This window comes from Nicotiana sylvestris, chromosome 2 (assembly GCF_000393655.2).
Source record: "Nicotiana sylvestris chromosome 2, ASM39365v2, whole genome shotgun sequence".
NCBI classification, from domain to species: Eukaryota; Viridiplantae; Streptophyta; class Magnoliopsida; order Solanales; family Solanaceae; genus Nicotiana; species Nicotiana sylvestris.
The window spans coordinates 49307888-49379976 of record NC_091058.1 but is presented as its reverse complement, the minus strand read 5'-3'; the positions used below and the strand labels follow the sequence as shown (position 1 = coordinate 49379976).

The 72089-nt window shown below is 38.5% G+C and overlaps 2 protein-coding genes and 1 long non-coding RNA gene across 8 annotated transcripts; 2 read left to right on the top strand and 1 right to left on the bottom strand.

Moving 5' to 3' along the window:
- The first annotated feature begins 30885 nt into the window (after nt 1–30885).
- Nucleotides 30886–34516, top strand: LOC138884898 (uncharacterized). Its single transcript, XM_070165762.1, has 10 exons — nt 30886–30972; nt 31102–31216; nt 31359–31441; nt 31555–31943; nt 32035–32089; nt 32253–32456; nt 32575–32772; nt 33567–33656; nt 33765–33914; nt 34109–34516. The coding sequence occupies exons 1-10, from the start codon at nt 30886–30888 to the stop codon at nt 34514–34516; spliced, it is 1779 nt and encodes a 592-aa protein (XP_070021863.1).
- A 4593-nt stretch (nt 34517–39109) lies between these two features.
- On the top strand, nt 39110–66999 carry LOC104217426 (pre-mRNA-processing factor 39-2). 6 transcript variants are annotated; one of them, XM_009767679.2, is made up of 14 exons: nt 39110–39342; nt 40893–40910; nt 41018–41135; nt 48092–48321; nt 48965–49132; nt 50137–50497; nt 50576–50719; nt 51536–51688; nt 51769–51885; nt 53830–53910; nt 57920–58069; nt 63082–65082; nt 65311–65536; nt 66546–66999. In XM_009767679.2, exons 3-13 carry the CDS (start codon nt 41022–41024, stop codon nt 65527–65529), a joined length of 3738 nt encoding a protein of 1245 aa, XP_009765981.1. In that variant the 5' UTR covers nt 39110–39342; nt 40893–40910; nt 41018–41021; the 3' UTR covers nt 65530–65536; nt 66546–66999. The 6 variants fall into 6 exon arrangements, with proteins under 6 accessions (XP_009765981.1, XP_009765979.1, XP_009765977.1 ...); XM_009767677.2 differs by lacking the exon at nt 40893–40910 and having other exon boundaries at nt 41041–41135; nt 66576–66999; XM_009767675.2 differs by lacking the exon at nt 40893–40910 and having other exon boundaries at nt 41041–41135; nt 66556–66999.
- A 2236-nt stretch (nt 67000–69235) lies between these two features.
- LOC138886504 (uncharacterized) lies at nt 69236–69582 on the bottom strand. The gene is made up of 2 exons (XR_011405298.1): nt 69459–69582; nt 69236–69360 (listed from the first exon to the last, which is right to left on the bottom strand). It is a non-coding gene; the product is annotated as an uncharacterized lncRNA (long non-coding RNA).
- Between the last annotated feature and the right edge of the window lie 2507 nt (nt 69583–72089).

Sequence of the window (72089 nt, the reverse complement as noted above, 5' to 3'; positions counted from 1 at the left end):
GAGGATCCGTTTCAATACTTGTTGCCCTACTTCAAATTTTCTGGGGCGCACCTTCTTATTGTATGCTCTTGCCATTCTCTTTTGATACAACTGGCCATGACATACTGCTGCCAATCTTTTTTCATCCATTAAACTCAGCTGCTCTAGTCGGGTTTTGACCCATTCATCATCGTCAATCCCGGCCTCAGCGATAATTCGAAGGGAAGGAATTTCAACTTCTGCTGGTATTACTGCTTCGGTTCCGTATACCAACAAATAAGGAGTCGCACCTATTGAAGTACGAACAGTAGTGCGGTATCCTAACAACGCAAATGGTAGCTTTTCATGCCATTGTCTGGATCCTTCAATCATTTTCCTCAATATCTTCTTTATATTTTTGTTGGCTGCCTCAACTGCTCCATTCGCCTTGGGCCGATACGGAGTGGAATTACGGTGTGTAATCTTAAACTGTTCACATACTTCTCTCATCAAGTGATGAAGTCGCGTTGGTGGTTTTTGAGGTCGTTCATGGTTTCTGAGGTTGTTCATGGGAGGGCAGCTTGGAGACGACATGTGTGTGTGTGCAGTGAGGAGGATGGAAGGGAAGCCATTGATGCTAGGGAGAAACTTGGAGAAGAAGAAGCAAAGGTGGGGGGGGGGCGGATGACTTAGGTCTTTTAGGGTTTTTTCTTTCTTTTTTTTTGTTTTGTTTTTGTTTTGTAAAAAATGAAAGACAAATGGGGTTTGAGTCTTTTGGGTTATGGACTGGGTCGACCCAGTTCGAAATGGACTGGGTCGTAGGGAAGATTGGGCCAATTTTTGGGCTTGTGGCTTGAAATTGAAGAAGAGGCCTAATTCCGACTTTCTTTATATTTTTGCTTTCTTTTCTTCTTTTATTTCTCTAAAACTAAATTATAAAAATACTTAAACTATTATTAAGAATTAAATTAAGTTATAAAAGCGCAAATTAACTCCCAATAACAATTAACGCACAATTAAGTATTAATTAAGCATAAAATTGTATATTTGGACATTAAATGCTAAAAATGCAAACGATGCTTATTTTTGTAATTTTTAAATTTTTGTAAAACAAATTTAATTACTAACAACTATAGAATTAAATCCTACATGCAAAATGCGACATATTTTTGTATTTTTTATTAATTTATCAAATAAACACGCACAGACAAATACAAATAATTATTCAAAATATCACAAAACATCACAAAATTGCACACCAAGAAAAATTACTTTATTTTTTTGAATTTTTGGGAGTAATTCTCATATAGGGCAAAAATCACGTGCTTACAGCTGCCCCTCTTTGCCCGAAGACATGAAGGGTTTTCGTGCAAAGATAAAGCGAGCGATTTTTGCCCATTCGCGTACTCCGTTGAAGCATTTTTTTGAAAAAGATTTGACCGAACCTTTGCTTCAAAGGTTTCCTACATATCCTGGGCTAAACAGGAATCAGGTCAATGTAGTTCGGGAAATTTTGGTAGCTGGGACTACCGTTGGACTGCAATGTTACTGTTGTTGCATGCTATTATTATTGCTTACCGATCTCCTTGTTACACCGTGCTTAAAAAAACAAGAAGCTAGGCTAGAGTACAATTTATTTTTGTTGCCTTGCTTCCTTGTCTGCTTGCATTTCTTTCGGTGCTTTTCTTCCGATGCTTTTCTTCCTTTTGACACATGGACTTGAGTTTATGCTGGGACCTCTTGTTGCAACCAGGTATTAGATGCTACGGTATCTTATAACTTTCTGTTGGGACGTCCGTGGATCCATGCAGCCAAAGCAGTGCCATCCACCTTGCATCAGATGGTCAAGTTCGAGTGGGATAGACAAGAGGTCGTATTGCACGGCGAGGACACTGCGTGCACCGTAGGAGGCGCCATTGTACCCTTCATAGAGACTAATGATGACAAAGGTCCCTGGGTCTACCAGATTTTTGATGCAGTGTCGGCAAACAAGATCCCCGAGGGTGAAATCATTCAGCATCCTAGGATAGCTTCCGCAACGGTTATGATGGTTTCAGAAATGCTAGGTAATGGGTTTATGCCAGGAAAAGGCTTGGGAGCTGAACTTCAGGGAATTGTTCAACCTGTTTCCTTGCCCAAGAATTTGGAGACCTTTGGGTTGGGGTTCAAACCGACTGCGGCAGATGTAAAACGAGCTCGGAAAATGAAGAAGAAAGTTTGGTTTCTTCCCAAACCTGTGCCACGTCTCTCAAGATCTTTTGTTAGAGCAAGCGCCAAGGGGTCACCAGTCCCGAAAGTTCTCGGGCGATTGATTGGGATTGACGGGGATCTGAATCAGAGTTTCGAAAGATTGTTCACTAATGTCAATATGGTAGAAGTCGGAGAGGGTTCCAGTGGAACAGACATACAGTTTATGGGGCCTGAAGCCAAAACCAACAATTGGACGGTTACTCCTCTTCCTACTCGGGGAGAGTCCTGGTAGTAGGCTTTGATTTTTGCTTTTTTATTTTTCGGATTATTCAGGGTGTAATCCAAATCTCATTTTATCTTGTAAAAGTGTGAACCCTGTTATCCCGCATTTTAATAAAACTCTTTTCTTGTCTCATTTTAATTTTGTTTTATTCTTTTCTCTTTCTGAACAGTTCTCTTTTTACTGGTTCTAATGACATGGCATGCACGACGGATCTTCGACCTAGTCTAATAAATCAATCTGACTCTGATTTAATGATACAAGAGATCGATTATGAGTCTGAATATGATGAGGATAAAGCCTTCGAGGAAATAAACCGAGAACTATGCCAATTTGAAGAGAAACCCAAGCCTAATCTGAATGACACCGAGGCTGTAAATCTAGGGGATGCGGATAATGTCCGAGAAACCAAAATCAGCATCCACATTGAGCCTGGCATCAGGGAAGAATTAATCAAAGCACTCATTGAGTTTAAAGATATTTTTGCATGGTCATATGACGACATGCCGGGTTTAAGCACCAAGCTAGTGGTTCACAAATTGCCCATTGACCCGGCCTGTCTTCCTGTCAAGCAGAAACTGAGGAAGTTCAAGACAGATATGAGTGTGAAGATTAAAGAAGAAGTAACCAAGCAGCTGCAAGCAAAGGTTATTCGGGTCTCTCGATATCCTGATTGGTTGGCTAATGTAGTGCCAGTACCAAAGAAAGATGGGAAGATCAGGGTATGCGTCGACTACCGTAATCTGAACAGGGCAAGCCCAAAGGATAACTTTCCATTGCCCAATATCCATATCTTGATCGACAATTGCGCCGGGAAAGAAATCGGCTCCTTTGTGGATTGCTACGCTGGGTATCATCAGATTTTGATGGATGAAGAAGATGCAGAGAAAACAGCTTTCATTACGCCATGGGGGACTTATTGTTATCGGGTAATGCCATTCGGTTTGAAGAACGCTGGGGCAACGTACATGAGAGCAATGACTACTGTGTTCCATGATATGATACATAAAGAGATCGAAGTGTACGTAGATGATGTGATCATCAAATCCAAGCGTCAGGAAGACCACGTAGCAGACCTTAGGAAGTTTTTCCAAAGACTTCGAAGGTACGACATTAAGCTCAACCCAGCCAAATGTGCATTTGGTGTTCCATCTGGAAAGCTGTTAGGATTTATCGTCAGTCGGCGAGGCATTGAGTTGGATCCGTCAAAGATCAAATCCATCCAGGAATTGCCGCCACCGAGGAACAAAACAGAAGTAATGAGTCTGTTGGGAAGGTTGAACTATATCAGCAGATTCATCGCTCAGCTCACAACAACTTGTGAACCCATCTTTCGATTGTTGAGGAAAGATGCCGCGATAGAATGGACGGCAGAATGTCAGGAGGCATTTGACCAGATCAAAGGTTATTTATCTAATCCACCTGTATTGGTTCCACCTGAGTCGGGGAGGCCATTAATCCTTTATCTAACGGTCCTGGATCATTCGTTTGGTTGCGTGTTGGGTCAACACGACATCACAGGAAGAAAAGAGCAAGCCATCTATTATCTCAGCAAGAAGTTTACAGTCTATGAGAATAAGTACACTCAACTTGAGAAAACATGTTGTGCTCTAACTTGGGTAGCACAGAAGTTTAAGCATTATCTGTCGTCACATACTACTTACCTTATTTCACGTCTGGATCCATTAAAGTATATTTTCCAGAAGCCTATGCCCACAGGAAGATTGGCAAAATGGCAGATATTACTCACAGAGTTCGACATTGTCTATGTGACGAGGACGGCCATGAAAGCTCAAGCATTGGCCGATCACTTGGCTGAGAATCCTATTGATGAAGAATACGAGCCTTTGAGGACGTATTTTCCAGATGAAGAAGTGATACATATAGAGGAGTTAGAACTGAATGAGAAACCAGGGTGGAAGCTTTTCTTTGACGGGGCTGCTAATGCAAAAGGAGTTGGAGTAGGAGCAGTACTTATTTCAGAAACAGGACATCACTATCCTGTTACAGCTCAGCTACGTTTCTATTGTACCAACAACATGGCTGAATATGAGGCATGTATTTTGGGCCTACGATTGGCTGCAGACATGGATGTTCAGGACGTCTTGGTCTTGGGAGACTCGGACCTCCTAGTACATCAGATCCAGGGTGAATGGGAAACACGGGATTTGAAGCTTATACCATACCGACAATGTTTGCACGATTTGAGCAAGCGATTTCGATCAGTGGAGTTCAGACACATCCCGAGAGTTCACAATGAGGTTGCCGATGCTTTGGCCACTTTAGCATCGATGTTGCACCATCCAGACAAAATCCATGTTGACCCATTGTATATTCAGGTTCGTGATCAGCATGCCTACTGCAACATAATAGAAGAAGAAATGGATGGCGAGCCATGGTTTTATGATATCAAGGAATACCTCAGGATGGGGATATACCCGGAGCAGGCAACCGGAGATCAAAAGAGAGCCATTCGACGACTGGCAAATGGATTTTTCCTCAGTGGAGGAATGTTGTACAAAAGAACCCCAGATCTGGGATTGCTGAGATGTATTGATGCAGGTCAAGCCACGATAGTGATGACAGAGGTACATGCTGGAGTCTGTGGGCCCCATATGAGCGGATATGTGTTGGCAAAGAAGATTCTGCGAGCGGGATATTATTGGCTCACTATGGAGCATGATTGTATCAGTTTCGTACGAAAATGCCATCAGTGTCAGATACACGGAGATCTGATTCATTCTCCACCAATGGAATTGCACACAATGTCCGCACCATGGCCATTTGTAGCATGGGGCATGGATGTCATTGGGCCTATCGAGCCGGCAGCTTCGAACGGTCACAGGTTCATTCTGGTAGCCATCGATTATTTCACTAAGTGGGTTGAAGCCAAAACTTTTAAGTCTGTAACCAAGAAGGCAGTGGTGGATTTCGTCCATTCCCATATCATTTGTAGATTTGGGATCCCAAATATAATAATCACGGACAATGGTGCTAATCTTAACAGCAACTTGATGAGAGAAGTATGTGAACAGTTTAAGATTACACACCGTAATTCCACTCCGTATCGGCCCAAGGCGAATGGAGCAGTTGAGGCAGCCAACAAAAATATAAAGAAGATATTGAGGAAAATGATTGAAGGATCCAGACAATGGCATGAAAAGCTACCATTTGCGTTGTTAGGATACCGCACTACTGTTCGTACTTCAATAGGTGCGACTCCTTATTTGTTGGTATACGGAACCGAAGCAGTAATACCAGCAGAAGTTGAAATTCCTTCCCTTCGAATTATCGCTGAGGCCGGGATTGACGATGATGAATGGGTCAAAACCCGACTAGAGCAGCTGAGTTTAATGGATGAAAAAAGATTGGCAGCAGTATGTCATGGCCAGTTGTATCAAAAGAGAATGGCAAGAGCATACAATAAGAAGGTGCGCCCCAGAAAATTTGAAGTAGGGCAACAAGTATTGAAACGGATCCTCCCACATCAGATTGAGGCAAAAGGCAAGTTCGCCCCGAATTGGCAAGGGCCGTATATTGTGACCAGAGTATTATCCAATGGCGCTTTACGTCTGACGGATGTTGAAGGAAGATGCGTCGACATGGCTATCAATTCTGATGCAGTCAAAAGATATTATGTGTAATTTCTTTTGTTGTTTATTTGTTTGTTTGTACTTAGTGCTTATCGGATAATGAAATGACGGAGGCAATTCTTTCTTCTATCCAAACACTTTTAACCTTTGCTTTACCCCTTTGAGCCATACTTATCTTTTTATACCCCTCTCTTGGAATCATTAATGAAAAAATGTATGAAAAAAAAACTTTTTGAAGGTCGCAAGAAAACAAAGGAGTCAGTGAACTACGTTCGACCTGATTCCTCAAAGAGGATACGTAGGCGCCTCACGGCTCGGTCATAAGGTAATAAAATAAAAAAAAAAATAAAAAAAATCAAAAGAAAAATCCCCAAGTAAGAAAACTGGGGCAGAAATTATGTTTCTAAATTTTGAAAAAAAAAGAAAAAAAAAGAGTTTGATTCCAAGAGTTGTAATACTTTACCCATCAAAGTTATTTTGAATTTTATATCCTTTTCTTCTAAAACCTATATTGATATCCAAAAAAGACCTCCCGATCAGTATCCGAGAGGTGTTAAGATAGGCAAATGAAAACCAAGAATAAAACATCGGTCCCTGACTGAATGAGGATCATGAATTGAAAGAATTTTTAGCCAAAAGAATTCCCGGCAGAGATAAATCTTATCGGCAACACTCCAATCCCAAGCTGAGAAAATAAGATGAGAGAGTCTTATCGGCGAAAACCTTCACAGGCGCCATAAGGCGACGTAAGCTGAGAAATACAAAATGAGAGAGTCTTATCGGTGAAAACCTTCACAGGCACCATAAGGCGACGGGAGTTGTGAGAAATGAGAGAGCCTTGTTAGTGAAAACCCCGCGAAGGGCACTATAAGGCGACAAGATAGATTGACGGAAAAGATCCGTATTTTGCGAAGAATTGGGCACCTATTTATCCCCAGCAAGTGAAGACATCAGAAAGTTTGATCGACACAAATAGACTGGGTTGATTAATCCGGAATGCACAACATGATCATTGGAATCGGTTGTATCACCCAGATAAGTTCATTTTTTTTGTTCAGAAAGATTTTCTCATTTTTCTATCTTTTCATTTTGTTGTTTAAAAGAATTTTTCTAGAAATTTATGTTTTAAGGAAGGTCTTTCAGAGCTTACTACCAGTTGCCAAAATGGTACAACATAAAAAGTGAAAAGGGCAGGCAAGAGACAAGGCAATAAGGCAAAAGACGTTGGTTGCTAGGCCGAATAATATTGTCCTAAAATGGCAAGGAAAGTACGGGGAAGAGCCGAAAAAAAAAATATGTTGAGGAAATTGTAAGCCAAGTTCCAAGACGATCCCCAGAGTACTCCGACCGAATATCGACCAAGCTACGAGGTGGTCGGACAACACAGAAGGGGAAGGGAAGAAAGGAAAATTCATCTTCGGCAAAATAACCTCCAGAAATTTTTGAGATACAAAATGGTGAAGGGATAAATGGAAAAACCGTCCCCAGCAGAATGTTATCCCCAGCAAATAACATCATCCCCAACAAGTTTTGAGAACGCCGAACAAGAATAAGGGAAAGGGAACAATCATCCCCATCAGGAGTGACATGACCATTCGCCATATTTCAAAAAAAAAAAAAAAAACTAACTAAATTTTCTTTGATTTGAACAGGAAAATAAAGTGTTGATGATGGCCTAAAGATACGCCATAAGAAAGATCGCCAGAATTGGGGCATAAAATTTTCTACCACAAGTGGAAATTTTCTCGGAGAATCGAGGAAACAAATTCAAATTATTCTTTGCCAATTAGGCGCCCACCAGTATAATGCGGGAATACATTTCTGTCTTTTCATTTCATGTTCTAGGTCACCCACCAGTATAATGCGGGTATGCATTTATGTTTTCATTTCATGTTCTAGGTCGCCCACCAGTATAATGCGGGCATACATTTCAGTTTTCCATTTCTAGGTCACCCACCAGTATAATGCGGGTATACATTTATGTTTTCATTTCATGTTCTAGGTCGCCCACAAGTATAATGCGGGAATACATTTCAGTTCTAGGTCGCCCACCAGTAAAATGCGGGAATACATTTAAGTTCTAGGTCGCCCACCAGTAAAATACGGGAATACATTTAAGTTCTAGGTCGCCCACCAGTAAAATGCGGGAATACATTTCAGTTCTAGGTCGCCCACCAGTATAATGCGGGAATACATTTCAGTTCTAGGTCGCCCACCAGTATAATGCGGGAATACATTTAAGTTCTAGGTCGCCCACTAGTATAATGAGGGAATACATTTTGTCTGTTCATTCCATATTCTAGGTCGCCCACCAGTATAATGCGGGCATACATTTTAGTTTTCCATTTCTAGGTCACCCACCAGTATAATGCGGGTATACATTTATGTTTTCATTTCATGTTCTAGGTCGCCCACAAGTATAATGCGGGAATACATTTCAGTTCTAGGTCGCCCACCAGTATAATGCGGGAATACATTTAGGTTCTAGGTCGCCCACCAGTATAATGCGGGAATACTTTTAAGTTCTAGGTCACCCACCAGTATAATGCGGGAATACTTTTCTGTTCTAGGTCGCCCACCAGTAAAATGCGGGAATACATTTCAGTTCTAGGTCGTCCACCAGTATAATGCGGGCATACATTTCATAATTTTGCATTGAAGCAACTTTTTAGTCTTGTATTACAGAGTTTGGAATCAGTAACCCCACCAGAAGGCGGAAGGTTACAACAGGAATCCCCAGCAATAAACAATAAAATCCCCCAGCACCGGGAAGCAGAAGGTTGCAACAAGAGGTCCCAGCATAAACTCAAGTCCATGTGTCAAAAGGAAGAAAAGCATCGGAAGAAAAGCACCGAAAGAAATGCAAGCAGACAAGATTTTTATTTCTTTCAATTTTCAGTATTTGTAAATAATTAGTTTCAATAAGCTTAAGTCTTACTAATAATTTGAATTTTAATCCAACTATGGGATAATTAGTTTTTTTTTATTTTTTTTACTTTTCGATAATTCCATGTTGTATTTATGATTATAATTTTATTACTTTCTGTTAATATTTGTTTTTCTCTTCTATTTAATATGTCATTTTCAAGAATGTAGATATTGATTTTATATGTATAAAAAACTTAGTAATAATAAAAATGTAGTCATTAAAGGATATTATTAAAGGATATCGCTAAAAATAAATAGATGTAAATAATACAAAATTTATAGGATTCTCCAATCTCATTTATTTATTTAATTATTAAAAAAAAATTACTTAGAATTTGGGATGGATTGTTTAGTGAATTTCACTTCCTTCCCCAAAGATAATGACGCGTTAGACTCTTTAGGCGCGATTTAATTAATTTTACCTTCTTAAACTCGGATGCGCATTTCATGCGACCCAAATCTAAATCCTAAAACATCAAATAAAATATGTTTCGTATTGTGGGTGCATTTCATGTGACACAATCCAAAGATATGTTTTAAGCGATGTTCACATTCCTAAAAAAATAATAATTATAATAATAAAGCGGTAAAAGATAAAATTTGCACATGGTTCATAATTGTATTAAAAATCAGATAAATAAGCCGAATATAACAGTTGAGCGACCGTGCTAGAACCACGGAACTCGGGAATGCCTAACACCTTCTCCCGGGTTAACAGAATTCCTTATCCAGATTTCTGGTACGCAGACTGTAATATAGAGTCATTCTTTTCCTCGATTCGGGATTAAAATTGGTGACTTGGGACACCCTAAATCTCCCAAGTGGCGACTCTGAAATAATTAAACCAATCCCGTTTCGACTGTCCTTTAATTGGAAAAAACTCCCTACGCACCTCGCGGTGCCGGAAAAAGGAGGTGTGACAAAAACAGACTTAATAAGAGGACTTAAACAAATCAAGAGGAACATAGTAAGGGGACAATGGAAAGAAATGATATCTAACAGAAAAATCACCAGGTAGAAACTTATCAAATATGGATACCAACTCTAATGACCATGACATGCACTTTTGGATTAAGTGGCCTAATCTGTCAAGCAAGTCTAATATTCAACTCTTGTTGTACCTCTTCACCGTGAAACTGGGCTTCAGTGCTCCGATCATCCTATCTGATTCACGATCCTTATTCGACTTGTAGTGCCCGAAGGGTTTTCACCATCAAACCTCTCTCATTTTGTTCTTTCTCTCAACTTACCATCGCCTTATGGTGCATGTGAGGGTTTTCACCAATAAGACTCTCATTTTGTTCTTTTTCTTTTTGTTTCCTCCGATTTTGTAGATGACAAGGTATTGACCATAGTAAAAACATCATATGCTCCTGGCATGTCTAGCTCGGCACTCTCAAAGATTATCTGGGAGGTCTTTTTTGGACTGTAATATACCTTTTGGACAGGGTTAGAAGGAAAGGATATCATAAAGGCTCAAAATAACTAAGACAACGGGGTTAATTTATATACAACTTTTGGAATCCATTCTAAAAACTTTGCCCCAATTTCTAAAACAAGAGAACTTAATTCTAAGAAAAACCGCCCCACTCTTGACTTCGCGGGATTATGAAATATTTTATTTGGTGCGACCGAACCGTAAGGCTGCCTACGTATCTTGTGGTGACAAGAATTAGGTCGAACGTAGCTCACAACTAATTCTTGTTTTTTTTTTGTTGCTATATTTTTTTCCTTTTTTATTTTCTTCTTTTTTTCTTTTTCTTCTTTATCTCTCTTTTTTCTTTTTTCTTTTTCTTTTGGAATGAATTTTCTAAAATAAATCTATGGGGACATGAAATTTTTTAATTTTTCTTATAACTCTAACTTGATTCCAAAAGAGTTGAGGTCAAAGAAATCAGCACATGCTCAAAGGGGTACCAAAGGGTATAAAGTATTTGAATAGCTGAAAGAGGGCCTCCCAATCTCTAAGAATACCAAGTATAACACATGCTTCTTGAAGATGAAAAATGAATATCATGCATAGCATTTCTTTTGCATCATCGGCATTGGTATCACATATATGTCTTCCACCTTTCTTTAGTGCTTTGTCAAGTACAGAGCTCTTCTTGGGTGATTTCTTCTTCAAAATGGATGTGCTCCGTCAGTTTGGAGCAAACTCCCTTGGCTTTATGTTGTTACTTGGAATGCACTTGAACTCAAAGTTACTTACTTCAAATTGTCTGGGACGCACTTTCTTGTAAAAAATTCTTGTTGTCCTCTTAACTTCCCAAACCATCTGCCCCAGTTTCACACAATTCGGGCTTTAAATGATCTCAAAATATCCAAATTTTTACTTATTTCCCGCAAATGTCCCTGTCATCTTTAAAACTTGTTTCATTGTTTCATGTTTAGACTAACTTTTAAGACCAGGCTGAGAATTCCACATGCATGTCATGCCTCTAGAGTCACCATGAAAAGAACTATAAAAGAAAAAGAGTACTAAACAATACAGACCAGAAATTAAAAAAAAAAATAGGAGATTGCATTAAACAGATGGTGAAAGGGTTCGAATAACAAAACAAACAAACTAAACTAGGGTTACAACCCTGGAACAATCTTAGATAACACTAAACAAGTTACTACGACTAAACAAACTATGCAAAATAAAAGGATAGAAGGGTTTGAGCCACAAGACAATATCCGGATTACAACCCTGAAATAAACCGGATAACAGAAATGACAACAAAATAAATCACTAAGACTTCTCCCTGGCTAGCCAAGAAAGAAGCATCTTTCCAATTACCAAGCTCAACATCTTATCCACTGAGTTCCATATAAACAGTACTAGGACCTTCACAACTCTCCATCACATTGACCTTAGCAGATTGCTTTTGGGTTCCTTTTGTCAGCACGTTCTTAAGATCAACTTCCGGAACCGAAAGTGATAGCTGAAAGCTTTGCGGTAAGTGGCCCTCCAAGGATCTCAGAAGAGTTCTCATATTCCTTTTCAACACAAATCATACCCATCATATGCGTCTTATTATGAACAGGCGATGGACATTGTCTAGTGTCTACTGCATCTGGATTTTGCACGACAATGTTACCTGCCTCAATAAGCTTCTGAACTGCTCTTTTCAGACACCAACACTTCTCTATGTTGTGACCCAGGGCATTAGAGAAATATGCGCACCTTTGAGAATAATCAAAATTCTTTGGAAGAGGGTTCAACATTTTTATCTGAATCGGCTTCAACATGTCCAATTGCCTCAACCTTTGGAACAAATTGGCATATGATTCTCCAATAGGAGTGAAAGTCTTTTCTTTTTCCTGTTGCCTTTTCATTTTGTACTCTGGCCTTGATTGGAACCTTTTGCGAGTAGGTGGTTGATATGCTTGAAGAGGCGGGTAAGATATTTGAGGAAATGGTGCAGGCCATCGCGGGTCCTGTGGATGTAGAGCATATGGTGGTGCATTGTGGATGGAGTACTTGGAATGTAAGGTATGACTTTGGAGATTTTGTGGAGAAAAGTAGCATTGGGAAGGATTATCTGGAGCATAGGGATATTCATGAGATCGATATTGAGGCCGAAAGTGTTGAGCAGGAATACCCACTAGATCCTGTCGTTGGCGGGGCACAACAATATTTTTTTATTTCTCTTTCTTCCACCCAAACTTACTAAGATGTTCTGAATGTCTTCTGTAATATCTTTCAATGCAGAATAACTCATGATTTTGCCTGGCTTGATTCCTTCCTCTACCATCTCCCCCATTTTTACCACATTATTGAAAGGTTTACCCAAGGCCGGGATCAAATTACTGAAATAGGTAGGCCTCTGGGCTTGTAGAAAAAGCTCAATCATTTCCTCTTCATCAACCGGGGGGCTGACCCAAGCAAATTGTTCCCTCCATCTGAGCCTAAACTCCCTAAAACTTTCCTCGGGTTTCTTTTCCATCTTAGACAGGGAGGAGCGGTCTGGGATAATATCTAGATTGTATTGAAGGTGTCAAATAAAATCTTGAGCCATGTCATCCCATGCATGCCACTTCATTACATCTTGACGAGTATATCATTCCAAGGCTGCCCACTCAAACTCTCACTGAAATACGACATCAATAAATCATCTTTCCCACCAACACTTCTCATTTCACTGCAATAACCCCTCAGATGGGCTATTGGTTCTCCACGCCCATCATACAAGTTAAACTTTGGCATTTTAAACCCCGCGGGTAGATGAACATCAGGGAACATACACAAGTCATTGTAAGATATGTTAATCTGATTTCTCATCCCTTGCATGCTCCTTAAGGACTGTTCTATACCTTTCAGCTTCCTGGATATCTCATCTCGCCCTTCTTTTCCTGTGAACTTTTCATTTTTAACATGACGCTCATTCCGAGGGCTATGATTGTATGAGTCAGGAACCTTATGGGTAACCTCTGAGGGGTAATATTGGGCATCATGAGTTTTGAGTGGGTGTTCATTATTGGATCTATGAAGGGAATATTGTTGAGAAGTTGTGATCATGAGGATAGTGGATATGACACGAGGGCAATTTTTGGGAAAGGTAGTTGGAGGACGAGTGATGGAGCTACTAGGGTGGTTAGGAAAGTTGTGATAAGCGGGAGAATCTAGAAAGTATGGGGGATCATATGGCACTATGACTAGACTTTGGGTAAGGGTAGCATCTAGGAAGCTAGGTGGTGGCGGGGGTGGTGCCTTCCCAGTCATCCAAGCCTGATACATGTCCGTCATGTGTTGTCTTAACATCCTTACCTCTTCAATCAACCCATTGTCTTGTTCAACTAATTGCTTTTGGGAACCAGTATCAGCCAACTCAATTTCGTTGTTGTCTGCCATTTGCCTTTCGACTTTATGTTGTAGGGAAGAGTTACCAGTTTAAAAATCACAAACCAACCATCCTTCTGCTATAATGAACACAACAAAGAGGAACAAAATAAAGTCATCACGTTAACGTTAGGGCATTTAACATAAGATAACCTCACATTATGTGCAATGCACCTAGTCACAGCTATTGGTTCTAAAATGACTTCGAGGGTACGAAGACCATATGACATCATCAGAATTTCACTCTTGTTGCCCCATTTCCTCTTCATTTTCCTTTCTAGCACCACTTGGTTTTCATTTCATTCCCCCTCTTTTGTTTCTAATTATCGCTCTTTTCTTTCCTCTCATTTCTCACATCCCACAACTTCATTCTCTCTCTTTTTTTTTCTTTTTTTTCTTTTTTTATGATGATCCGATCGAACCTATGTAGGTTGCCTACGTATCATGTCCCTCATGAATCAGATCAAGCGTAGTTCTGAAAAATCGAGAATAAACTAAACAAACTAACGTTCTCTCTTCTTCTTCCTTTTTTTTTTTTTTACTTTAATGACTACTCTGACGAGAAAAGAGAAATAAAATCCTTTTTTTAGACTTAATATTCTATAATCTATTCTAAACTCAATCTTAAACGAGCATATTTTTTTTTAAACAGATACTCCATGAGAAAGTATTAAAGAAAAATATTTTCTGATTCTTTTTTTAGGAAGGAAATCTAAAGAATAAACCAAAGAAAAATATTTTCAATTTTCATTTGTTATCCTGAAGAAAGATTTCGAAACAAGAAATGAAAAGATAAAAAATATTTTTGGATTTCAGTTTTTTATTTCCTAAGGGAGAAACTCTAAAGATAAACAAAAGATAAAGTATGTTTTTTTTCTATAAATGTCCTAAAGTTCTAGTGAGAATAAAAAGAATATTTTTTCTGTTTTTTATTAATTTCCCAAAGAACTTGAAAAAGAAAATCTTTTTTTTTTTTTTGGATTTTTGGAATTAATATCTTAAAGAAAACTTCTAAAGAGGTATCAAAAGAAAATTTCTTTTTTGTTTGTTTGAATTTTTAGTCTTAATATACTAAAGGAAATATAAAAGCAATTTTTATATTTTGAGTTCTAGATATTAACTTCCTAAAGGAAAACCAACTCAAAGGATTATTTTTTTTAATTTCTAGAATTAGTATTCTAAAGAAAACTTCTAACGGAAATATAAAAACACAAAAATCTCTTCTTCTTTTTTTAAATTTATAACACATTTTTTTCAAATACAAAATAGGAAGTACAATAACAAAAGACTCGACAAACTTAACTAGACTATGACAGACTCTACATCACCTAAAAAACTCGACATTATTGTACAAAACTAGAAGGTGAAAGACGACAAAAAAAAAAGAAAAAAAGACTCAAAACATAAAAAAAAAATCTCCGTAAGCAACTCTTGAATGAGCGATCCTGACTGGATGGTCTTGGGGCGTCTGTCATGCTCAAACTCTGGTAAGTAGATCCACACATGTATGAAAAAATTAAGACCAAATAAAGTTAAATACCTAGAACACTATGTGAGATAATAACACTTCCTGTTGGACATATGCAAGATATGATTGATGCTATTTTAGCAAAACGGCTTACGTGGCCAAAAGTGGCTAGACATGCAAGATTTGGCTAAGACCCCGCAAAGCCAAGAACCTAAGACTTACTAGGAAGATCGGACCCTATTTGGTCTGCCTACGTATCCCCCCCCCCGAAAGACAAGAATCAAGTATGGGTAGTTCGGGAAGATTGGATACGGGCAAAAATTTAAAAAATAACTAATTTGGAGAAAACATATATTTTTTTTTTCTTTTTTTAAAAAAAATGATGGGAAAGTGCAAAATCTTTTGGATTTTCATTTTCATTTTTTTTTGTCTTTTTCTCGAAAAAACAAATTGTGAAAGAAAAATATAACTGGGCCCTACTTGCTTTATTTTTTACACTTCACCCTCTTTTTCTCATTTATCCTCGAGCCTCATTGGTCTGCCAAATGACCCCTTTTACCCTTGAAGATTGCAACATGTAGCACATAGGATGCATCAGGATAGTCTTTTATTTTTGGGTACACCTGTTTTAAACGGACTCAACCCCTGTGTTGAGTCCCCAAAGTCAAATGCACGTGATGCAAACAAACGTTCTTACTAGGGATCCGGTATGAGGCTGGGGGGAGCATACCGGTAACCAAAAGATCATCCAACTTTGCAACTTTTCCGAACCTCATTCTAAATTAAGAATATGACACTAACATAAAAGAAGTCACGCCAGCGTGCACTTCCCAGAAGATTTAGAAGACTCAGAGAGAAGAGTTTCGTAACAGTTTATATATAGTTCACAGAATATCAAAGCGGCAATTAGCACATTAGGCTCAAACACGTGAAAATTAGATAAGAAATGAAAGTCAAGTATAACAGTTATTCTAAGCGCGAATTCTTGAACCCTGGACCAAAAGTTCTGGGTTCTGTCCCCAGTAGAGTTGCCAGAGCTGTCACACCTCTTTTTTCTACCCGAAAAGGGGGTATAAGGGAGTTTTTTCCAATTAAAGTGACAATAACTGAAACGGAATTATCTATCAAATTCAGAGTCGCCACTTGGGATAATTTATGGTGTCCCAAGTCAACGGTTCAAAATCCCGAATCGAGAAAAGTTTTGACTCTATTTTACAGTCTGCGAAATATAAAAATCCGGGTAAGGAATTCTATTAACCCGGGAGAAGGTGTTAGGCATTCCCGGGTTCTGTGATTTTAGCACGGTCGCTCAACTATTAATAATTGGACTAATTATCTAATTTAACACATATTTTAATCCTATGTGCATTTTTAACTTTCTAACCGCTTTTAATGTTTATAGAATTATTTTCTAGAACAAATCACGATTGTCGTACACTTGTCATTTTTGTTGCATTGCAAATCGCGTCACATGAAATGCACCCGCGATTTAGAACATGTTTGTTTTATTATTAGAAATATGGCCGGGTCACATGAAATGCACATCCGGGTGTGATCAGCCTAAACATGCTACTAACAGACCAATTAATAAAGCATTAACATAAGCAATAAGATAGTTAAAGTCTGAACTTCAGATCATTTATGTAATATCCCCCACCCAAAAACGTATCTTGTGTAGAATGCCAATTTCATATTAAAATCAATGATCCATGCCTGAGCTTCTAACTTTTAGCAACTTAAAATGTATTCTCAATAAAAGAGATGCAAAACTAAATGATAAGCTAATCCTTATTCATGAAACAGAGACAATTTCAATCACAAACACTAAAAGTAATAGGCAATCGAGTAAAGATCTCACATGACATCGAGAGAAGCAAATCGGGGAATTGAAATGCAAATAGAGTTAGAGAGGGACCTCAACGTATAGCCAAAATTCCTTTTCTGTTGTGATTAAAATAGCCTCCACATACAGCCAAGGTTGATCCGAGAATTAAAAAAACAAATATAGTAGCGGGAACAATGAATCCGAAACAGGAACCACGACTGGCAATGCCGAACGGAACACCTATCAAACTCGAATTTCACCAAAATGATGTCAACCAAGCCTTACACTAAGAACTGAATCAGCCATTTGCTGAGAAAATTTGGATCAGGATTCCATGAGTATTGTGTCCAAAGCCTTCAAGTTTCAAGGAGAGAAAAATTGAAGATATGTCAATAAGAAAGGGTCGTTATGGTGTGAATGCATAAACAAGCTTTGCTTGCCATCGACCGACGACGACTGGAGAAGATATGACGACCGGAGAAAGACATGGAGGGGGGCCAAATTTCTATTGAGATCATCGGAGATGAGTGACCGTTGGCTTCTTGTGTGTGTGTGTGTGTGTTTTTCGACGGGTTTTGGTGGAAACGAATGGGGTGCCGCTGGGAGGTCGGTTTCCTTCGATGGCTGCTTCTTGTATTTGAGAAGGTGGAGTGGTTGGCATTGTTTTTGATTGTTCAGAAGCAGGGTTCGTTGGTTTCTGGCGAGTTTTGATGAAGAAGAAAGTGGCCGGTGGCGGATTTGGTCTTGGCCAGTGAGGGTGACGACTGGAAGGTTGTTCTAGGGTTAGGGATCTTGTTTGTTCTCTAGGGTTTTTGTCAGGTTGTGTCCAAGGAAGAAGAAGGGTCTTAGGGTTTCAAATCCTAAAAAAATGGCTGAAGTTTATTTTTTGTAGTCTAGGTTTAAAATGTGTGTTAGGGTGTATAAGAAGAAAGGGAAGTGGGTCTTAGGGTTTGGGCTTTAAGATTGGGCCATCTCTTTGGACCTCTTCAATTAAGACAAAACAAAATTAGCCTCAAATTTCATACTCTTTCTTCTAAAACAAGACTAAAAATACTATACCATTTACTAATTAATCCTACTCAAGTAAAATAACTATTAAAATAAAACTAACCGTTAAAATAAACCTATTTTTGTAATTTTTATTTTTGTGCCAAAATAAAGTAAAGGAGTCAAAACTAGTTGAAATAGCGATATTAGGCCTAAACTAAATATTTAAATGCCAAAATATGTAAAATCTTGGGGAGGGTCAAAAATTACATGTCTACAGCTGCCCCTCTTTGATTGAAAATGCGAAGAGTTTTAAGACAAAGAACGACAAGACAGGTTTTTTGACCCGACCCTTATATAAAGAGACAAAAAACTAAGAGACAGGAGAATGTGACCGAGCCCTGGAATCTAAGCTGCCTACATATCCTTGGCTATAAAGGAATCAAGCCGCGTCACATGAAATGCACCCGCGATTTAGAAGATGTTTGTTTTATTATTAGAAATTATGGTCGGGTCACATGAAATGCACACTCGGGTGTGGTCAGCCTAAACATGCTACTAACAGACCAATTAATAAAGCATTAACATAACAATGACATAGTTGAAATCTGAACTTTAGATCATTTAAGTAATATCCCCCACCCAAGAACGTATCTTGTATAGAACGCCAATTTCATATTAAAATCAACGATCATTGCCTGAGCTTCTAACTTTTAGCAACTTAAAATGTATTCTGGATAAAAGAGATTCAAAACTAAATGATAAGTGAATCCTTATTCAGGAAACAAAGACAATTTCAATCACAAACATTAAAAGTAATAGGCAATTGAGCAAAAATCTCACATGACATCGAGAGAAGCAAATCGGGGAATTGAAATGCAAATAGAGTTAGAGAGGGATCTCAATGTAGAGCCAAAATTCCTTTTCTGTTGTGATTAAAATAGCCTCCACATACAGCCAAGGTTGATCCGAGATTTAAAAAAATAAACAAATATAGCACCGGGAACAATGAATTTGAAACATGAACCACGACTGGCAATGCGGAACGGAACATTTATCGAACTCGACTTTCAACAAAACGATGTCAACCAAGCCTTACACTATGAACTGAATCAGCAGTTTGTTGAGAAAATTTGGATCGGGATTCCACGAGTATTGTGTCCAAAACCTTCAAGTTTCAAAGAGAGAAAAATTGAAGATATGTCAATAAGAACGGGTCGTTGTGGTGTGAATGCATAAACAAGCTTTGCTTGCCATCAACCGTCGACGACTGGAGAAGATATGACAACCGGAGAAAGACATGGAGGGTGTCCAAATTTCTGTTGAGATCGTCAAAGTTGAGCGATCGTTGGCTTCTTCTGTGTGTGTGTGTGTTTTTTTTTCGACGGGTTTTGGTGGAAAAGGTTAGGGTGCCGCTGGGAGGTTGGTTTCCTTCGATGGATGCTTCTTGTGTTTGAGAGGGTGGAGTGGCTGGCGCTGTTTTTGGTTGATCAAAGGTAGGGTTCGTTGGTTTCCGACGAGTTTTGGTGAAGAAGAAAGTGGTTGGCGGCGGATTTGATCTTGGCCAGTGAGGGTGATGGCTGGAAGGTTGTTCTAGGGTTAGGGATCTTTTTTATTCTCTAGTGTTTTTGTCAGGTTGTGTCTAAGGAAGAAGAAGGGTCTTAGGGTTACAAATCATAAAAAAAACGGCTGAAGCTTTTTTTTTTTGTGTGTGTAGTCTAGTTTTTTTTAATGTCTAGGTTTAAAATATGTGTTAAGGTGTATAAGAAGAAGGGGAAGTGGGTCTTAAGGTTTGGGCTTTAAGATTGGGCCATCTCTTTGGACCTCCTCAATTAAGACGAAACAAAATTAGCCTCAAATTTCATACTCTTTCTTCTAAAACAAGACTAAAAATACTACACCATTTACTAATTAATCCTACTTAAGTAAAATAACTATTAAAATAAACTAACTGTTAAAACAAACCTATTTTTGTAATTTTTATTTTTGTGACAAAATAAAGTCAAGGAGTCAAAACTAGTTGAAATAGTGATATTAGGCCTAAACTAAATATTTAAATGCCAAAATATGTAAAATCTTGGGGAGGGTCAAAAATTACATGTCTACAACTGCCCATCTTTGACTGAAATTGCGAAGAGTTTTCAGACAAAGAATGACAAGGCAAGTTTTTTGACCCGACCCTTATTTAGAGAGACCAAAAACTAAGAGACAGGAGAATGTGACCGAGCTCTGGTATCTGAGCTGCCTACATATCCTTGGCTATAAAGGAATTAGGCCACATCACTTGAAATGCACCCGCGATTTAGAAGATGTTTGTTTTATTATTAGAAATTATAGTCGGGTCACATGAAATGCTCACCCGGGTGTAGTCAGCCTAAACATGCTACTAACAGACCAATTAATAAAGCATTAACATAAGTAATGAGATAGTCGAAGTATGAACTTCAGATCATTTAAGTAATATCCCCCACCCAAGAACGTATCTTGTATAGAATGCCAATTTCATATTAAAATCAATGATCCTTGCCTGAGCTTCTAACTTTTAGCAACTTAAAATGCATTCTCAATAAAAGAGATGCAAAACTAAATGATAAGCTAATCCTTATTCATGAAACAGAGACAATTTCAATCACAAACACTAAAAGTAATAGGCAATCAAGCAAAGATCTCACATGACATCGAGAGAAGCAAATCGGGGAATTGAAAAGCAAATAGAGTTAGAGAGGGACCTCAATGTAGAGCCAAAATTCCTTTTCTGTTGTGATTAAAATAGCCTCTACATACAGCCAATGTTGATCCGAGATTTAAAAAAAACAAATATAGCAGTGGGAACAATGAATCCGAAATAGGAACCACGACTGGCAATGCCGAACGGAACACCTATCGAACTTGACTTTCACCAAAACGATGTCAACCAAGCCTTACCTATGAACTGAATCAGCTGTTTGCTGAGAAAATTTGGATCGGGATTCCATGAGTATTGTGTCCAAAGCCTTCAAGTTTCAAAGAGAGAAAAATTGAAGATATATCAATAAGAAAGGTTCATTGTGGTGTGAATGCGTAAACAAGCTTTGCTTGCCATCGACCGGCGACGACTGGAGAAGATATAATGACCGCAGAAAGACATGGAGGGTGGCCAAATTTCTGTTGTGATCATCGGAGATGAGTGACCGTTGGTTTCTTCTGTGTGTGTGTGTGTGTGTGTTTTTCGACGGGTTTTGGTGGAAATGGTTGGGGTGCCGCTAGGAGGTCGATTTCCTTCGATGGCTGCTTCTTGTTTGAGAGGGTGTAGTGGATGGCGCTGTTTTTGGTTGTTCAGAAGCAGGGTTCGTTGGTTTCCGGTGAGTTTGGGTGAAGAAGAAAGTGGTCGGCGACGGATTTGGTCTTGGCCAGTAAGGGTGACACTGGAAGGTTGTTCTAGGGTTAGGGATCTTTTTGTTCTCTAGGGTTTTTGTCAGGTTGTGTCCAAGAAAGAAGAAGGGTCTTAGGGTTTCCAATCCTAAAAAACGGCTGAAGCTTTTTTTTTGTGTGTAGTCTAGATTTTTTTTAATGTCTAGGTTTCAAATGTGTGTTAGGGTATATAAGAAGAAGGGGAAATGAGTCTTAGGGCTTGGGCTTTCAAATTGGGTCATCTCTTTGTACCTTTTCAATTAAGACGAAACAAAATTAGCCTCAAATTTCATACTCTTTCTTCTAAAACAAGACTAAAAATACTACACCATTTACTAATTAATCATACTTAAGTAAAATAACTATTAAAATAAAACTAACCATTAAAATAAACCTATTTTTGTAATTTTTATTTTTGTGAAAAAATAAAGTAAAGGAGTCAAAACTAGTTGAAATAGTGATATTAGGCCTAAACTAAATATTTAAATGCCAAAATATGTAAAATCTTGGGGAGGGTCAAAAATTACATGTCTACAGCTGCCCATCTTTGACTGAAAACACGAAGTGTTTTCAGACAAAGAACGACGAGACAAGTTTTTTGACCTGACCCTTATTTAGAGAAACCAAAAACTAAGAGAAGGAGAATGTGACCGAGCCCTTGTATCTGAGTTGCCTACATATCCTTGGCTATAAAGGAATCAGGCCATGTGTAGTTCAGAAGTGAATAAAGTGACGGAGTATACCGAGGTGGAGAGCCGATTGAGGTGCCGTCGAGGTTCCGTTCTGCGGTTCCTGCCATTACATCAAAATAAAAGGGAAAATTACAGGAAATATAAAAGAAAAATACAAGATTCTATCTACTTCTTATCTCGAATCTTCCTTGAATCTCCACTTGATCCCTCAACATGAAACTGAAAATTCACCTCGTTCTTCAGGCGAGCATCTTGCTGACTTGAATTTGAAGAAAACTAGAAGTTGACCATGTTCTTCAGCCGGGCATCCTGCTACTTGCACTTGAAATAAACTTGAACTTGGAGTAGACTTGAGCTTGAAAACCTTATTTCTTAGGCGGCTCGTGCTACTTCTGATTTAAATTAAAATTGCCCCTATTCTCCAGGCGGGATCCTCTTGTCTTTGACTTGAATCTTGAAAAATGGAACTTATGTTTCTTCAATTCGTTTAGCTTCTAAGCCTTCCAACCCTCTTGGTACTTGTTCATGATCTTAAATATTTGTAACCTCCATGGTAACTTGATTAACTTACTTTATGTACTTTCAAAGATGATCTCATTTCTGAGCTTACATCAATTGGCTTAAGACGTACTCTTACATACAAAAATATGGGGTGTAACATTATTCCCCCATTTGGAACATTTGTCCTCGAATGTTGGATGATGCGCTCATTAGTCTCATAACCCATAGCTGTTACAAATATTTTAATATTGTCCTTTTCATCTAGGCAACTGTTTTGTGAATAAATTCTAAGGCTAGGGCATTCCCCCCTTTAGGCCTCTTTCTCACACCATGACTTGTTGTCGGAATTCTTCCAATCTCGTAATTGTTGTGACCTTCTGTCATGTAGCTTGTATGATTTTGTCGTTGTACGAGCGCCTATGCAACTCTTCTCTTACTTCCTCCGGATTTTAACCAATCTCCAGGCCTCACTTTGCGAATATATACAGAACAATGGCAAGATATCCCTCTAGGCATATATAGGTGTACTGAAGTCCTTCGTTTGGTACTTTGTCGAACTTACGACTATTGCTATATCTTGCTTCATAGCCTCAGATATCTATCTTATAACTTTACTGCATCTAGGTAGGTCATACTATACCATAACACTTACTTCGATTTATTATTGCCAAGGTCTGCTACCAAACTCCAAGTTACTCTCTCGCGCTTATTCTATATGTATAAATCTAAGTCATATAATGCTTCCTCATTACTGTTCAACTTAAGAATGACAACCAAATCTCATCTCGTACTTTGGAAATTTTATGCATCTATTGTTGATTCACCATAATATTGATCTATAATCTACCACTGATAACTTGAAACCTCTTACGTAATATATTTTCACTAGAGCTCACGTCTCATAGGGGAACATCTGGAGTTATTTGCCTGATCCACCAAGGGACGATACTATACTTCAATAACCGTATTTCATCGCATCCCAATGTGATTCATCTTATGCAGGTATTCTAATCTCATGCAATTCATGAAATCTCTTCACTTTGAATAATTACTCAATCGAAAGCCTAAATGTCATCCTCTTAACATTTATCACAATTACACCCTTATTCTCCTACTAGTGCAACATTCCATCTCTTCTAAATGCTCATAGTCTTAAACTTCTCCGAGTTCATTCAAACTATACAAAGCTTTCTATAACTTATGGAAACCATCAGCTCTCTTGTTTTGATGGGCTTAATCCTATTGTTTTACCTATTTTAGTCACCTTCTCAATCACCCCTTCTTATCCTTACTCCTGTCCACCTAAAACTTTATTTCTCTACCGTACTTTAGCTTGCGACCTACACATATCTATTTATAGTACTCACAACCTTCCTTTAACTTTCAAGTACCATGCATTTCCTTATGTTATCCTGGAACCTCAAGCGAAATATCATGCCATCTCTAGCTCTTTTGTACTCTCTTAACTTGTGCCTTTCCGTGCAAAGCTTCAAGTGTATTTTCCCCCTAAGACATTTGTATTTTGGGCATAAGTTCTTCCAAAATCAACCCTTTAACGTCAGGGTTTTCATAAGAAAGGGCCCTCTTATGTTCACGCTACTCTTGAAAAGGATGTCACATGTTCATTGCGACACTAACATTTGAAGTACTTATTTAATGACAAAATCAATTCATTGTTCAGACAAGAAACGAGATAGAAATAAAAGGAATTTACTTTATTCCTTCCATTCTCAAAAGTACATAAGCATTCGTTGTGCTAAAAAGAAATTGTTATTTCTTGTGGGTAACTTGTACCACTTATTTCTACGGGGCTGGCCGCGCAGTCCTCGGTCCCGATGATACAACTATGTTTCCGAATTTCATATTCCAACTAAAGTGGCAGTCGTTGTTGCCGTATCCTCATATCATTCTCCCCTAGTGTTCAAATGCAAAGAATGTGTGTTTGAACACTGGAGGTTTTACACCTTCAAGGATTCCACTAATGAATTGTTAGATAATCTTCAGTTCGATAACAAATTCACTTCCCCTTAGGAATTTATGTTATCAAGCCAAATACTATCTAACAATCCCCTAGTGGATTGCATTTGTAAACGTTCGGATAATCTTTGTTCGATAGAAAACTTAAACTTCCAGTAGGAATTTTGCTACTGAGCAAAAGATTATCTAATTGCTCTAGAGTGGTTCTTCATTTGTGTGCCTTGTCATTAAAGATCTTATTGGTGCTGTTAAAATTTCCTTCGTAGTATGCTTTCCATTGATGCCTCGTTAAAAAGCTTGCTAGAAAAATCCCATTCAGACAAAAACTGAACGAAGGAAAAAATAGTGCAGCACATACTTTCAGTACATGTGATGTACATCAGTCGTAGTATCTCTTGAGGTGTTCCACATTCCAGTTGCTTGGCAACTTTTCTCCATCTTGATTCTCCAACTCGTATGATCCTTTCTCGGTGATAGCTAAAACCCGATAGGGACCTTCCCATGTTGGACCTAGCTTCCCTGCATTGAGTTCCCGGGTGTTTTGAGTTACTTTCCTTAAAACCAAGTCTCCCGTTTTAAAATAACGGAGGTTGGCTCTTCGATTGTAATATCTTTCCATTCTCTGCTCCAAATTGACCAACATTGCTTCATTGTTTGCTTTTTCATTTGCTTGAAAGTATCTCAAGATAGGCTCCCCTACTTCCACCGGGATCAGGGCTTTTGTTTCGTTTACAAAGGGAAAAGGAGTCTCCCCCCTACTTGATCTTGTCGTTGTTCGTTATGCCCATAATATGCCGAGTAGCTTCTCGAGCCATTTGCCTTTAGCTGCTTCCAATCTCTTTTTGAGATTTTGTATAATCACTTTGTTCACTGATTCCTCTTGACCATTTGCGCTCAATGATAGGGCGAAGATGTAATCCCTTTGATTTTCAAGTCTTCAAGGAACTTCATGATCTTTGTGCCTATAAATTGTGGCTTGTTGTCGCAGGCTATCTCTTTTGGTATCCTAAATCTGAAAACTATGTTCTCCCACAAGAAATCCACCACTTCGCATTCACCGATATTCTGATAAGGAGCTGCTTCAACCCACTTAGAAAAATAGTCAGTTAAAATCAAAAGAAACCTTACCTTACTAGGGGCCGGCGGCAGTGTCCGACGATATCCATTCTCCACTTCATGAACGACCATGTAGATAAAACTGAGTGCAATGGTTTTGCTAGTTGATGTACCAACGGTGCACAACATTGACACTTATCGTATTTTTGAACAAAATCTTTGGCATCTTATTCCATTCGGTGCCAATAATATCACGCCCTTACTAATTTTAGTATTAAGGAATCTGCGCCTGAATGATTTCTAGAAATTCCTTCGTGGACTTCTCGCTTAACATAATTAGCTTTGGAAGCTCCTAAACATCGGGCTAATGGGCCTTGGAAAGATTTCCTGTATAATTGACCTCCTTTGAAACTATATTGTGCTGCTTTAGCGCGCAACGCCCAGGATGACTTGAGATCTTCATGCAACTTTCCGTGTTTGAGGTAATCAATGATCCCATTCCTCCAGTCCCAGAACAATTTAGTCGAGTTTACCTCGTAATAGCTATTTGCGTCCAGAACCGAGTGCATAAGCTGTACGACCGTACCAGAGTACGATCCTTTCATTTCCGTTGACAAGTCAAGGTTAGCTAATACATCCACTTCTGCATTTTCTTCCCTCGGGATATGCATAATTTACCACTCTCGAAACCGAGCAAATAGATCTGGACCTTCACTATGTATTGTTGCATACATTCCTCTTTAACTTCGAAGATCATGTAGACCTGATTTACCACCAGTTGGGAGTTGCATTTGATTTCAATGACCTTAGAATCTAGTACCTGGGCCAATTAGAGCCCTACAATCAAAGCTTCATACTCCGCTTCATTGTTAGTTAGAGGAACCGTTCTTATGGCCTGTCTTAGGGTTCTCCCGAAGGTGTGGTTAATATATGCTGAGCCTGAACCCTTTTACGTTGAAATCTCCGTCCGTAAATAGGGTCCAAACTTTTGATGTCGATTATGACACCATTACTTCTTCTTTGGTTGCCAAAGGTAATAATCCCGGATTGAAATCGGCCGCAAAGTCGGCCAAAACTTGCGACTTAATTGTAGTCCTAGGTTTATATTCTATGTCAAATTCACTCATTTAGTCGACCCACTTGACCAGCCTACCCGAAAGTTTGGGTTTATGAAGGATATTCGGCAAGGGAAAGGTGGTCACCACAATTATCGGGTGACAGTGAAAGTAAGGCCTTAGCTTCTGAGCGGCGACTACGAGGGCTAAGGACAACTTCTACAGATGTGGGTAACGAGTTTTTGGTCCCATTAAAATTCTACTAATGTAATAAATCAGAGATTGCATACCTTCATCCTTACGAACCAAAACAGTGCTTACCGCTACCTCTAAGACTACTAGGTAGACTAACAAATTTTTGCCTTTCTCTGACTTCGATAGTAACAGAGGACTTGACAAATACCTTTTCAAATCCCTCCAAGCCTGTTGGAATTCCAAGTTCTATTCGAAATTGTTCTTCTTTTTGAGTAAAGGGAAGAAATGGTGGCATTTCTCTGAAGACCGGGAAATGAACTTGCTCAAAGCAGCCAATCGCCCCGTGAGTTTTGCACCTCTTTTAAGATTGATAGTTGATCCGGGATATCTTCGATGGCTTTGATTTTGTCGGGGTTAACCTCAATCCCCCTTTGTGACATACGAATCTCAGGAACTTGCTGGAGCTGACCCCGAACGCACACTTCTTGGGGTTAAGTTTCATGTGATGTTTCCTTAAGATGTCAAAAGTTTCTTGCAAGTGCTTAAGATGATTACCTTCGTTCAAAGACTTAACAAGTATATTGTCTATGTAAACTTCCATGGTTTTCCTTATCTACTTTTCAAACATTTTGTCCACGAGCTGTTGATAGGTGGCTCCGACGCTTTTTAGACTTAAGGGCATCACATTATAGCAATATGTGGCAAAATTTGTTATGAACGAAGTTTTTTCCTGATCCTCCAAGTTCATTCTAATTTTGTTGTACCCAGAGTAAGCATCGAGGAAACTCATTAACTAATGCCCAGCCATTGAATCAATCATTTGTTCAATGTTCGGCAATGGGAACGAGTCTTTTGGGCGCCTTATTTTAAGTCCTTATAGTCTATGCATATGCGAAATTTATTATCCTTCTTTGGAACTACTACTACATTAGATAGCTAGTCTGGATACTTTACTTCTTGGATTGAACCGATATAAAGTAGGCAATTTAAGTATTCTTTGACAAATTTTTTTCTGGCCTCGACAATAAGACATTTTTCTTGTCTTATCGGAGGAATGTTGGAGTCCAAGATTAGCTTGTGTACGACCATTTCTGGTGGGATACTTGTCATATCCGCATGCGACCACGCAAAACAATCGACGTTAAATTTAGAAATTCTATAAATCTAGACCTTAGTTCAAGGTGCAGTCCTGTCCCCAAGTGGAATTTCCTCTCCAAGAACTTTTTGAATAATGCGACTTGCTCAAGATCTTCTACTGTGGATTTTGTTGCGTCTGCCTCTTTTGGTACCGGATAAGATTCCGACACCTCTTCCCTCTGGTTAACTACGCTTGACTCGGGAGCAGGTGTCTGTTACTGTAATTGATATGTCGTATGCTCTTTCCCTTTGCTAATGGAGACCAAATTGCATTCATCTTCCTTGTCGCTGGTTCATCACCTCTTATTTGTTTAAATCCCTTGGGAGTTGGGAATTTCAGTAACTGGTGATATGTCGATAGCACAACCTTTATCTCGTGCAACCATGGTCTTTCCATGATAATATTGTAGCCCATATTGCCATCCACCACCTCAAAAATGGTCATCTTCATCACCCATTTGGCTTTCGTGGGCAGTAGGATCTCTCCTCAGTTTTCACGCTTGCTAGGTTAAACCCAGCGAGGAGTTTTGTGGCCAAAATGATGCTTCCGGTGAGATTGGCTTTCTCCAGTACCCTCCATTGTATAATATTGGCCGAACTCCCTGGGTCCACCAGAACACGTTTGATTTTTAAAATATAATACATTTAAAAGGATTACAAATGCGTCGTTGTGAGGTAGCAACAATCCATCTGTGTCCTCCTTCGTAAAAGTGATGTTGTCTTAAGCGACTTCTCAAAGCCTCTTGCTATGGGTTACTGACACTTTCTTCTTTTTCGTCGTAAAAAAGGTAACCCCGTTAATCTCGTTTCCCCCCGAAAATCATGTTGATCGTTAGATACGGGGAGTTTTTTCCTGCTTTTGATGGCTCTTTATTGTCACGATTGCGACCGTAATTATTTTTAACCTGGTCAGTTAAGAATTCCCTAAGATGGCCATTTTTAAGCACGTTGTTAAATATTGAAGTTTTGATGATTAACAAAATATGACTAAATGTCCAAAGAACTAGGTCCTCAACGTAGTTGCTTAACTATTCTGAAGAACCTGCTCCTCTGGGGAAAGAATCAGCTCCTAATTAGTGATACTTGTACGTATGTACAGGACAATAACTTTATCTCAAAGTTACCCAGGTTCGAGTTTGGTGGAGAATGGCTACTATAAGTGATAAGGTCGTTGCTCAAGAAGATATGGATAATTCAGTCAGATACTAAAGTCTAAAGCTTGTGGAATCCTTAGAACAGTAGGAGTCCTATCAAAGAGGAAGATGACTATGAATAGGACTCCTAGAAAATCTCAAGTAGTGTTTTAAATAGTATCGACTTTGGATTTCTGAGCTATCCTTTTACACATCAACAACAGAGTCATAAAGTGTTTGCTTGTGTTGAGTACTTGTCTTGTATTTTTCCTGAGTAAGTGTAGTGAATGTGTTTTAGAAAATTGAGTTGTAATCAAGTGTCATAAACAATTAGTGAGTTGGAGTGAGTATTTTGCTTTACAAGTTAGAGTTACTTGTGAATCAAATAGGAGTAGTAGGAGTACTGGAGAGTATTTAACTACAGTCTTGTAATTGATACATTTTGGCTCATTGTTCTAGTGGAGTTGGAGTTGAAAATCTTACATGGTAGGTCGTGGTTTTTGCACCTTTTGAGCCGGGTGATTTTCCACGCAAAAGCCGTTGTGTTCATTATATTGATTGTTTACTGTTCACTTAAGGAACACGGTATAAAAACCAAGTTCTTTAGTAATCCATACGGGCACTCAAACTAACAATTGATATCAGAGCAGGTTCTCTTATTTACACGGTTAACACCTAATGATATATTAGAAGCAACATGAGTGCTCCACCTGAAATTAATGAAGGACAATCAACTACTAGGTCATCCTTGTTCAATGGAATATATTACAGTTGGTGAAAAGCAAGAATGGAAGACTTCCTAACAGTTGAAGACAATGAACTATGAACCATAGTGAACCAAGGTCCTTTGATTCCTACTAAAAAAATGCACAAAATGAAACAGTTCCAAAGGACCCCTCTGAATTTGTGCCAGCATATTTTAGAATAATGGAGAAAAATGCAAAGGCTAAGAAAATTCTTATATGTGGACTTGGTCCTTATGAGTACAATAGAATTTTTGTGTGCTCTAATGCAAAGTAGATATGGGGCGCACTCCAAATTGCTCATAAAGGAACAAACCAAGTAAAGAGATCAAGTATTGAGCTATTCATGAGAAATTATGAGCTTTTCTCCATGAAGGAGTCTAAGCCCATCCAGGATATGATGAACAGTTCACTATAATAACCAATGAACTTAAATCACTTGGAAAGATGTTTACTTCAAAAGAGTTGGTTAGCAAAGTTCTAATAATCCTTCCAGCTTCATGGGAATCAAAAGTCACTGCAACCCAGGAAGCCAAGGAATTGGACAAAATCTCACTTGATGAGTTGGTTGGAAGCTTAAAAACTCATGAAATGAGAAAGATAAAAATGCGCAAGGAAGAACCAAAGAAGGATAAGGCCTTGGTTCTTAAAGCGTCTGAGGATGATTAATCTGACTGTGATGATCCTGATCTAGCAATGTTTGCCAAATTCAAGAGGTTCATGAAGAACTCCAAAAATGCATCCAAGAGAGAGACCGGTATAAGCCTACACAGATCAACAAAGCTAACTATGATGGGTGCTACAAGTGTGGCAAGCTAGATCATATGGTCAAGGACTGCCCAATGGGGTAAATTGAGCAGAGTAAAAAATGAGCTGAAAAAGAGAAACGGGAGAATATGAGAGAAAAAGGTTCCAACAAAGGAAAATCTTAGGTAAAGGATTTACTGAAGCAATGAAACAGTCATTCTTAGCAGCATATGAAGACAATGGAAGTGACCAAGAGGAAGAAAAGGAGGATGAAGCTATAAGTCTCTATGCTGTGATTGATGAACACTAAGCTGTGAAGATAGAATCCCCAATACAACTTGGAATACACATTGGAAAACCTCCTTTGTTTGATGATCACTACTATGATGAATGGAAGCTACGTATGGAAACATTTCTTCAGACTACTGACTTTGACCTGTGGATAATTGACAGTCATAGACCAATTCTCCCAACCAAATTGGATAGTGAAGGTGACATTTGCAACAAAAAAGAAGAGAAATATAACGAGGAAGATCGTCAGCTAGTTTAGAAAAACTCCCTGCAGAAGCCTGTATAGAAACACTCTCCTTAGAGTGTCCTCTTATATCTCTGCTCATGATATATGGAGAACGTTGGAAATTGACTTTGGAAATGAAAACATCGAAGTGGCTTTGATAGCGATTGAAGAATCCAAAACAGAGGAAGAAGTGATTGGAATGATGGCCATGAGTAATTCAGAAACTGAAGATGACGCAAACCAGGTAAGTATATCTGACTTGAAAGAAAAATTCATGTTATGTCCAAAAAATAACTGATTGTCATAATTGTGACCTTAACGAATGAGTTGGATAAAATGAGTACTGGAAATGATTAGCTATTAAGCAACCTTTCTTGTGTCAAACTTGATATCAAAGAGCTTGAATCTAACAAAGTTAGTTTAGAGAAACAGGACAAAGACCTCAAGAACCAGGTTCTTGGGCTTACTTCTAAGAATGAGAAGTCTCTTGAAATACGTGGCAAAGGAAAAATAAGTGATCTGCAAGATAAGCTTGAAAAAGAATTAAAAATTGCTAATGATAATTTTTGTGATGTTGAATGTAGCAATAAAGTCCTGCATGAAAACCTAGAAAAGTCTAATAACAAACTCTTTAGACTAAGCAAATGGCATAGATCTTTTGATGCCTTGAATTGGCTGAATGAAAACTGTAGCTCTAACAAATCTAGAATTGGCTACAGAAAATTTGTCCCTAAGTTTGACCAAAAGTATGTAGGAATTGCTGATAATAGCAAGTGCACTCATTGTGGAAGAGTAGGACGCTTTAGAGACCCTTGTCCTGCCTTAATTCATGTTCAGTTCAGAAACACCTTTGGTATTGCTAAAAAATGTGAAGAAGGAAGAGGATCCAAAGGTTAATTTTCTTGTCCATACTAGGTGGATTAAGGTTAACAAGAAAATAGTTTTTAACCCTCTCCCCTTCTAGGCAAGAAAGGATTTAATTCATCCTTTTTTCGAACAAAAAGGGACCCAAGCTTGTCTGGGTTCCCAAAACTAACATGTGAATTTTGGTGCAGGCTAAGGTAAGAGGAAACAATCAAGACTGGTATCTAGACAGTGGATGTTCAAGACATATGACTGGAGAAAAGAAAAACTTCCTCTCACTGACAATCTTCCAAGGAGGGAATGTGTCATTTGGAAATGGGAAAAAGGGTCAGATAACATGTATTGGCAAGGTTGGCAAGTCACTCTCTCATGCTACAAAGGATGTGTATTATGTGGTAGGTCTTAAACACAATCTTCTAGCATCTCTCAAATGTGTGACAAAGGAAATGAGGTAAATTCAATTCCAAAATTTGCACTGTCACACAGCTTGATACTGATGAAATTGTATTACAGGGTAAGAGACATAGCAATGTCTACAAGATATCGATTATATCACTTCCCCAGAGTGAGCGCACATGCTTGAGGGTAGTGGAAGATGATCCATTGATATGTCATAAAACACTGGGACATGCCAACCTCTCTCAACTCAACAAGTTGGCAGTGAAGGACTTGGTCCTTGGGCTACCTAAAATTGAGTTCATCTCTGACAAGGTATGTGATGCCTGTGTTCAAGGGAAATATATTAGGTCATCCTTTAAATCTAAAAGGTTTGTAAGTACTTCTAAACCTTTATAACTCCTTCACATGGACCTATGTGGACCAATAAGAATAAGGATCAGATGAGGTAAGAGATATGTGTCTGTGATTGTTGATGACTTCTCCAGGTATACCTGGACTTTGTTTTTGGGATCCGAAGATGAAACCTTTGATGTTTTTTGTGTATTTTTTTAGAATGATCCAACAAAAGCTAGCATGTAATGTTTTAAGTATAAGAACTGACCATGGAATTGAATTTGGAAATTCAAAATTTCTTGAGTTCTATGGCTCACATAGCATTAACCATAATTGCTCTACACCCAAAACTCCACAACAAAATAGGGTTGTAGAAAGAAAGAATACATAATTATAAGACATGGGGAGGACTATGTTGATTGCCAGTGCACTACCTAAAACTTTCTGGGCCGAGGCAATCAATACTGCCTACTACTTGCTAAATAGATGCACAGTCATACCCATTCTTGAGAAAACTCCCTATGAGTTACTTCGAGAAAGAAAACCCAACATAACTCACCTGAGAGCCTTTGGATGCAAATATTTTGTGCATAATAATGGGAAAGAAGCTCTAGGCAAGTTTGATGACATAAGTGATGAGAGAATTTTCTTGGGTTACTCTCCACATAGTAAGGCCTATATGGGTTTTTAATAAAATAACTATGTGTGTGGTGGAAGAAAATATTCATGTTATTTTTGATGAATCTAACAACTTGGCTGAGAAAGATCTGCAGGATGAAGATTATGATATAGGGTTCACTGGTGATAGAGAAACCATGCCTTCTCTAAGAAATCTATGTGCACTCACAACATTTCTCTCACAGGTTGAACCTAAGACCATCAAAGAAGCTCTATAGGATCCAGACGGGAGCATAGCCATGCAAGAGGAGCTAAATCAGTTTGAGAGAAGTAAAGTATGGCACTTGGTATAGAAACCCAAGAACAAAACTGTCATAAGTACCAGATGGGTGTTCAGAAACAAGTTGGATGAACAAGAAAATATCACAAGGAACAAAATCAGACTGGTGGTTCAGAGATATAATCGAGAGGAAGGCATTGACTATGATGAGACATTTGCACCTGTATCTAGAAGGAGGCTATAAAAATACTGATAGTCTTTGCTGCCCACATGGAGTTCACTTTATACCAGATGGATGTAAAGAGTACCTTTTTGAATGGTTGCCTGAAGGAGGAAGTATTTGTCAAACAACCTCTTTTTTTTTTTTAAAGTGAAGAATTTCCTAACTATGTGTTCAAAATGGATAAAGCTCTTTAGGGACTGAAATTGGCTCCAAGAGCTTGGTATGAAAGGCTATCAAAATTCCTCTTAGCCAATAATTTTGTAAGAGGAAAGGTGGACACCACTCTATTTCTAAGGAGCAGAGGGAAGAATATTCTGATTGTTCAAGTGTATATGGATGAAATTATTTTTGGGGATACCAATGAAGTAATGTGCAAGGAATTTGCTGAGATGATGGGAAATGAGCTTAAGATGAGTATGATAGGTGAATTGAACTTCTTTCTGGGGCTGCAAATCAAGCAAACACATACTGGAACCATAATACATCAGCAAAAATATATCAAAGAACTACTGAAGAAGTTCAACATGGATTCCTCTAAGACCATTGACACACCCATTGTAACTGCAACAAAGTTGGACCTTGATGAAGAACGAAAAAGGTGAAACAAAAACTATACAGAGGAATGATTGAGTCACTATTGGACCTTACAACAAGCAGGCCTAATATAGTGTTTAGTGTGGGATTATGTGCAAGATTTTAAGCAAATCCCAAGGAATCCCACCTAAAGGCTGTCAAAAGGATACTAAGATATCTCAAGGGGACCAATGACCTCTATCTATGGTATCATAGGGGTATAGTTTTGATCTAGTTGGTTATGCTGATGCTGACTATGCAGGTTTGCATGTTGACCGGAAAAGCACTTCAGGAACAACTCATTTTCTAGGTTCTTATCTAGTGTCTTGGAGAATCAAGAAGCAAAACTCTGTGGCATTATCTGCAATTAAGGCTTAATATGCGGCAACAACATCCTACTATGCTCAATTGCTATGGATAAGACAACAACTAAGTGACTATGGTATATTTGTTGATTGTATTTCCATTTTCTGTGATAACACAAATGCCATAAAAAATGCTAAAAACCCATGTTAGCACAAGAGAACCAAGCATATTGACAGTAGACATCACTTTCTCAGAGACAATGTTGAAAAGGGGAATATCTCAATTAACTTTTGCAAAACTAAAGATCAAATTGCTGATATTTTTACTAAAGCTCTGAGTAAGGATCACTTTGAAAGAAATAGACTAGAACTAGGTCTAATCAACTCCTCCCACTAAGTTGAATCCTAGTAATTGGTTAGAAAAGGCATAATAAGATATAGGTAATTAAGTACAATGTGTTTGATTCAGCTTTGTACTTGTATTAAGCTCACACACTTGCTTTGAAAACCTAGCTGATAACTGTGCTGCATCATACTAATACGAAGTGATGAAGTTTTATTGCAGAAACAATTAAGGAGTTGCTACGAAGTTGGTTCTTTGACTCAGGTACGTGCCATGCTACCTTAAGTCACTAGGATTTTATATTCTAAAATTATTGCTACACTCAGACTTTTAATTCCGTTGGCATCACTTTCAATCGTCTTCTAGTCAAAGAGTAAGGGGGAATCCTAGTGCAATTAGAGATCAATTAGTCCTAAAATCCTAACATTCAAAGTAACTGTTATAAAAGTCCTGTTAGAACTCAAATTCAGTCACTTTCTCTCTTCTAGTCAAATCAGGTTTAAAAGGCTCTTATGATCAGCTTCTCCAACCTCACTGTTTCTCTCAACCCCTAAGCAAGAATCAAAAGCAATTATCAAGAACTTATTATCTCTTTCTCTTCTTCGAATCTCTCATCTGATCATCATGCCTAAAGCCAGTTAAACACCTTCTAAAGCTAAATCATCAACGAAAGATGAAGCAAAAACCAAATCTTGAAGCTCAAACCGAAGAAAAAGGCCCAGCCATCAAGAGAACCCATACCCACACCTGCTCATTCTCCTTCGATATCCTCCACTATACCTATATTATCATCCCATATTCCTATTGTTCATACTATACCCATCATTCCCACCTCTACTGTATCCTTTCCTCCAAAAACAACTACCCATGCACCTGAGCTTCCCGCGAGAAATACCTCTAAGTCAACAAAGGTCAAAGCTACTCCTAGAAAATATGTCAAGAAAGTGCCTGAGGCTGCTACGTAGGGTGCCATTGTAGCCAAGGAATTTGTGATTCCTGGGGAATCAGTGTTAGTCACTACTTATCAGCTACCACATCCTACTTCCAAGTTAGATGTTTTGGTATCTGCTATAGATGTTGCACCCCTAGATACTCTCCCACCAACGAGTGAAAGGCCACCAGTGGAGAAATTCCTTGTAAAAAGGGGTGTAGGGATTTGGGAAAGGAGATAGATCCAACATCTGTAGAGCCTGTAGTTTGAGGGGGAAGGATGTAAAGAACCGGTGCAAAATGAGGCTTCTGATGGCCTTAATTTTAGTTGGACTGGGGATGAGGAAGATGATGAAGGTGAAAAAGAATAAGAAGCTATGAACAGTCATGCGGAACATGAGGCTCAAAACATACCAATGAAGAAGAAAAAAGTGAGAATAAGAGAGTATTTGGAGATGAGAAGGAGAGTCATACAGAGGATAAGAAAGGCGAACATGCTAATAATTCTACAGAAGAAGAAAATCAGAGTGAAGAATATGAGGTTTCTAAAAGTGAGGGCGAGGATAAAAAAAAGGTAAGTAAGAGTGAAGGAGGTGATGACGAGAGTGAGGAAAAAGAGGGAAATATGAGTGAGGAATCTGAAGGTTCCATGACAATTGGAAACACTGCCATAGCCCCTTCAGAATAAATTGGTGAAGAGAAAAGGGCTCAAGAACCTGGTCTCAGTTAACTCCTTTCAATGGAGATGAAGAAGTTAGCAATAATGAGGATGATATGCCACTATCTGAGGTAGGGAATAAGTCTAGGAAGACCACTATGAAAGTTACAAAGTCAGCAGTCTCAACAAGAAAAGGAGTGGTTCCTCCTGCCAGAACTCCCCTTACAAGGAGTAAAAAAAATGTTGTTGATGCACAGATCATGAAGGTGTCCAGAAGTGCAAAGAAGCCAAAGTAGAAGGTTTCAATTGCAAAACCTGTTGTTGAGGTGGACAGAGAAGATGAATCTGACTCTGCCTTGCCAACAAAGTCTTACACCAAAGAAAAAGGGAGCCAAAGTCACTTTAGTTTGTTTAAATGATATTGTAGCAGAGAAAGAAATAAAAGAGATTCGAGTTAGTTGGGCGTATCAAGACTCCAAAGTCTCTTACAACAACGGTGAACTCTTTTATTTTAGTTTGGATTATTTTAGTTGTTCCAATGAATTCAATCTTGAGAAGAAACATTTCAATTTTACTGCAATTTATGCTCATGTGACTACTCGAGCCATAATGGCTATTGTACATCTACGATAATCCGCATTAAGCTAGATTATTGGCATGTAATGCAACTTAAATTACAAAATACTTCTATCAATAAACAATATCTTCATTGTTATACTAGTATAGATTTAAATGGATAGTGTGCTTGTTTGTACTTTGTACACCCTCATATATGCCCTTAATATACCAAATGATGGAAGACATAAATGCTAAAATGTTAACTTTAAGTTAGTGTACATGAACAAGTAAATAAGTTTTAATGGATTCAGATGTCTATCTAAGAAATGTACAATAGTACTACTATTTATTACACGTATTCAAAATATATATTTTTCTGTTAAAGGTAATTTTGACTAAGTAACTAATATCTTACAATCAATAATAGTAGTTTTAATAAATTAATAAGAGTTACTACAAAGGGACAAATATATATTTTAATCAAGAAATGGAGTTTTAGTGTAACTGATGAAGTTGTTGTTATGTGACCATGAGGTTACGGGTTCGAGTTGTGAAAACAGCCTCTTGCAGAAATGCAGGATAATGATGCGTACAATAGACCCTTGTGGTCCGTATCTTCCTCGGACCCTGCGCATAACGGGAGCTATGGTGTCAATGATTTGGTTCGACTGGTTTATTTTATGAAATTTGTATCATACCAATTTTTCGATTATTCCGTTTTGTATAACTAAAATTAGACTTTTAGGTTATTCCAGTCATCTAGATTTGTCTTCGGTATCGGTACAATTAGGTTAATTCTTTGGTATTTTTTCAAAACGTCATGTAAGAGTTGCTAGTCGAAATTAATATGCGATAAATGTGTACTTGCACAGTACTTTTCAAGACTCTCTAAATGTTTTTACAATTTTAAAGTGATGATCAAAGGAACATGAAAGATGTCCATAATAGAGATTTGTCCCACTATCGATGGTAGCATAAAATAAATTAAGCAAAAATAAGAGAAATATAAGTTATCAGATTAATATCCAACAAGAGAAATCTAAATTATCCGAGAGAAAAAATATCCAATACATACCTAGTGGCTTACTAGCTACTCAAGATGTTGGAGTTAATTTAGTTTATGCATGAGTAGTAGAATAAGTTTGAAAATTGGGACTTTGGATATTAATTATTTGGTTACTTCTGGCCATTTTCATAATCCCAAGATCCAAGGGAAAAAATTTAATGCTTTGTTAGTTTTAAATTTGGTAGATAAAAAAAAGATATATATATATATATATATATATATATATATATATATATATATATATATAGTTTATATATATTGCTTAATTTTTATAAAATTTAAAAATATTATTATGTACTATTAATAGTTTATATAAAAACCTAGGGTTTTATTAAAATATATATAATAATCGGTTCGGTTCAGTCGGTTTAATCAATCTTTAAAGATCCATTGACACCCTCACCCGGAGCTTAGTGCACCGGGCTACCCTCACTCTCTCATATTTTAATCAAATTACTATGAATATAATTTATAATTTAGGAGCTGCTTCATTTCAATAAATGATACGAGAGGGAACCTTCACATATTTTTCTCAACAATTTTTTTATTGATAAGTTAGAAAAATTGGTCAAATATAAAATTATTTTCAATATGTTATCCTCACAAATATATTTTTGTATAAAAATATAAGGAAAAAAAAAGAAATACAAAAAATAAATAAAAAGGTATTTCTCGAATGTAATTACAAAAGAAATACAACTATAATCTATTTATATTTATCAAGTAAATGATATTAATCCAATCCAGTTCATATGTACGAGGGTTAACTATTAGTAACGGACAGAAGTGTGCAGTAACACTTCCCGGCTTCAGGAGACCGTTGTATTTTTGTCTCCGGCGACACGTAGTCCGGTCTTCTTCCGAGTGTGTATGTACAAAAGCATACATTCATCGAAGGTGAACCCTAGGTGCACTGGTTGGCGGCTTCCAACAGAGTTCTCCAGCTATGGAGGTACAGAATCACAATGCTGCCGAGGGACCTCTTCCCATTGAAGGTTTATAGCTCAAACTTTCTAGAAATTTCCATTAGAAAATGAACTTATTTTTGATTATTTCTTTTTTGATAACCAAGACATCGTGTGAGTTAGTTGCCCCAACCCCTGCTGAAACCTAACATAATACCTGTAACTTCTAGGAAGATAAAGGAATCTCAAATTTGTTTGGTTAAATAATACTCATGGTAATGAAAATAGATATGACAAGCAAAAAATGTGTCATATAGTTGATGATAAGTCGATTCATGTATATTTTTTCATGGTATATGTGGATACAATTTGAATCTTTCTTGTGATTGTTTTTCCACTAATTATGATCCAGAAATCCCTTGTGAGTTAGCTGGCCCAATCCCAATTTGCCCATATGTTTGAAACTCTACAGAGTATGGGCCAGTCCCTCTATCTTGCTCCCACTTAAATGCTAGGCTTCGTATTAGCGGCAAGCTTTGAAACGATGACGTGCGCCCAATCCGCGCATCCCACTTTTCGTCCTTGTTCTTGTGGTTGCTGGGAATGATTCATACCCTACGGAATAAGAAACTATTTTTAGGTTCTAGTTTATTAAAAAGGATTGAAATGGAATGAAGTGGGAGACCATATTAGGTTCCAGTTTCACTAGAATTTTAGCTCATATTTTTCGCCTATTCCTTCCTGAAATGAACAATTTTTATCATAAAGGATGCTTTGTTTAGAAATAACAAAACAAGTTGTTTGAAGACTGTTTCTAACTTTCTCCTTTTGTCAGCTTGAATAATTATGATGTTCATGAAATGTTGTAATTTGTGTGTGTGTGTGTTTGTATAATTTTTTGAGGAGATAATGCACAACTGTTGGATTTTTCATGTATAATCTGTAGGTTTCTTTTACTATATGTTGATCCGTTCGCTTCGACTATTCTATCACCCTTTCTCCTTATCACCTTATCTTGTTGATGTTACTACGTGCTGTGTTTGCTTCTTTTACTTTTACTTTGAGCCGGGGGTCTATCGGAAACAGTCTCTCTACCTTCACAAGGTAGGGGTAATGCCGTAAACCTAGCATTACCTTACTTTGCAAGAGCAGGTGAATGATGCTTTTGTCTGTTACCAGTTTTAGATGATCTTCCTTCTTCTATTTGGCTGATCCATTTTAATAGAAATATGTTTTTTTTGGTTTCTACTCTAGGGAAGCACTCATTTGTTCATTGTCCAATATATGATATGATTAAGCTGGAATCTGAACCTCCATTCTCAGATATTTTCATGCCTTGATGCTCTAATGAATACATTAAATGTAACTTGTAAAAAAAAAAGGGCACACACTCACTGTAGATCGACAACTTTGTCATGTGCATACGCATCAAATGTGATATTCTCGGTGGCTTGTCTTTTCTTGCGTGGAATAATAGTCATTGACTGCAACTAAGAACCAAAGAAGGCAAATTAAAGGCTTTATTCACACGTTTGTTTCTCTTTTCTTTTCCTTTTAAATTTGACATTAATGATATTCTCAGTTTCTCACCATTTTAATTTTTCATTTTCCATGGGTTTTCCTTTTATTGCAAACTTCAGGAAGCTTGACTAAGCTATGTATCCTTTTTGTCTCTCTAATTTTCTTATACCTAGCTTCATTTAGTCATGCAACATGTGCAATTTTACTTTTTTCATGTTTTGGCATTGCTTGATTCTGAATACAGACTCATGGCTTCTTTTATTGAAGTTCATCATGAAAGACTTAACGAGATGATTTCTGGAGGGTCACAAGACCTTGATTCTTGGACCTCACTGATATCAGAGATTGAGAAAACCTACCATGTAAGTTGAAATTTGCTTGGCTTCATATGGGTCAAATTTATTATCATGTTTGATGAGGGATACAACTTTATATTTTTTTTTTTTTAAATCATGTCATATTAAACTTTACCATAGTGCATCTTCTAGTTTGTATAAGGACAACAACAACAACAACAACAACAACAAACCCAGTATAGTCCTACAATAGCATGTTTTCTTGTGCTTGGATGTGTCCGCTGCAATGATCAATGATAGGTTTTGCAATTTTATGGTCATGGGTTTTGGATGATTGTACAAGAGAAATTAAACACAACATGCCTAGACTAGATGTGGTACTTATGATGAGCATTTGCCCGACACCTGTGATTTATTGATAGATGTGGAACCCAAGGATCAGAGGCAAGTTGAAGTATATTAAACTTCAACTCTCAATAGAACCAAAAGCGCAAAAGGTTAAATGATGCATGCCAGAACAATTGTTGGAATAGAATAGGAGTAAAAGGCGACAAGACATTATGGAACAGTATACCAGTGCCTATATGGTGGATTTATGGAAGGAAAAAGATCACGGACTCTTTGAAAGCAAAAGGAAATAATTGTACCTTAAAGCATAGATGTTTAGCTCTATTAGCTTTTTGGTTAAAAAACGAGAATGTACAGGAAGCTTGTACAAGATGATTAATTTTTCCGGTTACAATAAAAAATGATTAATTCCTTAGTTCTTTTCAACGTAGCTAGTGCACTAAGATGCATTTTGCTAGGATTGTACTATTCATCCATAGTGCTCTCTTGGCGCTATTCTTTAATAAAAGTTTCATTACGTTTTCCAAAAAGAGAGAGAGAAAGAAATCAAAAGCCCAAACAAAAAGGCAAATTGGAGTATATGAAACTTCAATCGTCAATTGAATCAAAATCCCAAAAGGTAAAGATGGAGTAGAAGGATATCGAACCCAATTACTTAGAAGTTGATCACTGTTAGAATAGCTATTTGAATATATGTAATTAGTCCTAGTCCCTTATGTAATAGGAGTAGGTTATGTATTATGTATACATATAAATATGGCTCATTGTAACATAGAATATCAATCAATATTATTTTCTCCCATGCTTTCTCACATGGCATCGGAGCATTAGTGAGAAATTTATCGTTGTGCATCATTCCAGCGTCTTCCGGGAAGAAAGACCTCATCGCCGTATAATTTTCTGGCGACTTAGGAGGCTGTCCGCAATAAAATCATTTTTGTTGGTGTTGTGCAAAATCCAACACCCCCACAAGGTCCCTAAGACAGAGGCGACCAAATCCCAGAAAAAATCTCCAGAAAAAGCTACTCCACGCGCCCTCACGCGTCAATAAGAGAAGCTTTCTGCTGGCGCGTCTGTCCCATGCGCCGGTGCGTGTACCTGTTTCCGGCCATTTTTTGGCCGACCTTCTTCAGTAGCGAGGCTTTTTCGAGCCTACCCATCAAAGTTACATCAGATTTCGACGACTTTTTTATTTTCCGGCGAGTTACAGTGTTTTCCGGTGAACAGTAACAGTGAAACAGTGATTTCCAGAAAAATTATCTGATTTTTCTGGCGTTAATAGTAATTTCCAGAAGGGTTTCCGATTTTTCCGGCGTGAACATTATAATGTCATTCGTATTAGAAAACTTTGACTCACAATCCGTTGTATCCAATGCGTTGAATCCAATCCAAATGATTTCCTTACCGGATTATATTGAGTTCCTTCAGTACAAAACATGTAAACAGACATCTTCAAGGATAGCCTTCGTTGTTCAAACAGATAGTAGCCTGACTTGTGTCTCCTAATCTTCAACCTCTGATTCTTGAGTCATTGATTCAAGTGCATCTGATCATATTTCTGGTAACAAATCTCTTTTCACTAGTATTTTATATTTTTAATCTCTTCCAACAGTCACAATGGTCAATGAGTCTCAAACCATGGCAACTGTAAAAGGTCAAGCAAGTCCACTTCCTTCCTTACCCTTAGACTCAGTTCTTTATGTTCTCGGTAGTCCTTTTAATCTCATAGCTGTTAGTCACTTAGCCAAATCACTTAAATCAACTGCTTTATTTCTTGATGACCTTATTTTTATACAGGAACGCAGTACGGGGCAGATCATTGGTATGACGTGAATCAGATGGACTTTATTACCTTATCCTTGCAAAATCACATGGAGTCACACCTTGTTGCATTCCTTCAACAACTTGTCCCATTACTGATTCACCAGATTTATTACATAAACTGTTGGGACATCCCAGTTAGTCAAAACTTCAGAAAATGGTACCTGGCTTATCTCACTTGTCCATTCTAGAGTGTGAGTCATGTCAGCTCAGTAAGCATACCCGCTCCCATTTCCCGCGACATCTTGAAAATCGAGCAGAGTCACCTTTTATTTCCCGTGGCGTCTTGAAAATCGAGCAGAGTCACCTTTTATTTCCCGCGGCGTCTTGAAAATCGAGCAGAGTCACCTTTTACTTTAGTCCATTAAGATGTTTGGGGTCCTAGTCGAGTCAGTTCTACCTTGGGATTCCGCTACTTTGTCAGTTTCATTGATGATTATTCCAGGTGCACTTGGATATTTTTGATGAATAATCGATCTGAGTTGTTTTCTATTTTCCAGACCTTCTCAATTTGGTGTTTGTATCCGCACATTTTGTAGTGATAATGCCCTAGAGTATTTGTCTTCCCCATTTTAGCAGTTTATGAACTCCCATGGGATTATTCATCAAACAGCTTGTCCGTACACATCCCAACAAAATGGGTTAGCTGAAAGAAAGAATAGACAACTTATTGAAAATGCTCGTACCCTACTCATACAATCTCATGTTCCGCTGCGTTTTTGGGGGATGCAATTCTTACATCTTGCTATCTTATTAATCGTATGCCATCTTCAGCTATCTAGAATCAAGTTCCATTCTCTGTCCTGTTTCCCTATTTACCTTTGTTCTTTCTTCCACCCCGTGTCTTTGGGAGTACGTGTTTTGTTCATAACCTCATTCCAGGAAAAGATAAGTTAGCTCCTTGTGCTCTTAAGTGCGTATCTCTAGGTTACTCGAGAACGCAAAAGGGATATCGATGCTATTCTCCTGACCTCCAGCTGTATCTTATGTCTGCTGATGTTACTTTCTTTGAAACCCAATCATACTTCACAGGTCCAAGTAATCACTTTGATATTTCTGAGGTGCTACCAGTTCCGTCTTTTGGAGATTCAATCACTATCTCCCATTCATCTTCCTCCATAGCTCCAGTTGCAGCTCCACCACTTACTGCTTCAGTTGCAGCTCCACCACCTATAGTTCCAATGCCACCACCTAGTCCAGTTCAACTTTCTACAGCTCCACCACTCCCGACTTATCATCGTCGTCCACGCCTAGCATCAGGCCCGACTGATTAACGTCCTGCACCTGACCCTACTAATATTGCGGACTTGTCTCTTCTTAGTCAACCGATTACACTACGAAAAGGTATACGGTCCACACTTAATCCTAATCCCCATTATGTTGGTTTAAGTTACCATTGTCTGTCATCATCCCATTGTGCATTTGTATCATCTTTGTCCTCTGTTTCCATCCCTAAGTCTACAGGTGAAGCACTGTCTCATCCCGGGTGGCGACAGGCTATGATTGACAAGATGTTTGCTTTACATACGAGTGGTACTTGGGAGCTTGTTCCTCTTCCTTCGAGTAAATCGACTGTTGGTTGTCGTTGGGTGTATGCCGTCAAAGTTGGTCCAAATGACCAGGTTAATCGACTTAAGGCTCGTCTTGTTGCCAAAATGTATACTCAGATATTTGGACTCGATTACAGTGATACTTTCTCTCCCGTGGCTAAAATAACATCAGTCCACCTTTTTCTTCCATGGCTGCTGTTCGCCATTGGCCTCTTTATCAGTTGGACATTAAGAATGCTTTTCTTCACGGTAACCTTGAGGATGAGGTTTATATGGAGCAACCACCTGGTTTTGTTGCTCAGAAGGAGACTAGTGGTCTTGTATGTCGGTTGCGCCGGTCTCTCTATGGTCTAAAGCAATCTCCTCTAGCATGGTTTGGTAAGTTCAGCACAGTTATTCAGGAGTTTGGCATGACTCATAGTGAAGCTGATCACTCTGTGTTTTATCGGCATTCTGCTTCAAATCTCTGTATTTATCTGGTCGTTTATGTTGACGGTATGATATTAGTAAGTTGAAGCAACATCTCTTTCAGCACTTTCAGACTAAGGATCTGGGCAGATTAAAGTATTTTCTGGGTATTGAGGTCGCTTAGTCTAGCTCAGGTATTGTGATCTCACAACGGAAGTATGCCTTAGATATTCTTGAGGAGACAGGAATGATAGGTTGTAGACCTGTTGACACTCCGATAGATCCGAATTCTAAACTTCTGCCAGGACAGGGGGAGTCTCTTAGCGATCCTGCAAGATATAGGCGGCTGGTTGGTAAATTAAATTACCTCACAGTGACTAGACCTGACATTTCCTTTCTTGTGAGTGTTGTGAGTCAGTTTATGGATTCTCCATGTGATAGTCATTGGGATGCAGTTGTCCGCATTCTTCGGTATATAAAATCAACTGCAGGCAAAGGTTTATTGTTTGAGGATCGAGGCCATGAGCAGATCGTTGGATACTCAGATGCTGATTAGGCAGGATTACCTTCTGATAGACGTTTTACGTCTGGATATTGTGTCTTAGTAGGAGGAAATTTGGTGTCTTGGAAGAGCAAGAAACAGAATGTGGTTGCTCGGTCTAGTGCAGAAGCAGAATATCGAGCAATGGCTATGGCGACATGTGAGCTAATTTGGATCAAACAGTTGCTCAAGGAGTTGAAATTTGGTGAGATTAGTCTGATGAGACTTGTGTGTGATAATCAAGCTGCTCTTCATATTGCGTCAAATCCAGTGTTCCATGAGAGAACTAAACACATTGAGATTGACTGTCACTTTGTTAGAGAAAAGATACTCTCAGGAGATATTGCTACAAAGTTTATGAAGTCGAATGATCAACTTGCAGATATTTTCACCAAGTCCCTCACTGGTCCTCGTATTAACTACATATGTAACAAGCTCGGTACATATGATTTATGTGCACCAGCTTGAGGGGGAGTGTTATAATAGTTATGTGAATATATGTAATTAGTCCTATGTAATAGGAGTAGGTTATGTCTTATGTATACATATAAATAGGGCTCATTGTAACATAGAATATCAATCAATAATATTTTCTCCCGCGCTTTCTCACAATCACAAACCAAGGTATATAAGCTTCGGTCCAATGATAATTCAAGTAACTAACCTAATCTATCAAGGTGGACGAATGCTACAAACATCTAATCTTAGGTAGCAGAGTAGACTTCTTCAATAGAACTTGGGAGAAGCCTTTCTCAAAGTAACATTGCATAAAAGTATGAATAATTTGATAGATGGCTATGAAAATTTGCGGGCTTAGTAAAAACAGAACAAAAACTCTCAAAACAACATAAAAAATTGTGTACAGCACCACTCCTGTGCTAAGCTACTCTACAAGATGACATTCTCCAATTCTAGTGCGATTGTTCTGGCTGCTGCCTTCTTGTTGCGCAGTCGTTTTCTCACACTCTGCTCCATATGTTTTAGTGAAATAGACAAAACTTTGTATAGAAGAGTCTGAATGACAAAATGTTTAAATTGTTGGAAAGACTTTAAGCGCTATAAGTTTCCTTCATGAGTCATGTCCAAGTTCCCCATAGATCGAGAGTTGTGCATCTTTAAAACTGGGTCATCATTCACTCGGTAGAATATCTGAATATGTTGCTCTTAACTTCTAATTTCTAACTTCTCTTGCTTTTGTGAGGAAATAGACCTTGGGCGCAACTCAACCCTAAAAGCTAGTTCATGAAGGATGGATTGTCCATGACCATATAAGGAGACTACAACCCATTTTCTCAACCAATGTGGGACTTAACACCTCTCGGCATGTTCAGGACTGGAGAACTAGAGCGTGGATAACATAAAATGGTGGCCCAACATTGAGAAACTCGATAACAAGGATAGATGGATTTGACTCTGATACCATGTGAAGAAATGAACCTTTGGCCTAACTAAACTCCAAAAGTTGGCTCATAACTTGAGGATTACCCAAGACCATATAAGGAGATCACAACTAATTTCCTCAACCAATGTGGGACTTAACAACTTTGATCCGCATTACTCATCACCATTCTACTATTTTAGCATCACAAGTTACTCAACTACATTCTTGGCTGCCCTTGCATGCATCCCCCCCCCCTCTTATTTAGAGGGATTCATCATCGAATCTGAATCTGCATCAAAGGAAGGATAATTAGCTATAACCCCCAACAAGCATTCTGGGTTACTCAGCTGGCAGGAAAGAATGAAGTAGTGTCCATGGACCCTCTATTGGTCCATATCCACTTAACACACCTTTTTTTTTTTTGGGTTAGGACTCATTTGTTATACACCCAAAAGTAATCAAAGTATAAAGTAACAGAGTCACCATGTAAGCACGCAAAGCTTTGTTTATCATCATTAAGTAACCAAACCAGAAAACTGAAGCAGGATCATTATTTACTTAATAGAATATGTTGCTCTTCACTTCTAATATCTAACTTCTCTTGCCTTGATCTCCATTACTCATTGCCATTCGACTCTCTTTGCATCATAAGCTTCTTGGTTGCACTCTTGGCCCCAATGCATCATATGTAGCACTTACCTGCTTGCAAGAGCTGCTCTCTTGTAACCGTTTCTGCTTCTATATTAGGAGCAGGTGTATTCAATAGTCAAACTATTTTACTGTTCCGGATTGGCAAAAAGCTTGGGTAGAAGTAAGTCTTTTAGGGTGCAATCATCTGACCAATGCATCTAGATCTGTTGATGATATAAGAAACCTTGCATGCAATTTTAAATGATTCTTCTCATTCTTCTATTTTTGCCCTGTGCACTTTGACTCAATGGAAATACAAGTGATTCTGTTCCTAATACTGCAGGATGATAGAAATACGATTTGCTTGGCTTTTGACTCCTTTTTGTCTAAGTTTCCACTGTGCCACTGGAATTGGAAAAAATATGCCTATCACGAGGCACGACTATGCAATGCTGAAAAAGCTGTTGAAATCTTTGAGCGTGCTGTGGAATCAACACCATTTTCTGTTGGTCTGTGGGTTGACTATTGTACCTTTGCCGTGAGTTCTTTCGAGGATCCATCTGATATTCGTAGGTAAATCCTTCGAATTTGTACTTCCTTAAGTTTCTTTAAAAAGAGGCCAGACATACCTGCCACGTTAGTCATTAACTATAATGATGAAAATGTTAACAAGACAAAGATACAGTGGAAATCACTACTGAATTAGCTAAAGGAGAGCATCACTGCTTCACATTCATTTAAATCAGCTGTGTCAATCCCAAACTAATTGGGTCCGCTATATGAGTAATCTGTATCCATTTTAGAGTGTTCTTCCTGGTTAACTGTTCTTATACTAGCCATCGAGCTGCCGTAGCTGGTTTGCTTTATTTGAATCTGGAACCATCTGTGCTTTGCATATAGACAGAAGTAGCATCCCTGCATAATGTAGCTCTTGTAAATGCTGAACTGCAATATCATGGAGGATTGGTTGAATCACAGCTTTTGATACAGAATATAATTAGACCTAGTTTCTTTTTCTTTTTACCTGTTCATATTCCACCTTTTGTTTTCATATAAAGTGAAAGCCTCCCTGTGAAAGGTTGCAACAATATATTTACACTTTTGAAATTCATTAAAAACATCTGAAAATTCAATTCTAAGCCATGTGAACATGTTCAGTGAGATCATAAATAGTAATTCCTATAATCTGTATATTCTCTTAAAACTTTTATGACAGGTTGTTTACCAAAGGAATCTCCCTTGTTGGGAAGGACTACTTCTGTCATGTCTTATGGGACAAGTACATGTCCTTTGAGTTCTCGCAGGAGCAGTGGGGTTTCCTTGCTCTAGTTTATGTACAGGCTCTACGCTTCCCCACAAAGAAGTTGCATAAGTACTATGAGAAGTACGTCTTACTTTACTTTCTCCATTCTAACATTGACGGTTCGTCTTGGTTTCAATTTCTACTTTGAATCAATTTTTATTCTTTCTGGTTATTTAACCCAGCACTACTGCTCTTAAATTCTCAGAGAACAATGTTTGATCAAAATAGTATTGGATGCATATTCTGCTGAAATAAAATAAATATTAAGTGTTTGATAAAAAAAATAGATAAAAGGTCAGATTCATGACCTCATATTTAGTGGCACAAGAGTACCTAAAATTACTGGTAAGTCATGTTTGAATGTTGAAAACTGATCTCATATATATACTAGACTGCCCTTGATGTGCTGATTGTGACACTATACTTCATATTTTTATTGCTGAGAGCCTAAGGTTCTTCACTATCTATGTTCAGAAAGTAGGTCATATTACTTGATTATATTAAACTTCCGACGACAAAGACTCTTGTCCTTCTGGCTACGGTAGAATTTCAGGTGCTAAAAGGATTGGATTACTCCAAAAAGAGGTATCTTTATGACTAAAAGGTATATGCTCTGTGCTGATAAAGTGTGTGCGCTAACAAAGTTATTTGGATATGTGACGGGGCAATTTTTGTACCCAGATTGGCCATATCAGCTAATTTTTATCCAACCAGTGACACTAAGTAGGCGTCTTGAAATGTTTCTGTTATTTTCGGATTCATTTCTTTTTAAACACCCCTGTAGGACAGTAAAAGATTTACATGGCTCCTATTATTAATAAAAATTTATTTTCTGAAAAATGCATAAACAGTTGTTATGTCTACCAAAAAGCCAAAACTGTGCCTTAACATCATTGAGCTGGTTCATGGTAAGGCAAGGGCAAAGATTTTAGTATAATGGAATAATTCGATGCGTTGGGTCTTTCAGCACCTGCCACTTCTTGCCACATTCTGTTGGATTATATCTTATCTGCTTCAGATTCAAAGAATTTCAATTGTGAATACTAAAAAAGTTCATATGCTGATATGCCTTATTAATTATCCAGCTTTAAGAAGTTTGTAACCAATTTAGAAGAGGGGATTCTACATCTCAGTGATGACAGTGGTGAAGTACAACTAAAAGAGCTATCAGATGCAACACTTGTGTTATCGAGTGGAGAAATTGCTCAAGTTGTTAAGGATATCCAGGATCCTAGTGATGATTCAGTCAGGTTGAAAGCACTGTATAAGTACAAATATGGTGGAAATCAGCTATACCAAAAAGCATGTCAAGTAGAGAACAAAATTAGAAGTTTTGAATCAAACATCCAGAGGCGATATTTCCAGGCAACTCCTCTTGACAACGATGAGCTGAAGAACTGGCATGATTATCTCGACTTCATTGAAAAGCAAGAAGATTTTGATTGGGTATGCTTTAGTGTTCTCTGAAGATGTCAGGGATTCCTGCTTGATTTTGCTCCAAAATAGTAAACTATTCTGCTACAGGCCCTAAAACTTTATGAGAGGTGCTTGATATCCTGTGCCAACTACCCTGAGTTCTGGATGCGTTATGTGGATTTCATGGAGACTAAGGGCGGACGAGAGCTAGCAATGTTTGCTTTAGAACGAGCAACGAAAGTTTTCTCGAAGGTAAACTTCAAGATACTTCCTGGACAGGCACTGAATGACAACCACTTCACTCTTCACTTGAATGTTGAATCACTTTTCTTTAATTGATTGGTCTGTCTTATGGCTGTACCTGGATTTGGTCAAGTGAATGTGAAAGTTAATCAGTTATAATCCTGAATGATTTCTGTTTTTCATTCTCTAACCAACCTCAGATTTGTGCTTTAGATCACTTGGATTTATCTGCAAATATGCTCACTAGTCACTGTTATACTGCATAAGAGCACTTTATCCCCAAAATAAAATAAAATGCATAAGTGCAATATCTAGCCAGTTCTTGTGAGGAAATGGTTACTGGCCCGTATGCATTCTGGAAACCAATTTTTCCCAGTTACATAATCAATAATGAAAAGGTTTCATAAAAGAAAAAAAAAATAAAGTGAAAAGTTTGAAAATTTGGAAGGCTGAGTAGTACAGTGCGTGTTTCAATGTGAGGGCACCAGGAAGCACATTATTTTCTTACAGGCTGTTCTTTCTAAAGCAGTGTAACTTGTTGAAAGCAAGCTTCGTTTGAACTAATTTAGTTGAATTTTTCTTCCAAGTTTCTGATGGTTGAGTTTGTAAATTGTTGCTAGCACAAATTCTGCACCAAATTTTACTAGGTTTTACTCATGAATGAAATTACGTGCTAGAAACGCTTGTATCTACAACTACAAGAGAGTGATAAGATAAAAGGACATAATATTTCAAACTAAATCATACAGTTGAGTTTCTCTGGTCACTACATACTATAATGTTTAATTTTAAGCAGAGACTCTTATCTCTAAGTGCTTCTTGCAGAATGTTCCAGAAATCCATCTTTTTACTGCTAGATATATGGAGCAAATTGGAGATCCAGATGGTGCTCGTGCTTCCTTTCCTCCTATTATTATAGATTGGGACTCCTATTTCATTCAAAATGTTACTAATCGAGCAAATATGGAAAAACGTCTGGTACATGCTAAGTTACACAAGTTCTCTTAAATCAGGGAACAAGAATTTATCGTAAGACATTTCTTGCTGAAATTTGCCAGGGAAATTGCACAGCTGCTTGTGATATTTACGAAAGAGCAATTAAAATGGCAGTGGAGGAGGAGAAATTGCAATTCCTTCCTACGCTATACATTTTTTATTATCGTCTCAAACACATGGTATGCAATCTACTTTGCAGCTTAAATACTTAATTATTTAGCAATTGTTGGTTTAGTGGTTTCAATAGTATCAAATGATAGCTTTTGATGCTTCACTGATTGGGAGGGGACGGAGAGGGAGGAGGCAGAGAGAGAGAATTATGGATGCTTTCTTGACAGATCTCTATGGAATATCAGTTTTAAGGAGCTTCAATTATATTACCCCCTATTTGTGGCTTTTATCGCTTCATATTTCGTCATACCATCCTTTAGGTTGAGATGCTGCTTTCCTATTCTAAATATTCCTCAACCTTTGCAATCATCAAAAGGGAGAAGAAGCTATCCAAATGAGCCGGAGAAAAATATCTTAATTTTGGAAAGATCCAGAAAGTTTCATTTTATGGAAACGAGGATTTAATGAACTCTTACTTGACAGAGAACAAGAGTCAAGAGGAGATGTAGGTGTAGAAAGTGTTGATATGACCCTGGGGAGGGGGGGGTATTCGGTGGTCATGCAAAAGGGGAAAGGCAACATAATGGCATACTGTAGGAGGAAGGGGAGATGGGAAGGGTAAAGGCGGTGGGGAAGGTGTAAAATTGGGGGGAAAGAAAAAGTGGTAGATGGATGTTATGTGCGGGGGACAAATGAACGAACAAAAGGGCCACCATCAATGTAGGAATAAAAGAATAGGGGTAGATTTGCTTTGATTTCTAGAAACTAAAATGGAGGCGGTTTCAAAGTGGATTGTAAAAGCGTGTGGAGAAGTGGAGGAGACGGGAGAACATGACTATACAGTGGCTCGGGGGAACTCTGGAGATATGCTATTATTGTGCAAGGAGAGGAAATTAGAGAGTATGGAGATAAAAAAGGTGATTTCATGTTAGCAACTTGGTTTAGAAACATCGGGAATGGAGTGTATGGGTCTTGGCGGGGAAGGGGTTCAAGGAGACCTTTCGGGAGAGATGGTGGTTGCTTTGAGGGAGTGGAATATCACTTGGGTGTCAGGAAGGGACTTTTAACATTATCAAAGGAAAGGTGGTATCTAGAAGAAATGGAGGAGTTCTTGGAGTTTATCGATAATCACTTTTTTATTGAATCTCCGCTTGACAGGTGCTAGTTTCACTTGGGCTGGTTGAAGGACTCAACATCTAGATCGAGACTTGATAGATTTTCTGTCCATCACCAGGGAGAAGATGGCTCCGAATGTGATTCAGATTCCCCTTCTGACAAACCACTCACCTGTTTTGCTTGATGGAGGAGAAGATTTGAGAATACATGGTTACACATGACGGACTTTGAAGAAAGAATGTCTGGATGGTGGAATAATTATGAAGTGGTGGGGAAACCCATCTTCCAGGCTTGCTAATAAGTTGAAGTTGTATAAGGATTTTAGGGTGTGAAACTAAGTCTTTCTTGATTATTGATTTGTTGGATGAGTCTACTCTGTGGTTATAGGATTGACAAGACACCAAATATGAAGATGGTTGGTGTGGTTTTTGTTGAAGTATGACCACCTTATCTAAAAGTTTAAGCTATGACAAGATACAGATTTTCTGCAGAAAAGACTAGTTTTTTTTTTTTTTGGGGGGGGGGGGGGGCCTAAATCAGCACTAAGAGCTGCAAAGTTCCCTTTAAATTAGCTTGGAATCTCATGTCGTTAAATTGGCAATCATGCTTAAAAGATTGACTTGTCTATGCACATAATTAAATGTAGAAATTTATTACATTTATTGGGAGATAGCAGATTGTGCCAGCATATTGTTGCTCAAATGTTATCAGGAGAAAATATTGTCACTTAATATCTAGCTCAGTAAAGGATGAATGAGGCATGTTGTTTGGCACAAGGTCTTGTCTTTGTAAACCATTTCACACTGCAGTTAGCGCAACTTAATGGTAATAGCCCTTTCTATGGGTCTTGCTCATTTTCTTGGACAGAATCTGATACTACCTTCCATTGGTGCCAGATCACTGCTAGTGTGGGGGCTGCAAGAGATGTAATAATTGATGGAATAAAGCGTATCCCTGATTGCAAACTTCTTTATGAGGTATGTTTTCCTTATCTCTGTTAGGATGACTTTCCTGCAACTAGCAGGTAATGTCAAGTTTAGTACTCTATCCTCCAAATGAGTGTCCTTCTAGAATTAGCATGTTGTAAGGTTAAGAATTTTAGGAAGTTGTTATTTAATGAGAAACTCAGGAAGAAGTGAGGTCCACAGGTTCCTCTTTTGTATCTTTGATAGGAAGAAGATTGATATAATGCTATTATGAAGTATAAGAGTGTTTCCTGTAACTATGTAACTATGCGTCTTCTTGATGCCTTTTTTTAATTTATAATGAACCACCTTACTTCACTAAAGTTTTAAAAAAGAGTAGAAGAGTGTTATATAAACCTTATATTGTACTATTAGTTGGAACCTTTTCTTTCCATGGAAATAGGAAATCTGTTGGCTATCCTTACAAGGCAGGGATAAGGTCTGCGTACACACTACCCTCCCCCAGACCCACGGTATGGGATAATACTAGGTATGTTGTTGTTGTTGTTGTATTGGCTATACCAAGCAAGAAATAGATATTGTGATAGCTCATATAAAAAAGTAGCATTTAGTTTGGCACCCAAGGGTGTGGCCGCTTAGGTGTCTAGTGGTATGAAGCTGGTGAAAAAATTGGAGACCAGTGTTCAAATCCCAACCGAGACAAATAATGCTTGGTGATTTCTCCCCATTCGCCTAAGCCTTGGTGGCAAGAGTTGGTGAAATGGCCGAGGTGCATGTAGGCTTGCATGGACAATACTGTTATTTAAAAAAAGAGAAAGTGGAACAATCTGAGGATCCAGCAGGGTACTTACACTATATCTTGTATGTTGGAGAGCACACAAGAAGAATTTAGATGGTGTTTTACAGGGATCTATGGCCCTCATACAAATCTTGAAAGAGAAGAGTTGTGGTATGAACTTGCAGCAGTCAGAGGCATTTGGAACGAGCAATGGCTGATAGGGTGGATTTCAATGTGTGTAGATATGAAAGTGAAAGGTACAATTGCATCAGAAGATCCAAGGCTATGAAATCTTTCTCTGACATCATTCAGGACCTTGACATAATTGATCTCCAAGGAGCTTATTATACATATGGTCAAGGGGTGAGAACTCATTACCAGCTTCCAGATTGATAGATTCCTAGTCTCTACTGAATGGAGTGAAAGCTTTGGGCTATGAAGCAGCTTGCTCTTCCAAGAGTGATTTCTGATCACAATGATCAATCCATTACTTTTAGAATGCGGTGACCGGGAAGCCAATGCCTCCTACTTCATGTTTGAGAATATGTGGCTACAAGTGGAGGGGTTCATTGACAAAGTTAAACACTGGTGGCAAAGCTATGAGATCAGGGGCAGACCTGACTTTTCTCTAATAAGGCCCTGAAATTTGGCTGGAATAGAGTGGAATTTGGCAAGCTGGAAGCAAAGAAAAATAAGGCCCTGGAAGAGCTGTCCATGCTGGAGCAATTAATTGAAGGTAGACTTCTATCTCAGGCTGAAAAGGAGAAAATGTTGAGAATCAAAATGGAGATACAACAAATAGCAAAAGAGGATGAGATAACTAAGGGGTCGTTTGGTTGGAAAAATGTTATCCCAGAATTATATATCCCGGGATTAGTTATTCCACCTTTCCATGGGGATAAAAAAATACTACAATCCCGGGATAATTAATCCCGGGATTAATTATATCGCAATTTTCTCACAACCAAACATGGGATTAACTCTTCTTAAATTTAGTCACGGGATTAATTATTCCTTGTCCCTCATACCAACGAGCCCTAAGAGTATGATTTATCCTGTTAATGAAGTTCCTAACTTACAGGAGCTAGCTGATGTTCTATGTTGTGGTACTGGCTCTTTCCCAACCACATATCTAGCCTTACCATTGGGAGCAAAGTATAAGTCTACTACAGTGTGGAATGGAGTGACAGAAAAGGTGGAGAAGAGATTAGCAACATGGCAACTGCAGTATCTCTGGTGGCAGGCTAACCTTGATTAGCAGTGTTATGGATAGCATTCCAACCTATTACATGTCACTTTACCCTATACCTAGTAAGGTGCTCAAGCAGCTGGACAAGCTCAGGAGGGCCTTTCTTTGGAAAGGGAATAGTGAGGGGCATAAGCTCCACCTGTCAAGTGGTCCAAAGTAACCCGTCTCAAAGCACTTGGTGGACTTGGTATCAAAGATTTCGCAAAACACAACAAGAGCATGCTAATGAAATGGCTAGGAAGATTTGGGGAGGAAGATACCAGCATGTGGAAGAAGGTGGTGATAGCCAAACATGGACAACAAAGCCATTGGTGTACTAAACTAAGCAGAGCCCCTCATGGAGTGGGGTTATGGAAACACATCAGTAGCTTTTGGGATGATTTTTCACAGAATATCTCTTTCAAGGTTGGGAATGGTTCTCATGTTAGATTGTGTAAGGATCTTTGGTTTGGAAATTGCCCACTGAAGGAGAGCTTCCCTCTACTATTTCAGATAGCCAGTGATCCCAATTCTACAGTTAGGGAATATAGATTAGAAAACACATAGGCCCCTCTCTTTAGAAGAAACATGCATGACTGGGAGTTGGACAATTTTTTTTGTGTTGTTGGAAAGACTGGGAAACCTCACCGTGAATGATCAGACCCCAGACAAGCTCATATGGGGTAGAGATAGTGCATATTCCTATACAATCAAGGCAGGCTATAGGCATATGTGTGAGCAGAATGGAATCATAGATTCTTGTCCGTGGAAGCTCATTTGGAGGACAAAGCTTCCCACAAAGGTTATTTGCTTCACTTGGACAGCCCTTAGAGAAGCCTGTTTAACTCAAGATAATCTTTGTAAAAGGAGTTTTCAGTTGGTGAATAGATGCTACCTATGCCAGCAAAACTCGGAGTCAGTCAACCACCTTTTTTTGCATTGTCCGATGGCAGCAAATATGTGGAATATGTTTCTAGCAATCTTGGGGCTTAGCTGGACACAATCTCAGGGCATTAAGGAGGCAGTAGAAGGATGGAGCAGATGGAAAGTTGACAGAGCCATCAAGAAAGTCTGGAAGATGATCCCAGCAATCAACATGCATTTTTTGGTGTCTTTGGTAAGAAAGGAATCGCAGATGTTTCGATGGCATTTCAACTCCAGTACATGCTCTTAAAGCTAAATGTCTTGTGTATCTATTTAGTTGGAGTACTCTGGTCCCTGTAAATAATGTTATTCCCCTTCTAGACTTCATTGACTCACTTACTCTAATTTAGCCCCTTTCTACTTTTGATTCTTTTTGTTAGCTCCCTGGGCAGGTTTTTGTCATATTGTAATGGAGCTAACATTGATCCTTCTTGTAACTTTTGCATCTTCTTGATGCTTACAGTGAAGCAACTTATTTCATCAAAAAAAAGAAAAGAAAAGAAACAAGAAAATAGCATTCAGTTTTCTATTGAGGGTAGTACAATATGTGAGCAATAGGTTCACACTCTTGAGTTTGAGAAGGTTAAACGCCAATTGAGCACTTGGAATTCTGTTGTGTTATTGGTGATTCCAATAAGAACTTTCGCAGGTCATCAAGATTAAGAATTCAGACCACCATACAATAGCGACACACATCTCTATATTATTTTTTGAAAAGGAAATTACGAATTTTGATTGAAAAAATAAAAAATTGAAAAGTCCCTGAAGAGCTTCTAAGATGAAAGCTATTTTTTCCCCGATAAAGTAAGTGATTTCAATAGAAAGCATCAAGAAGATGCAAGAAGTACATGATTTGGCATTTAAGCTTACAAAATATTCCTGGCTCCTATACATAACTGACTAAGCCAGAACCAAAGAACTACTGAAATCCAAAAGATGGTCAATATTATTAGTAGGGTACAATCCAAACCAGCAAAACAAATTGGCAATGCACATGGCCTTTGAAGAACCTATAGGAGTTGAGTTTCCATCAAAACATCTCCTCTCTTCTAAGATGAAAGCTATTTTTGGCACTATTCTTTATGAGATTGTGACTAATACCAAATAATGAATATATTCTACTTCTGCAGGAACTGATAAGATTTGCAATGGCGCATGAAGGAACTAAGCAATTGAGCAGAGTAGACTCGGTCATAGCTAATGCAATCTCTCCGGTGTCGGACGTATCCCAAGGTTTGGATATAAAAGATCGAGAGAGTATATCTATATTATTTTTGGAGGTTAGAAGCCCCCTCTAAATGTTTCAGTTCTACATTGTTTTGTTTTCTTATTCTCCATTTTGGCTGTGGAAGGAAAGTGGGGGGAATTTCTTTTTTAAGTGGAAAAATTGTTCAAGATTTTCATAGCTTCATGTGTGATTATCTGTTTGGTGATGCTGCTGGGACCATCAATAATTAATGTAGTGGAAATCTTAAAGGAATAACTGTCAGTACGACACACTCATGAATCTAGCATCTATTACATAAGAACTTAACTAGCTAACATGTAGGGACAACGAACAATGGTTTGGAAGTGAGCTAGCTACTGCTGGGCACATTGTAAACCTGATCCAATGGTTCACATCTGTCAACATGTTTCCAGATCTTCCTAACTAGCCAATGTGCAAATATAAGGTTGTGAAATTCTGATGACGTAGTCGTAGACCATGTCAAGTTAATGAACGATGCTTATTTGACCTGTATGGTGAGTTGTGCCTGTTGGATATCTTTTTTTGGTGCATATGCTTCTGTATTGCTCAAAATTGAAGGATGCTATAATCCTTCATTACAAGATGTGGTTTGTCTCTTATGACAGCCTTGCATCATCTTGTCACAACCCAAATTTGGATGAGCCATGACCAGTGTTTGGTGAGTGGCTACCCACTAAGTGAGCCCTTAGCCATATCGCTCAACTGGCTGAACATATAATCATAAAGGAGATAAAAGATACCATAGGCAAACAAGATAACAGAACTATTGTGTCAAGAAAAATATCCGACCAACTGAATCCCACAACCCACAAGGTACATGCATCACCTATGATTCTGAGTCAACTAGACAATGACGCAACCCAACAAAAATAGACATGGCATAAAACTGAAATGATCTATAGGGAGTATGGAAGTTTCTCCATTGCCGCTGATTAGGAGCGTAAAGACTCAGGAGTCTGTTGCAGGGTCTATCTCTGTATCTACACTCAAAAGTAAGGGAATGAGTCATTTATACCCGGTAAACATCGTCGACCGTCCCTAAAAGCCTGAGACCAGTCTTTTATGAAAACAATGCATGCATAACTGCAATGCAACTGTATGCAAGGGAAACTGAACTGTTACTTGGCCTGAAGGCTAAACTATGTTGAAGTTGTTCCACACACTTTCCTTATTAGTTCATTCCAGAAAAAAATGACACATTTCTATAATTGAAAATAATTCAATTTTAACTTTCCATTTTACCCTTAATGAGAAACTTTTATAACCACACAAATTTCATGGCCCCACAAAGCTTTTACCCCTTAAACTTTTAAGAGCACAAGTTTCAAAAATCTCCCTCTTTTCTCTTAAACTCCGTACCGAGTCAAACTACCTCATCTAAATTGAAAGGGAGGGAGTATATTTTCTTATACGAGATACATTATGAATTAAGAATATTTGTATTAGCAATAAGAGGATAAAAGTATCTACAGACAAAAATGCCCAGAAAGTAAGTAATCCCTACATAAGAATCACAATGTGTTATTGTTCATCGCATAATAAATCTACATTTTTATTCACCATTATAACAGTCCCTTCATTCTCATTTACCGCATAAATAATCCTTGCACTATAATGCCCAAACAAAAAAGACCCCTAACATCATGAGTCAAGGAAAGTGATTAGGAGAAAGGCGTTGTCACGGGATAGCTACATAGTCATGCTGTCACAGGATAGCTTTCTTTTTTAAAAAATGAATCGCTATTGTGCACCATGGTATTTATTGACTTAGAGAAATCATATGACAAGGTCCCTAGGGAGGTTCTTTGGAGATTCCCGGAGGTGAAAGGTGTGCCAGTAGCTTACATTAGTTTTTTTGATAAGGTAAATTGTATTAATCGGAATGGAAAAAACTCTCATATACAAGAAGTATACCAAAAAGTAGAGAATTTACATCATAACATGATTCTCTACAAAAGACGCCCAATCTTCTATACAAGTAGGGGCTATATGAGTGCACCAAAAAGCGATCAAAGATAAAAGACTATTCTTAAGATGTGAAAAGGAGACTCAATCCCCTCAAAAGCTCTCCTATTTCTCTCCTCCAAACTATCCACATGAGAGCTAACGGGGCGAACTTCTACGCCTTTTGCTTTCTTCTTCTACGGAAACCGGCCCAGCTATATAACATTTCCTTTACAGTGCTTGGCATCACCCATTGAACACTAAAAAGATTTAGGATTGCCCTCCACAAACCCGAGGACACAAGGTAATGCAACAAAAGATGATCAACTTTTCCCTTGAGCTTTTACACATGTAGCACCAACTAACAAGTGTAATTCCTCTCTTTCGCAGATTTTCAGTAGTCAAGATCACTCCCCTCGCTGCTAGCCATGCAAAAAAAACACCTTCGTGGGCGCCTTAGGAATCCAGATCGAGGAGTATGGAAAAATGGCCTCCTCTCTTACTAACATACTCTCGTAACTCTCACCAACATACTCTCGTAAAAGGATTTTACGGTGAACAAACCATCGCCACGCAACCCCCATCTCCAAGAATCACAAGATGGTTGGGGTCTGTCTTGCCCATATAGCAGTGCCAACAAATCTTGGAGCTGCGCAATCTCCCAATCTTGCATGTTCCTTCTAATTGAGAGGTCTCATACTACCCCCCTTCATGCTCCTTGCGAATCTGTTGGACCATTAATTCCTTCTGGTTTGAAACTCTGACGACGTGGGGAAAAGAGGCCCTCAGAGTATCCTCTCCACACCGCCTATGATTCCAAAAGCTGATGCTCCTTCCATCTCCAGTAGCTTACATTAGTGTGATAAAGGACATGTATAATGGACCTAAGACTCGGGTTAGGACCGTGGGCGGCGACTCGAAGCATTTTTAGGTTGTTATGGGGTTACACCAAGGATCTACGCTCAACCCGTTCTTATTTGCCCTGGCGATGGGCGTACTAACACAACATATTCAAGGGTAGGTGACATGGTGTATGTTGTTCGCTGATGATATAGTTCTGATTGATGAGACGCGAGACGACGTTAACGAGAGGCTGGAGGTTTGGGGACAGGCCTTCGAGTCTAAAGGTTTCAAGTTGAGTAGGACTAAGACAGAATATCTGGAGTGTAAGTTCAGCGAGGTGACAGGCGAAATAGACATGGACGTGTGGCTTGACTCACAAGTCATCCCCAAGAGAGGAAGTTTCAAGTACCTTGGGTCTGTTATCCAGGGGATGGGGAGATCGACGAGGATGTCACGCACCGTATAGGGGTGGGATGGATGAAATGGAGGTTAGCATCTTGAGTTTTGTGTGACAAGAATGTGTCACCGAAACTTAAAGGTAAGTTCTATAGAGCGGTGGTTAGACCGGCCACGTTGTATACAGAAGATGTCAAGAATTCACATATCCAGAAGATGAAAATAACAGAAATGAGGATGTTGAGATGGATGTGCGGGCACACTAGGTTGGATAAGATTAGAAATGAAGATATCTGGGAGAAGGTGGGCATGGCTCCTATGGACAACAAGATGCGGGAAGCGAGACTTAAAAGGTTCGGGCACATGCAGAGGAGAAACCTAAATGCCCCGGTTAGGAGGTGTGAACAATTGGCTTTGGCAGGTATGAGAAGAGGTAGAGGGCGACCTAAGAAGTATTGGGGCAACGTGATTAGGTAGAATATGGCGCGACTTTGGATTTCTGAGGACGTGGCTCTTGGTAGGAAGGTGTGGGGGTCGAGCATTAGGGTTGAAAGTTAGGCGGTAGTCGAGCATATTTCTACTTTGTACCGGGGGTGGGACTAGTCTGATAGTGTTTTGGCTTGGACTGCTAGTGGTTTATGTTGTGCTCACACTATTTTTCCGTTTTTCATAGTAATGTGTTATTATTACTGGTCATTGTTATTACTTTTCCATCTATTTTCTGTCTCTTACGATGCTGATATTATTTTTCTGGCTTCTGTTGTTGTTACGGATCTATTGTCTCTTTTCATCTTCTTGAGCCGAGGGTCTTTCGAAAACAGCCTCTCTACTCTTTCGGAGTAGGGGTAAGGTGTGCGTACATTCTACCCTCCCCAGACCCCACTTGTGGGATCTTACTAGGTGGTTGTTGTTGTTGTTGAATCACTACTGTGCATTATGATCTAAAGTATCTCTTTGTATGACGTCTTCTCCTCAATGCAGAGCAGCATGTTACAGCACACCTATCTACACCATGACTGAATAAGACTTGACTGAATTAGGAACTTACCTCTTTTGTCCAGTAGAGTTACAACTACTCATGGTCCGTACTTGGTATACTTTAATTGTTTGCTAGAGGGGATATTACATTATTTGTGCATGATCAAAATTTCTTTGAAGAATCAAGTCTATTTATTTGCAGGCATGAAAGAACATAAAAAAGGAAGGAAAAAAAAAAGCAGACAAGAAAGAAAATCCAAATTGTTTTACTACAGTACTCTGTCCGGATGGTAGAAGAGGACTGTGTCAACACAAACCAAGCCCTGATCGTACTAAAGACAATGAGAAAACCTAGAAATTGAGAGATATAAAAAGATATACTCAGTATGCATACATGACAAGTTGATTTTCTCTTTTCTTGTATAGTGATTTTCTACTTTAGATAATAAGATCTCATCTGAAAGTACAAAATGTATGTGGGATGGCTTCAGTTTCAACAATGGGTTCATTGCCAATTGTTGTGTGATATTTAATGTTTCTAGACCAACCACTTCCAGCTTTTACTAACCAAAACTGTGACTACCACCTGCATACAGGAATAACAACTTTTAATCAAGAACTTAGTTTGCTTGAAACGTCGGATTCACTTTGCTAGGAGATATGCTAACCCTTTCAAAAGCTGCATTATACTATAAGCAAAATGTTTACTTGTTTTTCTTTACATTTCCTCATGGTCTTGTACCTACTGAATCTGGCCCTAAGTTTTATAAAGTAAAGTTACCTTTCTTTAATTATATTTACTAAGTTTTGCTATTTTGTGTTTTGGATGTGTAAAATCCACTTTCACCTGTCCCTGATAATAATCATTTATGGATGCAACAGTTAGTTGATCTTTGTGGTTCTATCTCTGAGATAAGAATGGCATGGAGTCGACACATCAAATTATTTCCTCACTTCATAAGGACCAATGGCTCATCGAAACACTCAGGTACTGGGAAGAGTTCACTGAACAGCTTTACTGAACAAAGGAGAAACATTTCCAATGTCTTAGTTAATCAGCCGTCAAAAGGACCAAGCTCTGGCCATTTGATCCAGCACTCCAAAGGAGAGGAGGCACATCAACTGCCGCTTAAAGATGGTGAGCAACCAGACCAGCTTTCTGCAGAGCCGTCATTAACTGTAGATAATGACAAAGGTACGACTGGTAAACAGGGACAGCTATCTTCCAAAATGGAAGATCTATCCGGTGGAGATGGCTCTGGGAAAAATGAGTTATCTTTTAACCCTGTTGATCAATCAAAGGATGATACATCGATGTCGATGGAACTAAGTCATGATCCGCCGCAGCAGAGGAGAGAAGATTTGCCTGGACCAATGGACTTCTCTTATGATTCCGTACCTCAATCTGGAGATGATGCATCCAAGTCTCCTGGGCCAGTTCTGGACTTTAAAGAGCCCTCAAGGCCCCTTTCTCTTTCAGAAGCCTCACAAGAACATCCAAGTTCAGAAAATGTCCGTCAAGATGAGGATGTTGATCTTGAACAGCTACCGACGCCGGTTTCTTTGGAGAATCTTTCCTTGGTTTCTGAGGAAAAGGAAACCCAGGGCCTTGCCTCCATGCACTCTGATGGTCTAGAAAGTGGTGAACAAATTCCCTCATCAAGCACGGGCAGACCGCAAGATCCTCTAAATGATGGAGATGGACCAGCTAGTTGTTCATCTCCAGCAACATGTCTGTTTTCCACATCAGCAGAAATGCATCCAGGTCCTGTTACTGCTGAAAGTTCACAGCAGATAAATGATACAGTCGCAGTTCCTGAAAGTGGTAGTTCAAAGGTGCCTGCAGGATTGGATCAGCAACAGGAGCTACAACGAGCTGCTTCACAAGAACAGCACTTACTTGATTCTCAGAGTGATCCGCAGATCCAACAGGTCCTGGAAAAGGCTACTATGCAGTGTCAATCAGGTACTTCTCAGGGGAATATCCCAAGTACACAATGCTGGCCATTGAATAATATGCCACAGCAGATCTCCATGTCTGGACACCATCCCCAAGTGTCTTCTTCACCTGTTTCTTATTCACAACCAAGTACACCTCAACGTTCTGTGCACAATAGCCAGCAAATTGGGCCCAATCCCCATTACGAAGCATTGAATCAAACATCACAGGACATCTCCCTATCTGAAAACCACCCTCAAGTCTCTTCCTCACATGTTTCTTATTCTCAACCAAGTACGCCGCAACATTCTGGGCAGAGTAGCCAGCAAATTGGGCCCTCACACCACCAGGAAGCATTGAGTCAAACGTCACAACACCATTACCAGCAGCAGCATCTTTTGCACGGACAGTATCAGCAGCATCAGCTCCAACTGCAGCAGCCCCACACTAGTATGCAACAGCAACAGATGCATCAACATCCAAGTCAGCAGCTGTATCAGCAGCACCTTCTTCAGCAGCAGCAAACACTTATATCGCAACAGCAACAGTATTTCCAGCAAATTCAGTCTTTCCCTTATTCACAACAGCAATTTCTCCTGAACCAGCTACAGTATTTACCGCAGTCGCAGCAGCTATGGCAACAGCAAGCACAACAGATGCAACCACAGGAACCCCAGCAAACACAGCAGCACTATCTGCAATCACAGGAGCAGCAGCTACAGCAATATCGCCAGTCACAAGAACTTGCATACCAGATGCAACAACATGGTTATCAACTACTCTTGCACCAGTACCAAGTACGTCAACAAGGATATCAGAGTATGCAGCAACAGCAACAATGGCAACAACAGGGACATTTCCAATTACAGGAAGACAGTCACCTGCAGCAGCAATATCATCATCTGGAGCAGCAAACAGATGAGGAATACAATCAAACCCATCAGGTTCCGTCCTTATAATTTCTTATTATCTTATTGAACTGAATGAACAGTCTTTCTGCAAGCATTGATTTATCTGAGTGTCTTCTGAGTGCGCAACTGGATGTGTAGAATTCCAACTTGTGATATACTTTTACTAGTCTCTGTTGGTATCGGTATTGGAGTTCATGAACTTGTGCATGTGATTTTGGCACCATCATATGGCACTAGAGATTGACATGTCATAATGCACAGGGCCAACGGGTCGCGGTTCAACATTCTTCGGGAACTCCTGCTCCTGAATCAGAATCACCAGAAATTTCAAGGCAACCACATTCGACAGAAAGATCTAAATATTCTGTATCCCCTTATAGGCGGGCCCCTGCTCATGGAATATCACCTTCACATAGTACTGGCACATTGGCATCAGAGGCTTCTTCATTTTCGAGGACAAATTCTTCCCGAGAGAAGTGAAATTGGGGTATGTCCATACCCTGGTTACTCTTGCTAAAGAATTTTTGTTTGTGTTTTGTAAACCGAGTTGTCTTTATCCCCTAAATGTCAAGATAGAATCATCACATGAGAGCTTGTTTTTCCTGAACGTCTATCGTGAGTTTTTAGGTTTTGTGCTAGGACCTCAATGTATCTACTCAATGGTCTAAACTTGGCTAATATTATAGGTGTTAAATGAGGGTTGGATTAAGTTTGCACAGTCAGAGGCGGATGTAGTGTTCTGGCTACAAGCTCAACCAAACCCAGTATTTTTGACACGTAATATAGCTATATATGTGAAGAGCTTCTAAAATTTAAACAAATATTAAATTCTAAATCCATTATCTAAAGGTGCACCGGGTTAAGTTCTAAAATTCGTAAGGTCAAACCCATAAATTAAAATTCTTAATCCGCCTCTGTGAATAGGTTAAAGCGGGTTCAGGTAATTAACAATGATAAAAATTTTGTTTGAGTCAAGATGGGTTGGGTCTTGAATGGATTGAATAGGTCATGATCCTAGCTTGTCAAACTTACATAGTTGTTGGTTACCGTTATGGGTTAAAATTTATACCCTGGGTGTCAAATAGATTCATTGGATGAGATCTAGTCAGGGTAAAATGGTTAAATCAGATTCAATCTACTGGGAATTTGGTTGAGTCAAGATGGGTAGTCAATTTAGTTGAGCAATGGGTCATGACCTAATTTATCCTACTTGAGTTTAGGCGGGTTGCATTGGTACTCTTTTAACGAGTCTAAAATCAGCATTAGCTTATAGGTCATGCATTTGGCTTAAGGTGAGTTACCTGCATGGGCATATTATTTTCTCATTAATACACACTTAGTAGACAACAAGAATTCATATAGTTGATTTCAACTTGCTTAGGATTGAGACATTGTTGTTGTAATACACATAATAGTGGGATCGAGAGTATTTCACACTTATTTTTTTCAATGTGACTGTGCTGTTTATATCTGGAATGAAATCTTGTTCTGGCAAGGAGTTAACAGGAGGGCCATGAATTGGTCAGAGGAATTAAAGTTGGCAGAAGATCATGCAAAGGGGAGAAACTCTGAAGCAGAAGTTTATAGGATGGCACTTGCAGCAAGTATTTACTATGGAGGGAAAGATATCAAAAGGTGTTTCAACATAAATATTCAGCACCAGGTCTTATTATAAAGCAAATCATTCATGAAGTATGTTGCAGGGGATCAATGAAGCCAGGCTAGCTCGGAAATTGGAAATGATGAACGTTTATCCTTAAGCACTAGGGTAGTAGTAGAAGTTTGTAGTAGCAGGTAATAGATGTTTGCTCAGCTTCAGCTGTCGGAACAATATGTTCAACAGTCTGCTTTTTTTTTTTCCTTATGTACATAACGACCGATTGGTAATCAAATTCTTTATTTACCAACAAAAAAAAATACACAATTTATTACGGGTGCTATTTTAGTAGAGATGTGCTGGGTCTGAATAGTGGCATTATTAGTGCCATTGTTGCGTATTATGTATCTGCAGTAGCTTTGGAGTTTATCCAAGGGAAGATTGGCACGCGAAGGCTTGAGGAGCAGTCCCAAACAAGGAAAGCCATGGAGATGAGCATATGATGTAGCTTGATCTCGATTAAGCCTTTATTGCAACATGATATTAACGAATTTAGTGTTATTTACTTATTATTGGAAAACCCGTGGTATTCTAATTCGTTGATCTAAGCCCTTAAAATTTATGAGTTAAAAAACAAAAAGAAAAAGGCCCGAGGCATTTTCCCCTCTTTGTGGCAGTTCGTTTAGTTTATGTTATTATGTACATCCTAACTAATGAAGTGGTACGACAGTATTGTTTTCTGCAATTGTATCGTCTTCGCCGGTCTCATTCCTTTTATCTTTTAAATAGATATAAAGTAGTTTAATTCATTCAGCTCTTCGTTGAAATTGTATATAAATATTAAACCATGTAATTCTATAACATTTGTCCCTCACCCGAAGGTTCTTTACACTATTTTTTGCATATGATGCGACGCTCCATTTTGTCAAAATATGCACGGGCTCAAGAAAATCGAAACATACGTACATCCCATTTGTTTCTTTAGAACTTTATAATGATCATGTCCCCATTGATATCTCACATAAAAATGTTACAGCAACCAGGTTCATCTGTTCAAATCAAACAGAAAAAAATGACCGCCCGATACACTAAACTCACGCTATACGTAGGATCCGAGGAAGATTCGGACCACAAGGGTCTATTGTATGCAGCCTTACCTACATTTATGCAAGAGGCTATTTCCACGGCTTGAACCCATAACCTCCTGGTTACATGACAGCAACTTTACCGGTTATTGTAACATTATTGCAACTCATTAATGAATTAAATGAATCGAACTAAGATTGGATAAACCAAAATAAATATAGGACAACTGGAAGACCGAGATTCCTCTAGATAGCATGACATACGGCTTGGTATGTGTCTAAATAAGGTGTAAAAATCCAATCGATCAAAATTAAACTCAAAGTTCCTTAAATACGCATAATTTGAAGATTGAAAATACTCCATTTATCTTTTATCGATGCTAGCCTCCCCTTTGAGTAGAAACCTTGCATTTTGAAACCAGAAAACATCCAGCTAGAGCTAGCTTTAAAAGTGTGTATTCTTCTTGCATAATTGCCACGTGCAAATACCAAATTTATCTTTCGATCTTACTTGCTCACCCGAATTTTTATTCAAAAGAAACTATCAACATCCGCATTCTTAGAGCAAGACCACAGAGAACAGTGAATTCACCAACCAAAAATAAAAGAACGCCAGTGAAAACCCATAGGGTTTTATCCTCATCCAAGAGGCCCTAAAGTGCAATAGTAGCAATGAACTTGTTTTGAATAATCTTAATTGGGGACTATTGAGCCATTTTATCGACAGTTAAATGGTGATTATTCACTAAGATTAGTTCCCAGAATTATAAGTAGAATACAAACACGAGATAGAGTTAATATGAAGAGTCATTACACAGAGAAACCATCGGCCAACAGAGTTCCACCCAGATAACAAGATCCTATACTACAAAAAGTTAAAAGAGTGGTTATGTTCGGGTTGTTTGGGGGGGGGGGGTTAAAGATCATGGGTTTATGTGATAATTAGTTCTCTGCGCCTTGTTTGGTATGCGCAGTACCCAGAAAATATGGACTGTCATCACAGGTCAGCAGAGAGTAAATACAACATGAGTACATGACTATGATATCCAAAATCAAGTTCACAGTTAATAAGCAGGCAGCCTAATTCAACCCATACACAGACAACGCTAACTCACTCAACAATCGTCGTAACAAATAAGGGATGAAAACTATAATTATGTTCATACACTTCTCTCGTAAAGAAAAATTAACAACAATGTAACAAAAAGCATTATTCAACAGTTTCCTTGGATGAGCAAATACTCTTTATGCCGCGAATCTAAAAGAGCACCAAAGACATGAAAAAATAAAAAGGGACAACGACCAGTGAGCTATATACTACAGGGACATACTATACAAGAAGGTATGAGACAACATTTCTAATTATACACCCTGCCCTAGGAAAATATCTCAACACAGTTTTGAGTTCATCCTGACATTTTACCCAAGAAGGAAAAAGGAAAATAAGAGAAGAAACCTGATTATTTTGGAAAAGAAAACCTGATATTGTCTGCAGTAGTTAGCATTTCTCAACAAAAAAAAATGTTAGTTTATTCTCATAATAACCCTGAGAAAACATTAAACAAATCGATACTGCATACCTAAAATTAGTCCACTTGGTGGCCAAAACATTAGTTATCTCCGTTTGACCTGCAGATAACAGATTCAAATTGGCAAGGGTAATGAAAGTTTTACAAGCACAGATATCAATGACAAGCAATATCACGGTAAGCTGGACCATGAGATACCCAAATCATGCAAACTTCTCAGCATCTGCACAGAGGGTTCGACTGAGAGACATCCAATTGAAAGTCTAATTCCAACCTCTGGATCACGAGAGATACCAATTTAGAGCCTTCGCAGCTCTGCCAAAACTTCCTTGTCACCTCCTAGAATGCACCCATTCTTGCAGAAAGACTTGTCTATACAATTCAACCGCGCATTAGACCCTCATGTCAATATTAAGCATCTTTTTCCAAGGAAATAACACGTGGACTAAACTCAGGGGCCGGGAAAAATCTCTCCTATCATCTTCAAACCTGTCTATGTGGCACATAGCCAGCCCCAACCTGAATAAAGGATAAGTACTGAGTAGATTGATGGCCTACAAGGATTCCCCTGAATACTGCATTCGGCTCTTGAAGTAGGCCTAAACAGAGTGGAATGGTGGATGACTTATATAATCGACAACGACCATTCTAAGAGGCATAATTGATATCATCCTCAACCGGAAATTAGGTTCTTCAAGAATGAGTCAGGAGAAGTAGTCTCAAATATAAAGAAAATTCCTTAATGTCACTAAACCAGTAATAATATAAGACATTCCACTCATGTGCAAAGTTCGATGTATCACTGACTAGGAGAGATTGTCAAAGATTTAGGCCATAGCTAATCTACTAACATTATTCAATAGATCCCATCCTGTCACAACCATGCTTAAAAGGCTTAATCCTGTTTCAGTTTCTAACCACTAATTTCTTTTTTCTACCATGTTTTTTTTTTTTGGAGAATGGTAATGATTTCTTCTACCATGGTTCCATTCTGAAATTAATTCAAAAAGTTTTTTATGATGCATTTATAATAGCCTATGCGTTGCAAATAAAGAACATCCTATGCCCGATTGACTACTATACTGGGAGATAAGACTGATATTGAAAGAGGTTTTCCTATATGGTTGTGAGATCATTTTGATTTAGTGTTATAAATCAAATGTGTTGGAATATTGAAAGGATGGGAGACAGGAAATACAAAAGAACATACTTGCAGTTATATACCCCAATACTACACTCTGAACAACAATGATGCACATTATGCACTACATCAGCCTACATGTTTTCACAGGGCTAAGTCATATTCCACTCCTAAACAGTTCAGTCATTACATGATGCCACAAGCTTGTCATATGACTCATATACCATGGAAGGCCTGTAGAATATAGATTAATCAAGCTATCTGGTCAAACATAAACTACAAGTACCTCCTAGTCAAACCGGCCGATCCTTTTGCATGATATCTCATCCACTCAAAACAACTACATACAGATCGAGCAACCGAGCAGGCAGAAAGCAACACCCTCATTAAAGTTAAATGACCTAAATCTTCAGAGAAATTAAATTTAAGCCAAAGATGAACATTAGTGATCTAGTGCTTTATCTCAACCATCTTGATGAGCATTCATTCTTGGGATAATCCAAAAGAATGAGTCTACATCAAGTAGCGATGATTCGTCACCTATATTAGCAGATTGACACAATTACAACTTAAAAGCTATTTTTTTACAAGGTAAGGTAATTGTATAACTTATAAGCTATTGCAGTAACGCCAACCTAACTATCTGCACAAATTAAAGTGTAAGGGCCTGACAGCATCTCGCCAAAAAAAATCCACCCAAAGAAAAACCTCCCTAGCATATTCCAGGTATTCATCATATCAAGCATGGAAACAGCTGTATGAACTTATTTATAGCACAGATGATCCTTCAAAAGCATTACCCTTGAAATCTTATGAGATCTTGAGCAAAATAAATGCAGAAGCATAGCTCATCTAGATTCACTCTCATGAAATCAAGACCAAAACGTTAAGCATCAGCCCCATGTTCAATTCACAAGAAACTATTTACAAGCAAGGAAAATGGGTGTGTGTTCACAAATTTGATATTAAAGCTAACTTGATCAAAATGTTTTCAGATTTCAATTTCCTATCTATTTTGTACCAAAAAGAAGACTATGTTGCTCGGAGTTATGTTTACTTGTATCCTCTACAGTTTTCTTTTTTGACAAGGTGTCCACTTGAACTTTCTTTTCTGTTTTCCTTTTTGCTTGTTTAGGATCCCTTTAGAAGCAGGGGATTTTCCAGTCAAAGACCGGCAGTTATTACACCATGCAAGAAGACGTTACAGAGGAGGAGTTAAAATAGAGGTTTAAAAATTGAACCTGTTAGGAAATGGAAACTACATGACCCTAGCACATATATCCGGTCTCTACTTTGGTACATTTAACAGTTAGCCGTCACTCTGAAGCTGTTCAGCAGGTATCAGCCACAAGAAAGGCGATTTACCAATATAAGAAGAATCCTAGCGATACAGCTCTAATTAGCCTTTAGTAGCATGAAATGCTAAAATTGGTCTCGCTGCAGTAAATAACTAGTGGAACTATACCATTATTATTTTCAACTCTAAAGCAATCAATTCTCTGGTGAAATGTTAGTCTGAACTTTTAACATTTAACTGATCAATTTCTTACTTAATGACTATAACTTGAGACAACTGTTCTCTTTTCCTGATGCATAATAGGCAGTCAATCTTACAAGTGCAATCTTTCATTCATAGGCAAAATGATTAGGTAGTAACCTCCGGACCTAGTTCTACTTAGGCATTGAGA

Bases quoted from the DNA above. Each gene is read 5' to 3' on its own strand.
- LOC138884898 (XM_070165762.1), top strand. From the start codon at position 30,886: ATGAAACAGTCATTCTTAGCAGCATATGAAGACAATGGAAGTGACCAA. The intron at 31,217-31,358 runs GTCAGCTAGTTT...TGGCTTTGATAG, and splicing joins GAAATATAACGAGGAAGATC to CGATTGAAGAATCCAAAACA. The intron at 31,944-32,034 runs GTATGTAGGAAT...ATTCATGTTCAG, and splicing joins GTCCCTAAGTTTGACCAAAA to TTCAGAAACACCTTTGGTAT.
- LOC104217426 (XM_009767677.2), top strand. From the start codon at position 39,294: ATGGAGGTACAGAATCACAATGCTGCCGAGGGACCTCTTCCCATTGAA. The intron at 51,689-51,768 runs GTACATGCTAAG...GAAATTTGCCAG, and splicing joins CAAATATGGAAAAACGTCTG to GGAAATTGCACAGCTGCTTG. The intron at 51,886-53,829 runs GTATGCAATCTA...CATTGGTGCCAG, and splicing joins ATTATCGTCTCAAACACATG to ATCACTGCTAGTGTGGGGGC.